General features: G+C 44.9%; 1 protein-coding gene and 1 long non-coding RNA gene across 2 annotated transcripts; both read left to right on the top strand.

Moving 5' to 3' along the window:
- The first annotated feature begins 549 nt into the window (after nucleotides 1–549).
- Nucleotides 550–46100, top strand: MAP6 (microtubule associated protein 6). The gene is made up of 3 exons (XM_054628064.2): nucleotides 550–1402; nucleotides 39954–40167; nucleotides 42012–46100. The coding sequence occupies exons 1-3, from the start codon at nucleotides 684–686 to the stop codon at nucleotides 42210–42212; spliced, it is 1134 nt and encodes a 377-aa protein (XP_054484039.2). The 5' UTR covers nucleotides 550–683; the 3' UTR covers nucleotides 42213–46100.
- A 7352-nt stretch (nucleotides 46101–53452) lies between these two features.
- On the top strand, nucleotides 53453–56126 carry LOC143693403 (uncharacterized). Its single transcript, XR_013181051.1, has 2 exons — nucleotides 53453–53557; nucleotides 54263–56126. It is a non-coding gene; the product is annotated as an uncharacterized LOC143693403 (long non-coding RNA).
- The last annotated feature ends 15745 nt before the right edge of the window (nucleotides 56127–71871 follow it).

A 71871-nucleotide genomic window follows, 5' to 3' on the forward strand; every position in this document is an offset into this window, starting at 1 on the left:
GTTTGCACACATGGGCGCCTTGCACAAAGGTGTGTGATCAGTCATGCAGGTGTGTCCACACAGTACAGGTGTGTGATGATGCATGTATGCGCACACCGAGGAGTGTTTGTTGGGTTTGCCTGTTTGGCAGGTGTGTGAGCAGGTGTGTGATTGTGCAGGTGTGTTTGAAGCACGCAGGTCTGTGCTCACATGGATGTGTCTCCGCGTGTGTGTGCAGCTCTGCAGGTCTGTGGCAGTGCAGCTGTGTGCACACACACATGGGCTTTTTAAAATGTGCATGTGCAGGTTTCTGTGACCCTGCATGCAAGCGAGTGCACACCTGAGTGCCTTGTACATGTGTGTGCAGGCCTATGACCAAGCATGTGTGTGCACACATGCACGGGTGTGTTTCACATGTGTTTGCAAGCGTGTGCAGCCGTGCAGGTGTGGGCACACACACAGAGCCATCCTCACATGCGTGCGAGCTGTGCGGCCGTGCAGTGTGGGCGCACCCATGGCCATGTACCACACCGCGTGTCGTGCGTGGATGTGCAGGTGTGTCCCGCGTGTGCGTGCCCTGCCCGTGTGCGTGCAAGCCCCTCCCGCTGTCCCCGCCTCCCCGGCGCGGGCGGAGCGCGGAGCTCGGGGCGGAGAGCGGTGCGGGGCTCGGAGCGCGGAGCGGTCGCTCCCGGCGCGGGGCCGCCATGGCGTGGCCCTGCATCACCCGTGCCTGCTGCATCGCCCGCTTCTGGAACCAGCTGGACAAGGCGGACATCGCCGTCCCGCTCGTTTTCACCAAATACTCGGAGGCCACCGAGCATCCCGCCGCGCCCCCGCCGCGCCCCGCGGCGCCCATCGAGACCCAGCCGGGCGGCGAGGCGGCTGCGGGGGCCGGGGGAGCTGAGCCGGCTCCCGGTGCCGCCCGGCCCGGCCCGGCCCCGCACGCCTCTCCCCCGGCCGACTCGGTGATGCGGCACGACTACAAGCCTTGGAAGGTGCAGCGGCCGGAGCCGAGCTGCAAGCCCAAGAGCGAGTACCAGCCCTCGGACACTCCCTTCGAGAAGGAGACGCAGTACCAGAAGGATTTCCGTGCCTGGCCTATCCCCAAGCGGGGCGACCATCCCTGGATCCCCAAACCGGGACCTTCCCCCGTCCTGGCCCTGGACCGCGCTCCCCCGGAGAAACCGGCTCAGGAGAAGCGGCGGAAGGTGCACATCGCTCCCGAGAAGAAGGAGGAACACCCCGAGGTGGAGGATGAGCATCCCAAAACAGCGCGGCCCGGGGATGGGAGAGACAAGGGTCGGAAGAAGGCGGAGGAGGCGGGCGGGCAGCCGGCGGAGCCGAGCAGAGGCCGGGCGGCTGCCGATGCTGTCAACAGGCAGATCAAAGAGGAGGTGGCGGCGGGGGTCAGCTCGTCCTACAGGTGAGAAAACATATCCCCGTTCCCCTCCGTCCCCCCCGTCCCCGCTATCCATCTTGATCCCCAACCTGCCGGCCCCTCCTCAGCTCTTATCCAGCCCCCCTGTGCGCTTCCCTGGAGGAGCATCCCACCCTGGGAGTGAGGCTGTGAAACATCCCGGGGGGGCTTGCCGATTTCCTGCGCGGGGGGTGTCCTTAAATTCCCCACCTCTCTGGGAATCGATGATGGAGCAGTAGGTATTGTGCAGGTAGTGAATACATGGACGCTTATTGTTGGCTGTTTGTTTGGTTTGGCAGCAGGTTTGAGTGTCTTTGTGTTCCCCCCATCCTGTGCATTCCAAAATTCAAAGACACCCACCGCCTTGGATTTCCATAAGGGATAATGTTTGGGGTCACCTCCATGGAATATGCAAGTCACCTCTGGTCCTTCCCAAGCACGTCCCCGGCTGTCAGGCTGCAGCCAACCCAAAGGACCGGCAGCCTGACCGTATCACCGGGGGCCGTGCACGGATGGGGGGCCCCAGCCAGGGGCAGGAGCGTCCCAGGAAGCGTCTCAGGCTGGCCCCCGCTCAAGACAAAGCATCCCGGGAATGCGCCAGGATGAGGGACATGCATCCTAGGCCGCTTGGGTGGGGCAGCCTTCAGATGCTGCCATGTTTTAATGCAGCGCAGCAGGGGATGACACATCTTCTGTCCCCCTCAGCACCTCCCCAGCCAACTAGGAATGGATGCCCTTATTTCACTTCAGCAGTAGAGACCTTGTTTGGGATTCTGAGTGTGAAACTCCTCGCAGTGAGCTGCTGTTGTTGTTTCTCTCCGTGTCAGGGCGTTCGATGTGTTGGGAATGCAAAAACAAGTGATGGGGTGGTTGCCCTGCGTGTACGTTTGCAAGGAGGGGTTGCTGCAGTTGTGTTTTCCAGCACTTTCTTTGGCAGAGCCCACCCCTGCCAGGGTGGAAGTGGCATAGAGCAAAGCTGTGGGGACAAAAAGTGAGATTGCAGCTGTTTTGCTTTTCCCTATAGCTGTGTGAACGCTGAGGTGTTTATGCCTCTGAACGATTTATTTTCCTTCTTGGGGAGATTAGAGGTGACACCTGGCCATCAAACAGGTTTCATGCAGATTTGAGATGAAGCTGGGACTTGCCTCCTCTGTCCCAGTGAGCAAAGCTGACAGTCATCTGCTTTCCCCCCTCCCTAAGTGGGAAACAGTTCAAGGCAGTGAGATCCTGATTTTTGCTGTCATTTGGCATCAGTTCTTAACTCTCACTGGGTAATGCTGGAGGCTCAGGTGCATCCATGTGTGATGGTGGTGCTTGGCTGAGACACGAGAAAGTGGCCAGGGATTTTTGGGGCCTCTGTTCTGCAGGATTGGAGACTGTTGGGAAAGGGGTCTCTGGGAGTGACACAGCCCTTAAATCTGCTGTGAACTGAGACTCAGCTTTTTGTCTGCTCACCTTGTAAGGTCTGGGCTCGTGCTGGAGATAGCAGGGCTAAAGCAGAAAGCTTTCTCCTGGAACTGGAGAGCCTATGTGTTGCTTCTCTTCCACTGCCACAAAGGATAATTGGACTTATTTGCATATTCAAATGCAGATTGCTCACCTTCCTACCCCTCCAGTCTGCTCCAGCAAATTCCCAAGGCACTGGGCTAGGGTTCCTCCCAAAGGAAAGGGGTTGGATCAGCAGGGATGTTAAACCTAAGAAGAACTAGAAGGATTCAGCTTTCTTTGTGTTGCTTGTTGGCTTTCACAATACTCTTAGGGCTTCTCTTTCCACCTGGGAAAGTGCTCTCCCACTTCCATGTTTTTCTTCCTTGCAGAAGTGTTTGCTCTGATGCTCAGCCACAGAACACAAGCGCCTCTTCATTAATGCATAAGTGATGTTTTGGCTAATTGTTCTCATTTTCTGTTCAAATTAGGCATCTTCTAAGTGTTGTTTATTGTTTGGATTCTTATAAAAAACCAAAATCTCCAAATCCTAATTGCTGCCAAGAGCCTGGCTGCTGACATGCTGGGTGGATATCGTACATCTCCAAGGATGGAGACTCACAGCCTATTGGGGCAACCTTTAGGGCCACCCAGCAGCCAAAAATTACCTCCTCGTGACCTCTTGCTAGAGAGCAGCAAGGGTGGCTCACATGGGGCTTTTCTTCCTTGTGCACAGATAAAGGCTCCCCATCAGCAGAGAGTCAGGGGGAGATTTCCTTACAGTCCTCTGCAAACACTGCTGCAAATCAGTGTTTCCAAGGCTGGGAAACAATTCCTTGGTGAAACCAAAGAGCAGACCAGCAGGAGTTTTTAAGCTTGCTCTGTCCCACTGGGCATTATTTCCATGTGAGGAATACCTGAGAGTATGGGGTAGAGTCAGCAACTAGCCCAAGGTCATGGGGAAAGTCCATGCTGACGGGAAGAATTCTCTTTTTTAACCTCTGTGTACCTGGACAGATGAGTATCACAGAGACCACGTGCCTGTGACCTCCTTCCAGCTCCACACAGAGGTACAGAGCAGAGGTGGTACCTGGTGGTGATGTCCATGGAAGATGGAGGTTCCTTCCAGCCAGAGGGATGAGGGATTTGTTTGTATCAGCATTTGAGCCAGAGGCCTTCAGTGAGGCCAGTGTGGCAGGAGTGTGGATGTCTGCCAGAGACTGCCTGTGCCCAGGGATCCTACAGAATAAATAGGATTTATTTCCAGTATTTCTAGCATTTATTTATCTTATTCATAGTATTTACATTATTTATATTTTTATATTTATATATTTATTAACTATAATTTATTAACTATTCCGTTATATATGGGATTTATTTATGGACTTATTCCCACTGCTCTCACTGGGTGTGCAATGGTCAAGCAGGGTTCCAGCACTGAGGGGCTTCTTGCCTCAGTTTCCCTCCCCAGCACATGAGCTGCCCAAGTTTATAGGTAACCAAGACAGGTTACATCTCATTCAAACCCCCCCCCCCCTCTTTGGTCCTGCTTCTCAGGGTGGCCTGTGGACCCTGAAGGACCAAGGAGCAGGAAATCCTTCAGTCAGGTCAGTGACAAGCCCCATGGAAAGCTGCTGGTGGTGGATGAAGCTGTTTCTTGTTCAGTTCTGTGTGGGCTTTATCTGTATTGGGTGAGGGGATTTCTCCTCCTGAACGTCTGGATGGGGTGGGCAGAGCATTTCTCCCTGGTGCACCAAAGGATGGAGTGGGCTGGACTTGACTCTGGGGGTTTGGGATCAGAGGGAACAAGCAACAAAATGTGCTCACAGTGGCGTTTGCTGGTGGATGTGAAACAATTAAAAGCACATTTGGCAAAAAAAGAAGGAATGAATGAATGCTTTCCATTTTTATCTGGAAATTATGGGAAAATGACAGAATCAGGTGTTTCTTGGGTGTTGTTTCCCCCTTCTTCTTTGTTTTGCATTCTGCTTCATTTGTTACCTTTATTCCCTGAAAAAAAAGATACAAAACTTAAAGGAAACATTTACTCCCTTTGTAAGGTATCAAAATGAGTACTAAGAAAATTAATTTCCCCCAAGAAGTAATATTGTGAAACCAGATTTAATTTTTTTTTTTACCAAACCAATTATTTTTTCCCTCCCACCAACTTCCTTTCCTAGCAGAGGAAACAAGACAATAAAGGCTTCAATGGAAAATTTTGGACTGCCTCTAGTACTAATGAATTGCCTGTTGCTAATGTTCTGTCATTCATCTCAAACCCTGGAGGTACTAAGGATGTGGAGCAAATGAGAATTTGTAGTAGCTATAGAGATGAATGAGTCAGCACTGGAGACTTGCTGCCTGGTTTTCAGAGACACAGCAGAGATAATTTAGGGAGGGATGTCCACACAGGAAGCCTGGACCAAGATACAAAAAGGCAGGAAATCCATACTCCTCCTTGTTCTGAAGACAGGCTGGGAGAGCTGGGGGTGTTCACACTGGACTGGAGAAGGTTCTGGGGAGACCTCAGAGCCCCTGCCAGTGCCTTAAGGGGCTCCAAGAGCCAGAGAGGGACTTTGAGCAAGGATCTGGAGAGGCAGAACAAGGGGGAATGGGATCCCACTGTCAGAGGGCAGGGTTAGATGGGGTACCAGGGAGAAATTCTTGGCTGTGAGGGTGGCGAGGCCCTGGCACAGGTACCCAGAGAAGCTGTGGCTGCCTCATCCTTGGAAGGGACCAAGGCCAGGTTGGACGAGGCTTGGAGCAACCTGGTCTGCTGGAAGGTGTCCCTGCCCATGGCAGGGGAGTGGAACAAGATAAGCTTTGAGGTCCGTTCCAACCCAAGCCATTCTGTGTTTCCGTGATTTTATCTAATTCCTGAAAATCTCCACTGGAGGACATTTCCTATCTTGGTGAAAATGCTAATAACACTGCTTATGCTGTAAGATGGGAAATTTTCCATTGCCTTCTGAAATATCTGATCAGATCCATAGCTACGTGCCAGGACATGTTCCTGGGTGTGGAAACATGATGTAAACTCCAGTTCCTAGAGCTGTCCCTAGCCCTCTTCTCACACTGAGTTTGGTAGCACACACTCCCAAGCCAAAAACTTATCCCTACAGTCAGTTTGGATGCAACCACCTTGGTTTAGGGGTTAAAGAGGTTTAATAGGATGAGTGAGGGGTATCCCAGACTCCACAGCTGGAGAACATTCCTAGGCAGATAACATTCTCCAAATCCTTGTTGTTTCAGCTATGAGAGTGTTTATTAAAGTAACCGTGTAGGCAGATGGATCCAGTTTTCTCAGGTGGAAGGGAAGGGGCAGGATGTTTTCTTCCATCCAGATAAAGCTGTTCAGAGAGGTGTTTGGCAGCCCTGGCAAAGGCTGAGCTCTGTCTCAGGGGTCACTTGATACATACCTTCAGTAGCAGGAGGAGACACAATCTCTGCTGATACCACAGGGATGGGTTGTATGAGTAACTAATGACTACTGGCCTAGTGTTTATTAAGACACAGAGCATGGAGATGGATGATACAGGCTTTGTTGGTTTTTGGAAGTGCAGGGTGGCCATGGGGGTGTCTTCTGTGAGAAGCTGCTGGAAGCTTCCACCATGTCTGGCAGAGCCATGCCCTGGTGGCTCTGAAGATGGACATGCTGCTGGCCAGGCCTGGGACAATTAGAGATGGTGGTAATGCCTCTGTGATAACACATTTAAGAAGAAAATGAAAACAAAGTGGGGTACAGTGTTTTTGTAGCCAGAGAAAAGGAAGAGGTGAGAACATGTGAGGGAAATGACATGGGAAATGACCAAGGGCAGTGGGGAAGGAGGTGCTCCAGATGTCAGAGCCAAGATTCCTCTGCAGGCCATGGTGAGGACCATGGTGAAGCAGCTGTGCCCCTGCAGCCCATGGGGATCCATGGGGGATGCAGAGATCCACCCACAGCCCTCCCACTGGAGGCTGTGATCTAGTGGGAGCCTCGGTGGAGAGAGGAAGCCCCTGCTCCCAGGCTGGAGCAGCCTGTCCTTGGAGGACTGCACCCTGTGGAAGAGTGACCCATGCTGCAGCAGTTTTGGGAGGAATGTTTGCCCATGGAAGATGCTCACATTGCAGCAGTTTTGGGAGGACTGGTGCTCGTGAGATAGGAACCGTGCTCACAAAAAACTGTCTCCTATGGGAAGGGATCCCATGACATAGCAGGGGAAGGATTTCTCTCCCTGAGCAGTGGAAGAAAATCTCAGGTGATGAACTGACCAAAACCCCCACCCCCTGTCTCCCTGAGCTGTTGGTGGGAAGGAGGAAGGAGTTGGGGTAAAAGGTGTTTTAAGGGCTCATTTTACTTATCATTATCCTCCTCTGACTTTGTTAGTCATAAATTCATTTTGTACTTCTAAGTTGAGCCTGTTTTGCCCTTGGAGTGTTTTCTCCAAGTCCTTATCTCAACTCATGAATCCTTCATTTAATTTTTTGTCTCTCCTCTGCCCAGTTGAAGCAGGGGAGGGTGAGTGAGCGAGCATCTGTAGTGGTTGCCTGCCATCTGGCCAGTGTCAGACTACAACATGCAGGCAGAGAGCTGTTCTGCCACTCTTGATCTCCCCTGGATGTAGTCCATCAGCTGGGAAAGACCAGTGGTGTCTCCAGCCTGGGGACACTTGCAAGATCCAAGTTGGAGTGTGTGGCAATGTATTCCTTGCAATCAGTTCAAGGTGGACAACATCCAGCCCCAAAAGCCAAGGGGGAGCTGCTCAGCAGCGTAGGTACAACTGAATTTTGCTGCTTTGACTGTGTGCAGACTGGAGCTGGTCTGTGCATGCCTTAGGGCATGGTAGAGCAGGAGGAAGAGATGGAGGTGGCATTCAGGTGATGGAGTCAACATGCTTGAGAAACTATTCCTCTGCTCCTGCTCAGCTGGGTCACCTCAGAGAGACCTTCAGGCACATGGAGCTGGATGGGACCCTCTGAACCTTGAAGTCCAATTGTCTAGTTTGTTATTTAGTCTTTATGAGTAACACCCAAGGCTCTGTCTTAGAAATGCAGAATTTTTTGTTGCATTATGCCAGGAGGAAGGCTGTGCCGAGAGCTCAGTCTCTGATGATTTGCAACTCGTTTACAGTCTGGGCCAATGGACAGGCTGTAGTTTGCTGTTTTATTTGATTAATTTCTCTCTTATATTTTTTCTGTTTTATTGGCATACTTATTGACTTTTCCCTGTCCAAATGTCACTGCTCAGTGTCTCCAGGTACAGTATCCACATCATTTGGCTCTGTAGCTAGGAAGTAAACATTTTTACTTCCTGGTATCAACCTTGTCTCTCTAGCTCTTCCTAGATGAAATCTCTTTTTCTTAAACAGAGATGGACACCACTCACCTTTGGAGATGAGGTCCCCATTCCTACTAAAGACTCACAAGTCATGTTTGTGGGCATCACGGATTCATTATGAATCCCTCATTTACTCTTTGATAACAAGGATGTCCATACGGGTTTCCTTATTCTCCTTCTTAGGCAGTTACACCCTGTAGCAATCAATTCTGGTGATTAGTACCAAGACTAGAATTAACTACTAATTCTCATTCCATTTTGAACATGGCAGTCAAGGTCAATCCCCTTCTTCCTCTGTGATTTCCCAATCCTCCTACACATTGGTGCTCCCAATTGCATTGTGTCATTAGGAGGTGTCATCAACGTTGCCCTACTTTTTTAGTGCCAAAGTCAACCTCAAAAAATGTTAAACACTGCTAACCTTCTTCCAGGCTGCAGCTCAGCCTTCCTACATTCATCATTGTCATTTCCCTTGCCTGGTTTCCCATTCTGCTGCTGTTCATGTTCACTGGCTTAATTAATAATTTCTCACGTGGCCCTGGATAAAATGCTTTGCTGAAACCAAATAGATTTTCACATTTCTTTTGTCTGTTAAGTCAGTTATTGTGTCAAAGGACATGTCAAACATCTCTCCTCCTCCCCTTCCACACACTTCTGTGTCTGGTGAGACCACCAGCTTCTTTGGGATGCAGGAGCTGATGCTGGAGGCCAGATCCCACTTTTACTTGGTGGCTTCAAGCCACCACTGTAACACAAAGTAAATAAAGAGGAGAGAGATAAACTAATTTAGATTACCCATCCTTTCTCTTTTCAAATAAATCACTAAGACATATAATGTTATAAATATGTCTCCTCTTGCATTTAGAGCATGACCTTTCCTTTTCCTGTCTCCTGCCAGCTAAACAAGCTTTCTAAGTACTTCTGCACTGAATCTTGCATCAATCTCACTGTTCTTTGCTCTGATCTGAATGTATTTATACATATATCTGTATATATATATGTGTGTGTGTGTGTGTGTGTGTGTGTGTGTGTGTGTTCATATGGTGTCTTTGGCTAAGCCTTGCCCCACTGGGGCAAGAGCAGGGATGCTCTTCTGCTATCGTGGTCAGCACCAGCCAGGAGGGAAAGGGCCATTTTAGGAAAGTTTTGTGGAATGGAATTTTTATTTCTCTTGTTGTATAACTCAATATTCTGGATATCCTCCCAATGTCCTTTTTATTTATATATGGAGATACAGATATATATATGGTATATGTATATATACATATATAAATGACATTGGAAGGATATATAATGATTTGTAATTATTAATTATTTATTTCTCTATATTAATATATTTTCTATACTAATGTTTTATATATTATGTTTATATCTATGTGTATCTATTTTTATATATTATTGAAATACTATACACACAAACTGGGCTGTTCACCAAGTTACTCCTTTAGACTCCAACTCATTTCTTCTCCCCAAATCCAGCATTGCAGGTGTTCTATTGCAAACATATTTTGCACATTTAGCTTTCTATTAATAACTGCTTTATTTTGATTAATAGCTCATTATGTGATGTCCTGGATTGCAAGATAAGTGTGTATTCTATTTGCCATCTACTAGAGGTGGGGCAATTATCTTCTGTTAATTGGGCAGTTTTCTTTTTCTCTTCCACAAACCAATCCTCCCTCCGGGGAGACATCTGCTGTTAATGGGTCATTGAGTGTCACTGCATGACTCATATAAAATTACATCATCCCATTGTGAGATGCTCCACCCAGGGGAGGAGCCAAGCATTCCTACTTGGATATAAGATGAGACTTTGGGACACCAGAGCTGCCTTGTCCACTAGATTCCCAGAGGAGCAGCCCTTTTCCACTGGATCTTCAGAGGAAGACCAGGCCCATCCACACCACCACTGGACCTTCAGAGGAAAACTCCACCCTTCTACAGCATCCCTGCTCCAACAGAACCACACCTGACACTGCAGGAGCACTGCAGCCACCATTGAATCAGACTGCTACCAACACCCTGACCAACAGGCTGTCAGGTCGTATTCTGACTCTGTCAGTGTTGCTTTGTATTACTGCTTTTTAAAAAAAAATATTTTATTCCCTAATAAATTTTAATATTTTCTTCCCTGTTATTCCTGCTCCCACAGTTTTGCCTGAGAGCCACCTGCATTTCAAAATTATAAGAATTCAGAGGGAGGGGGTTTACATTTTCCATTTCAGGGGAGGGTCCTGCCTTCCTTAGCAGACACCTGTCTTTTCAAACCAAGACATATAGCAAAGTGTCCTTTCGGTTAGTAATTTCTTTTTGATCAAAAAGTGTCTCCAGCTGAGGGGACCCTGCAGCACTTTGCACACACAGTGTGTATATGGATAGACTGTTGGTGCTTTGGTGAGTTGGCTGCAAGCTCTGCTGTTAACACTACAAAATAGGAGGTTTTGGTGCTGAGAAGGTGGGGAGACTGTTGTTCTTTAAGAAAAATTATGATTTTTTTTAAATGTTAAAAATAAAACTTTACATTTTTAAGATTTACTTTAAAATATATATATATATATATATTAATTTTTAAACTGTTTTTTAGTTGTTTGAAGTTTTTTGTTTGGGTTTTTTGTGGGGGGGTGGAGTTGTTTGTGGTGGAGGTGTGATGCAACCTGGAGAAGAGAATGTTGTGTGGAGACCACACAGCACCTTGCAGTGCCTGAAGGGGCCTACAAGACAGAATAGTGCCAGAGGAGCACTGTTCATCAGGAACAGTAGTTACAAGATAAGGTGCAATGAGTTCAAATTGAAGTAGAAGAAATTTAGGTGGGATATGGGGAAGAAATTCCTCCTTGTGAGGGTGGCGAGGCCCTGGCACAGGTTGCCCACAGAAGCTGTGACTGCCCCATTTCTGGAAGTGGTCAAGGTCAGGTTGGACAGGGCTTGGAGCAACCTGGTCTAGTGGAAGGTGTCTGCCCACGGCAGAGGGACATAACAAGATGATTTTTAAGGTCCCTCTCATTCCAAGACATTCTGGGGTTAATTAATTTGATTAGTTAGTATCTAGCTTCACTACAGAAGGCATTTTTTAAGAGTTTTTTAAGACCACCACCTTCTGTTTTTTCCCCTTTCTGAGCAGCAAAGCACCTGCACAGCATCACATATATTTAACCCTTTTAAAACACAAGAAAAAAAGAACAACAGCCAAGCACCATTAGTCAGGCAACAGCAACCTTGCAAAGTATTCCAGTGAGAAATCTCTTTCTGTTTTCTAATTCAGCATCTGCAAGGTTGGGTAGATGAACACCCTGTGAGAGCTAATAGCGTCTTTGTGCTGGATGAATGGGAAAAGGAGAGGCTATCCAGATGCAGGAGAAGGATTTTCTTCAGACCTGCTTGCTGAGCTTCAGGCTTCCTCCCAAATTTCACTTTGCCTTTCACCTTGAAGGAGGCTCTTGTGCAGGGAGCTTTGCCTGAAAGGAATCAGCATCAAATGCTGATGGGCTGGAATCACAGGCAGGGATGTGAACCCTGACTGGCCCATACCCAGACTGAGGCAGCAGCAGGGCTGTTGGTTGGGTTATTGGATGAGACTTTAAAGGAAAATCTGCAGATGCCTTCAGGATGCCATTTCACCACACAGGTGGCTCCTCTCCTTTCTCACATCCATTTTGACTGTGTGGTTCCATCACTGTGAGCCTCAGCAAGAAGTTGAAAGGACCCTGGGTATCTTGCAAACTCTTTTTCAGCCTGAGCCACACTTTTTCCATCAGTGCATCAGAGCAGACTAAACAGTGAAGTTCCTAAAACTAAGGAGGGAATTAGCCGACAAGGTCTGATTATTCCAGTGTGCTGGATTTGTGGACACCAGCATGCTGGGTTGCAGATCAGGACTTTGAACATGTTTCATGCTCTTGTTATTTGGATATAAATGGATATGAAGAAAATGTGAGATGAGGGAAGAAAGGTGGGATTGAAGGTTGTCCAAGCAAGGTCCTATGAAGGTATGAAAGCCCTGGATTGGGTTTGCCATGTCTGGGTGACAGCCTCTAGCCAGGTATCCTGTGCATCCAGCTGACAAAGGCACAGGTCTCAGCCAAGCAGCAGAGCTTTGTCACAGTGTCAGTCAGCAGCTATGGCAACTCACACAGAAGATTCCCAGAGAGAGATGTGTTGGCAAGCAGCCCAGTGGAGGGAGGACACAAAAAAACCCATGTGTTCCCTTTGGGGAACTGGGATGGGTTTTGGCAGCATCATCATGCAGAGAGCAGGGAAGGTGGCATTGAAAGTTGCAGTGATTGAGCCTCCCTTGGGGGGAAAACTTCTGACAGCACAGCAGCACTGGAACAAAGCTCAGAGCAGGATCACACAATCACAGAATGGTTTGGGTAGAAAGGGATCTTTAGGCTCATCCAGTTCCACCCCCTTGCCATGGGCATGGACATTTCCACTAGACCAGGTTGCTCCGAGCCCCATCCAACCTGGCCTTGAACACTTCCAGGGATGGGGCAGCCACAACTTGCTTGAAGGGAGAGGTGATTTCCTGGTGTCTCATAGAAGTTCTCCCATGGCTTTGTGTAACACACAAAGCTGAGAGTCTGCAGCATTTGGCTGATGTGAATTCTGGGATGACACAGGACAGGTTGTTTCAGCCATTGACTGTCTGCAGCATCTCCAGAAAGCCAGCCAGCTTTCATAGGAGATACAAGGGTCCATTGCTTGATCCTGACCCCAGAGCATGGCATGAATTGAATGTGTTCTTGAGATTCTCCCCAGCCCTGTTTCCCAAGATTCTCTTTCATGCTTGTTCTAGGGCTGCATATTAACATGGCATGCTGATCCCTGTACATTGAGGATTTTCATCCTCCCAAGAGAGATTTCTCTTTTATGACCAGTTGCAGTTTGTCTCCCTGGCTGCTCTGAATATTGGAAGCATATCTGTTGCCTTAGAGGATGGTTTTCTAGTTGGGTTTCTGCTGGTACCTCTAGTCACTGAAGTCTTGGCAGTATTTTGGGTAAGTGTTTGCAAAGCCCAGCTCTTTGAGTTAAATGGTTTGGGAAAGCCCTCAGCTTCCTCTAGAACAAAGATCTTTCAGGGTGGTGCAATGTCCAAAGCTGGCAGTGAATAACTGATAGATGTTTCTTTAAATTTAACACACTGTGGTTGTGAGTTGCAGCCAGGTGTGTCTGTCCAGCCCCTCTTATCTCAATCTTGGGTCTTGATGTCTAGTAGTCCATCAGTGGTGACATACATATCATCAACTTTCTCACACCCTCTTGGACAGTAGAGCTGCTCCAAGGAGTTAATGCTGGGATCTACTAACCAGGCTTTGGACTATGTCACACTGATGTTTGATATGGAAATTGGGTGGAAAGTCAAACCGGATGATTGTGCAAAATTGGTCTTTTCATGTCAGACTTAGGACATGATGCAAAATAGGAGGAAACAGAGGCTTGTCTTGTAATTATGGCCTGGGAAGAGTGAAGATGTGAAGGGGGTGCACTGCTGTACCCCACTTTCATACCCATGTTGCTCTAACGAGGGGAGCTGTAAGCACTGAAATAGAGGCTGTATTTTGTTTTAAGGTCTCCAAACACTTGAAAACAGTTCCAATTTAACCTGGTCCCCAGTCTGGATTTCAGCAAACACCACATTCCAGCCCATAGAAGTACTACTGGGTGCTAGAGTCTGGCAGTGTCCAGGTTCAGGGCTATGCACCTGACATAGAAACTGCATTCATGTGCCATGCAGAAGGGGAAATGAGGGGAATCACCATGACCTCAATTGCTGTGCACACTGCATCCTTCTTTGCTGTGTGGAAACATCCCATGGGAAGCTGCACAGGTGCTGGAAATGTGTTCAAGCTTCCACAGGAACAAATGATCAAGGATATTCTACTTATGAAATATTATAGATATTTCATATAAATTACTGTATAAAGTTCAGTGCAAGATCTTGTGGAGGGAGAAGACACTTGTTTATAAAATAGATTAAAAACTAGGTTTTTCCTTTTTCCATTGATTTCATTCATTTACACTCACCCTGCAGGTAGAGAGATGCCCATGTTCAGGTGATCTGACAAGGAACACTGGTGGACAGCCTGAGGGACACTAGCTTTTGAGTTCTTATGCCATTCCTTGGGTTTTTCTCAGCTGATGACTACAAATTCAGTTTAGTGTGGGTTTTTCATATCACTTAGGGGTGATTTATCTCAGATTCATCCTTGTATAGCTCATCAGTAGGACTCTCTGATGCTGAACACATCCAAGGATGGGGCAGCCACAGCTGCTCTGGGCAACCTGTGTCCAGGACCATACAAGGAAGAATTTCTCCCCTATATTCCATCTAACCCTGCCCTCTGGCATGGGAAGCTGCTCTTCCTTGTCCTGTTCCTCCAGACGCTTGTCCAAAGTTGCTCTCTTGGAGCCTCTTTAGGTGCAGGATGCCTTAAATATCCAACAGGCAATTTGCATTTGCAGCATTATGTTCTTCCTGTAATTGTAACTGGTACTTTGTGTGGTGGTTTTGGTTTGCCAATTTCAGATTTCCCCAGTTTTGAGATTTCCCCAATTAGTGTGCTGATGAGTGTGGTGGGTTCAGCCCTGGCCAATCACCAGTGCACTCATTTCCTGCTGTGAGACAGGATTAGAAGACAGGCAAAGCAGGCTCAAAACTTTAAAAGGGTATAAAGAAAATTTTATTAAAAGTAGCTAAAAGGAAAAAGGTAGTAAGAATCAAAACAAGCCCTTCAGAACACTTTTCCTCCCCCCATAACCTTTTCTTTCCCACTGACAATGTAAAGAAACAAAACCTAAAATTTCCAGTCCGTTTACCACCTCTAGAATAGTCTTTCTTCAGTTCACTTAGGGAGAGAAGTCTTGTTAATGTTACGGAGACTTCTCCACAAGAGGAAAGCAAACAGTCCTCTCATGGCTCTCAATTTCCTCTCGAATATCAGCTGCCCAGGGAAATCTGCAATCGTGAAGTCCTTCCCATTGCCATAAGCCTTCCCACAGCTTGTCAATGGGCCATGTCAACTTATGGGGTACTGTTTTAAAGATGAGCTGTTCAAAGGCAAAAGTTCTCATTATCTATTTCTAAAATCATGTTAATCCCTGAGAACAGAGATCTTCTCCTGGAAGCACAGTACTACCCTTCTCTCTTTCTCTGTTCAAACTTCTAATGGGATCACAGCTACTTTCACATCTGCTTGCTTTACTATGGAAGCCTTTGCTCAATATCAATTTGAACACTTTCATCTCCTGATAGTTTCATGCATTATAGGGAAAAGAGTCCTTTCTCCATAGCTTACAAGAGGATTTCAGCTTCAAAAATAAGGCATCTCCTCACCCCTCCCATCTGGGACTTGACTTCTTCCTCACTGGCGTTGGTGTCTTCATGTTGTTCCTTTACATGCTTGCATCTTGTTCCTTTCCCTCGCTCGAGGGAGGATTGAAGCACTGAAAGGGTCATCTTTGTGTGAAAAATGCCAATCACTTGTGTTAAAATTTTAGAAGTTTAATAGTAATAAAATAGCAATAAAAATTAGGACAATAAGAATTTGGACAATCAAAGTTAGGACAACAAAAGACAATAAAAAGCAAAGAATTAGGGACGTTCATGTGCTTTTTGCACTCTGCTACAAAAGCACGCTTGGCTAACAAAGGATTAACCCTTAAAAACAATAGCCTGTTGCACATTCATATATCTCATCCATTATTCAAAAATTCTTTTCAAACAAAGGTGTCTTCTGCTTAATTTCTGCTCCCCCCCATCATCTTGTAAATCAATTTCTTGGCTCCTAGAAGTCTGGAAGAAGTCTGGATTGTCCAGATAAGGAGGCAATAATTTTTCTTTTCAAATACTGGTGTCTTGTTGCTGTTTTCTTTATGTGAAGAATTTCTTGGTTATCTTATCTATTCCTTGAGCTAGTTACAAAAAGTATCTTACATCACATAGTTTCTATTTTAATATTATGCTATAGCCTAAAAACTATATTTACCATGCTACTTAAAAAGATTAATACAGCACTACTAAAAAAATTAATACAGCATAACTTTCCAACATAACACATATAGCATTAATTTTAATATTTGTGAAGAGCCAATCATAATATGCATTTTTCACACTTTGCATCACTTCCCTGAATTTCCTCCCATTCCAAACCATGAGACTTTATTACAGGTAAGAGATTTATAAGGGCAAAATGTGGCACTAGGACCCTACCACTTCAGAGCCTGTCCAGAGTTGTATTTCATCCATGTAATCTCGTGCTGAGTCCTTCACTTATGTTTGGCTAAATAATTTTGCATGAATTGGAATTCAAAGAGATCTTGACATATTGAAGAATTCACTTGAAACAAAGAAGCAGCAGTTCAGGAGAGGGGAGGGCAGGGTAGAGGTAGGGATCAGCAGTGGTGCTGGTGCAGATGGGAACAGCTGGTGGAGGAACAATTCTGCAGGGAATCAGAAATCACGTGTCAGTAATGGTTACTTCATTTTAAAAAACAATAAATTAAGAACAAAAGCACTCTAAACTAAATACTTTGGGGCAAGTAATGGACTGAGATACATGGAGAGGATGTGACATCTTTCCACATTAGTCAAGACTCAGGTGGATTTTTTTTGTTCAGGTTTTAGTTGTGTACTTCAGCAGTTATGGACCAGAGAAGGTTCTGAGGATACCCATTAGAGAGGCCAGGAGTGCATCAGACATGGTCATTGCAGGAAGCTGGAAAGTATGGAATGGTTTTGGAAGAGAGAAATGGATTATTATCTTTGCACCTATGAAATGTAACAGTGGGTTAGGATGCTCAAATCTGCTGTTGTCACAGCCAACAGGAGCAAAACTTGGATGTCAAAAGTTAAAAATGTATTATGTGCATTGCTGGATGAAGTTCAAGGGATACTGTGCATCTCTGGAGATGCCAGGAGGATATCTCCACAGTTACCCTCTCTGAATCTAGGAGGAAGAGAAATCATTCTCACTCATTCTCTGCATTGATTTTTTTGACTGCAGTGACCTTGGTCCTGCTAGCTTTTCTTTATGCTCCCCAGGGCATAGGTTAGATCAAGCAATTACAATTTTAATAAAAGCTGCCTGGGTGTATCTGTGGTGACATTTGATTTCTGTTATTTTGATGGCTTCTGCTGATCATCAATTATTGTCCCACTACCCTCTTTCCTCCCTGCCATGCTCTCAGTCTTCCATCCCATGTTGGGGTCCAACTGTTGGAGTCCTACCCCATGTTGAGCCTTTGTATTTTTGCAGCCAAGACAAATAACCTGTTAGTGGGCTCACAGCCTCCTCACATTCATGTTGACTTGAAATCAAAAGCGTCATTGCTTGACAGCAGAGCTTCATGTGGGACCACTGAACCTGCCCTGCCTGGCTGGAAAACCCTTCATGGTGTTCAGAAAGTGTGTGGATGTGGCACTTGTGGTCATGGGTTAATAGTGGGCCTGGCAGTGCTGGGTTAATGGTTGAACGTGATGATCACAGAAATATTTTCCAATAGAAATGACTCTATGACTCAAGAGCAGGCTTCATGTGGCTGTGGCAGAGATCAATGGAAATCCCTATTCAGGGCAGGATCAGGATTTGACCAAACAGAACAGAGTACAGCCAAGAATGACCCCATTGAATTGCTTTAGCAATGACAGCTTCCAAGCAATCATTTTCCCATCCCCCTTTGGGTTGATTTTTTTCTTGGCTAGCATGTTTGGGGTTTCTTTTTGCAATGCAAAATTGAATTATTACTTAATATAAACATTTAATGAACTGCTACAGGAGGTGAATTATTTATGGGAAGTGAAGGGAAGGGAAGGAGTGCTTTTCCTGAGCCTTTCTGCTCTGTCAGTTGCAATCAATCTGAGAGTGTGTTTAAAGCTTGTATGCCCTGCCTGGGAGACAAGAACTCTGCCTTTTCCCATCATCTCTTCTCTCAATTAAATACCTGCTTAATGCATTTGTCCCTAGTATGTTTTAGGTTTTGATTAAGTTTGGAACAACTCCAAAGGAAGAAGTATTTGTAGATTGCCTCATTTTCAAATGAGACAATAATTTACCCAGCAGGATACAAATGGCTTGGAGAGGCTGTAAACATCTGCTGTGTGCACAAAAGTGCATTGTACCAACAAATCCTCCTTCTAGTTCTTCACAGAAGACTTATAAAGGTGGTGCTTCTATTTTTTAGTTCTTAAATTTACTTCCTGGGAGCTTTTTTATCTTTAAGAAAGGGATTGCTGTGCACACTTTTGTGTGCTGGCAGCTGGGTTTGGCAGGTAGGTCTGGCATGGGTGTTGCATGTGGAGACTGCACAGTGGAGGAATATTTTTATTCAGTTCTACATTAATGGTACCTTTCTTGGGAAGTGGGTTTCTATCATCCAGGTATGTTTTTAAGGCTATTTACATCCACATTACCATGGCACCATCATCTAGTCCGGGTGTCTCTGGCCACATGAGCATCAGTGCAGCACTGTCTCTAAGCAAGCAGCCCATTTGCAGCCTCCTCCAGGTGTTTCAGGCTGGGCCTGGAGGTGCCAAAAGACCCCAGGACATCAGATCCCTGAGTGGTAACATCCCATCAGCTTTGCAAATCACGACAATGCAAGATGCTCCCCAAAATGGGAATAGGCTCTGAGTCTCTTGAGTGTTTCTGTGGTTTTCCCTCAGCCTGTGCAGCTCTCCAGGCTTTGACTGTTGCACAAAATATTTCTAGAGCACCCTTGCTGGCACAGGCAGCTGTGCACATAGCCCAGGACTTTTTTTCTCAGGTATCTGTGAATGGTGTGTCTGAATGGTGTGTCTCCCTGCTATGTTTGGTGTGCTCACCATGATGCTTTTGATGGAGCACAGTGAGGCCCTCTAGACATGAGCACCTTTGATATAAAGACACAACTCATTTGGTTTGAGCTTTCCTTTCAGAACTTTACACTCTATGCAAACACTGGAGGAGCCCTTGAAAATAACCAATTAATTATCAAACAGCTTTTCTTCCACAAGATGCTTTCTCACCATTTTCCATATGAAAATTTCCTACTGTCATCCTTATCCCTTTTCTATTACACTGTGATGGCTTTGGTGTGGACTGCATGGTACCTGCAGAGACCACTAGTTGCTTTGTTCACTCATATCAACTTTGTTCACTCATATCAATTTTGTTCACTCATATCACTTTGATCAACTCATATCAGTCCTTGTTTTCAAGCAGTTAGGAGGAGATTTCACAATAGAGCCATCTATTCCTTCTGCTGTCTCTTCTCCATACTCCCCCAAGGCAGCTTTGGTGGTCCCAGTATTTACAGATTTGGTACCGTGGGACTAATCAGGTTGTTACAGAGCTGGAGTCAGTGAGTCCTCCCCATTACATTATTGAATTCTAAGTGATCCTGGCAATTTCCCAAGCTTGGGGTAGAAAAATGCAGAGCATTTTTTCATTTCCTGCAATTCATCTGACTTTCGTGTTTCCCTCTGGTAGGGATAGCTTCTAAAAGCTTCTTTTAATATATCTTAACTGCAGTAGAATGAACTGAGTATTACACTGTTAAAAGTGATCAACTTTATTGGCCCTTATTCTGCTCTCCATTACACCAACACAGACCCAGTGACTTGTTGGTGTGTTGTATGGTTTCCTAAAAAAATGCATGGGCATCCTAAGCTTTGTCTCTTCCCAAAGAAGCTTTCCCAACTCCTTGTTCTCCCACACTGTCCCCTGAAACTGTCTGCTCATCCCACTTCAGTCACAGAGTCACAGAAAGGTTTGGGTTGGAAGGGACCTTAAAAGACCACCCAGTTCCACCCCTGCCATGGACAGGGACACTTTCCACTAGACCAGGTTACTCCAAGCTCCATCCAGCTTGGTCTTGGATGCTTCAGGGATGGGGCAGCAACAGGAGCTCTGGGCAGCCTGTGCCAGGGCCTCACCACCCTCACAAGGAGGAATTTCTTCCTAATATCTAATCTAAATCACCCTGCCTTCAGTTTAAACCCCTTCTGCCTTGTCCTAGATTTTCATGGTGCTTTTTAGAATAACCTTCCTCGCAGCACCCTGGGCAATTTCAATGGAATAATCCACATTTCCTCTCCTAATTCCACATATGCTATGCAAACTCTGCACCTTAATGTCTACAGCACAAACCAATTTTATAACTGGATTTTGCAGCCTTTGAAATAACACAATATGTAAGGGTAAAGATGGGAGAGGAATTCCAACTCAGCCTTTCTCTTAGCTCAGTAATCCTTTATCTTAAAATCTTCGCTCAAGTCTCGGCTCTCTTCTTTCATCTACTTAGTTCACACCCAGATCTGTTACGGTTTTTCAGCTAAAAAGAATTACAACCTCTTAATTTCAACTACAGAAAAATTCAGTGGCAGCATTGCACAGAAAGGCATCAATTGACAAGCAGAATTCAGTCAGAGCCAGTGACTTTGTCACTTTTTAATGTTAAAAAATACTTTAGATTCATTATATATATAAAATTTTGTGAAGAAATAGGACAACTTCAAATACACACATGTAAGCATGGCAGAGGCAGATGATTGGACCAAATGTAGGTTAATCTGCATTCATCCACATCTGTATTGCATTATTCAAGGCTGTGGTGTTGTCATACTACCTATGTTGTGTGCAGCCTGTCTCACTGTCCCTGACATGTGTTACACACTTGGGACATGGTTGGAAATGGGGAAATGCAGCTCATCAAGCTGCAGAAATGTTTGCTGTGGAATAGTCATCTTCTTAGACCTGTTGGACAAAGTGGACAGATTGAAGGGTTTCCTGGGGAGTAGTTAATGCAAAAAATATCTGCAACAATATTTTTATTACTATGCATTTTATATTGTATATGTAAATATTTATATAGTATGTATAAAAATGTATGTATTTTATTAGTAGTATGGGTTTTAATTATTATTTTATTTGTATAATAAATATAAACAATTACCTGATCTGGGCAAACTGATCTAGTTGAAAATATCCCTGCTCATTCCAGGGAAGGTGAGCTATATGATCTTTCCCTTCCAACACAAACTATTCCATGAATCTATGATTTTAAACCTGTGCACAGTGAGACTACCACTAGAAGATATGACTTGAGGATGGATAAAGCATCATGGATTTGAATTCACCTTCCATTTCCAAGAATAAGATATTATGGACACAAAGCATATATAAATACAAAAAGTTTGGATTATATGTCAGTATTTGACTTTATACCCTAAAATGGGATAAAATTGGGTCTTTGGACCCTAAGCATGTGTGTGTGATTCGCTTTCATAGGAGGTACTTTTGGCTTGGAGGCTCTAAGATGTTAAAACACAAGATCACTTACGTGGTACCTGGTTGTTACAACAACCCCAAGTTCTGTGATGGAACAGAAAACAAGAGCTGGCTACTTGGTCTCTGAGCTGAGCTGCAGGCTTGTCTATTCTGTAGGCATCTGTCATGGACATATTTTATGAAAAACCCTTTTGTTAGGATCTTTCCTCCTGAGAAGCCGAGAGGCCTCAGAAACAAAATGTAAACAATAATTACCTGCTGCTGTGGAATGCAACAGGTGCATCTTTGATTGGTCTCATGTGGTTGTTTTTAATTAATGGCCAATCACAGTCCACCTGTCTTGGACTCTCTGGTCAGTCACAAGATTTTATTATCATTCCTTTCTATTCCTTTCAAGCCTTCTGATGAAATCCTTTCTTCTATTCTTTTAGTATAGTTTTAATATATATATTTTTCTTTTAATATAGTATATATAATAAAATAATAAATCAGCCTTCTGAAACATGGAGCCAAGATTCTTGTCTCTTCCCTCGTCCTGGGACCCCTGCAAACACCACCACAGGCATCCATTGTGAGCTGTGACCTCAGATCAGTATCTCCCTCAGCTCTGCAGGGCCACTGAAGGTGGACACAGGGATAATGCCAGGCAGCTGCAGAGTTAGATGATAAATTTACCTTCCACGAGCACTATGGACAGAAGAAGTAGGTGCTATTCAAGACTCTCTTTGCATTGGACTTTCAGACGTGTGTCACTGCTCCAGACCAGTGCAAGGAAAACTTAATTACCGCAGGGCCAAGGCTCTGGGGAGACCTTGGAACCTCTTCTAGTACTTAAAAGGCTTCCAAGAGAGACAGAGAGGGACATTGGACAAAAAGTGACAGGATGAGGGGGAACTGCTTTATACTGACAGAAGGCAGGGTTAGGTGGGATATTGGGAAGAAATTCTTGTCTGTGAGGCTGGTAAGGCCCTGGCACAGGTCGCCCTCAGAAGCTATGGCTGCCCCATGCCTGGAAGGATCAGGGATTCAAGGCCAGGTTAAATGGTGCTTGGAGCAACCTGGTCTTTGCTGAAGGTGTCTCTGCCCATGGCAGGGGGCTGGAACAAGACAGTCTTTAATGTCCCTTCCAACCCAAACCATTCTGCAATGCTGTGATGTGGCGGTGGGGCAGGAGCTGCCAAAGCCGCCACCTTCCCGAGAGCGTCTGCTTGAGAAGGGGATAGCTCAGTGCACCGAGCACACTCAGCACACCACGTTATTGGAAGGTTGACAGAGAGAAAAGCAGAAGGGAGGGGTTCTTTGTATGGCATTCCAGGGGTGTTTATTAAGAGCGCGCTGAAGGGAACCAGGGACAAAGAACAAAGGCAGGTCCAGGGTTATATACGGGACAAGGGAGGCGGAATGTTGGATCTGAGGGACAGTGGGTTGAGGGAACAGGGGCGGTACAGAGGCAATATTAGAGGGTAACAACTAACTGGGATTCAGGGGAGGAGCTGCAAGGAATGGGGACCAACAGGGGAAACGGGAGCAGGGAACATTCTAGAACTGGGGATGGAAAAGGGATGACATAACTTGGCTCATTAACATAAAGGCACAAGGAACTGTGGGAGAACATCTCTTTGTGTCCCCTAACTTTGTGTCCCTCTTCCCAAGGCATCCCTGCCTCAGCATCCTCTTCTATGTCTTGGGATGCAACACTGATATTCTGGGTATTAACTTTGCCCTGGGACTTGGTTTGTTGCTTCTTTACTTAGTGGTCAAGGTCCTTGTTCCTCAGTGTCTCCTCCATGAATGTTCATGGGGATCCCTATTCATAACTTTCCTTTTCCCAGCATTTGCCTGTTCCCACCTTGGACATGTGAACTATTTGAAACCAGGTGAACTAGTTCTTCTATGAAAGCCCACTTGAATTGCTTTCATATATTTAATGAAACTCAGATTGTGATGCCTCAATTTTGAGACAAATTTAGGAGAGAACACTATTTAATGAGTTATCTCCTCTAAAAGGATTCCAACAATCCCTTTCCACCAATAGGAAATAATTATTAATAGATAAAAATGAAAAAAACCCAAACCAAACACTTTGTTAATAAACAGAATATCCACAAGGCAAGGGGGAAAAATGTAAATAACTCCTAAATATTAAATTGTCAGATCTTACCCCCCCACACACACACACTGGAACAAAAACCCAAAATGGCAGGGAAAATACCTGCTACAACATGCAGTACAAAATGGTGCTGGCTTCTCCCTCAGGATAAAAAACCAAACAAACAGGAGCTTCTCACAGCAGTTTGAGCAGCAGATGAAAATTTGGAGACTCTCTGGCGTCAAACTCCTCTCCATAGCAGACGAAGCAGCTGGGCTGGAGCTTCTTGGTGTGCTTTCTCTCCCTGTCTCAATTTCCTGAAGTTTGGGGGCTGGAATGGAGCAACCCATCTCCCACTGCTGCCGGTCACGCTTCTCTGGTCTCAGACCAGCAATTGTTTCAGTTCACCTCAAAGGCAGCTAAAATATTGCTGCTGCTGCTTCTCCAAGGCCAGGGGAGGAAAAAGATTCTTGCCTGGGCCAACAAAACCAAGCTAGCCAAGTAAAACCAAACCACAAAGGGTCATAGAATGCCTCGCTGGTAAGGCTTTGAAAAAAATGGCCAAAGAGCCCAAAGCTGCCCTCCCACCCCGCCATGTGAGCAATTACACGGTCATGCAGACTAGAAATGAAATCTAAGAGAAACACTAAGGAAGAAGGGAAATAATGATTCCCTGCAGGGAGCAGCAAAATACAGCAAGTTGAATTACATCGCTGTGACAGAAAGGCTACTTCTTGTCAACAGTGATGTCCTGACCTTTCTCCAGAAAGACCCATCCTTCTGTACCCATGATTTGGATAATAACTGAAGAAATTCAGACAAAATCTTACTTGTCCCATCCACCACCAATCTCCATCTTTTGCCTCAAGGGCAAACTTTGCAGTTCCTATGCAATGGACTTCAGTATCACCTACTGGAGAAGGGGCAGGATTTAGGAAACAGGAGCTGGTGATGGGCTCAAGCAGCTTCACAGCAGAGCTTCCCATAAAGTCTGGGAAGAAGGGTTTCCCCAGCAATCCCTGCCCAGCACTATGAGAGTAATTGTACTTAATGAACTCCCCCCTAGCAGTGTGAATGGACACTGGTGCAGGTTTCCTAGGGAAGCTGCTATCCCATTCCAGGCTATCCCATTCCTGAAAGTGTTCAAGGCCAGGCTGTGTGGGACTTGGGACAACCTCGTTTAGTGGAAGGTGTCCCTGCCTATGGCAGTGCAATTGGAGTGACATGAGTTTTAAGGTCCCTTCAACCATTCTGGTATTCAGTGAATTTGGACCAGAGGTGTTGTCAGCAGTGCCAGGTAGTGAGATGCCCTTGTCCTTTATCTCCTTGGGCAGCAGCTCTTCAATTCTTTAACCAACCATCTGTCCTGTCTTTGCTGAAAGCTGATGCCTTTGGCTTCTCTCCTCATCCTGCTGCTGGATCTCCCTCAAGGAGTGATGACACTGAGTTTGTGAAATGCAATGGCTTCATTTGACCTTAAAAAGATTAATTCTCCTAGGTGTCCATTAGCACATTTTGCTGCACCAGATTGTCTTCTTACAAGTCACATAATGGATTCACATGGATTCATTCATAGCTTTTGCAGTACGAAACTCTCATTCAGGAAATTTTTTTTTGTCCATATTTACCTCTATGGAGCAGCTAAGGGCCACTATGCATATGCTGAAGTTTTCTGATGCACTGAAATAATGTATTTTTAGTTCATCTGCAAATTGTGTCTTCAGACACTTTAAATGAGGTCCTGAAAACATCTCTCTGCCAAGAATCCCTCTAGAACCAAAGGCTCACAAGGCCATCAGATCAGGGTTGTTCAGCTTGGCACAGGCTGCCCAGGGCAGTGGTACAGTCCCCATCCTGGAGGGATTTAACACAGATTTAACAGGGACAGGTGGTTATAGCACTTGGAAACATGGGTTAATGGTGGGCTTGGCAGTGCTGGGGGACTGGTTGGACTTGATAATCTTAGAGGACTTTTCCATTCTTAAAGATTCAGTGATTCATTGTGTCCTTTTTGCATGGGGATGAGCAGAGGCAGGCAGCTGCCAGTTTCTCTGAATTGGACTAAAAAAATCTTTGCACTTAGAGAAGAGAAGAATTTCCAATGCTATTTTGTCTTTGCAATTTCTCCCACCTTTCCTAACATGAAGGTTTCTTCTTAAGGTTTTTATTCCTGGGACCCTAATAGATGAGCCTACTTAATTCACATGTCTGTATTTCTGTGCATTTGTGTGTGTTGTCTTGAACAGAGGGTGAGATATGGGATGCTCTTTGGCCCAGCAAACTCTCAAAAGAGCACTTTGGCTCTATTATGCATTGAGTGAGAGTGTTAGACAAGCCCTGCCTTAGGTTCAGGTGTTTGGCAGCAGCTTTACTCAGGTGACCTGCAGCTAAATCGCTCTGGCTTGCAAGTTCTTAAGAATGGCCAATCAGGTCTATTATAAAATAGTTATTTATTGGAAAGACAGAAGCCTAATGAATGAAAGGCCTTAAACAGAGTTACTTACTACACAGGATAAAACAAAAGAGTACTACTAGATTACATAAAACAGTGCATGATATAAATGTATCTATATTACAGCTAGCAAAGAAATAGTATAGATTAGGAGTCAATGTAACTTGCCACCAACTGATGATGGGGTACCCAAAGTTTGATCACTCAGCCCCCAGGGGAGTAACCATGAAAGGCATCCTGACTTCAGGGAGAAGACTCTACACATTCCGAGGAATGTGCAGAAGATTTCTGCTTTGTGAAAATATGGTGTAGCTCTTATAGTTTGTAAAGTGAACTGTCTGTCAGTCAGAAATTCTGGCTCATCTTCCCAGATCTGCTTCCACAACAAGATGTTTACTGTCAGCTGAAAGCATCGATCCTGTGGCACCAAAATAACTCAATACAAGGCAAAACTGTCTTTCACCAAGGCTTATGTGGTGCTTAACTCAGAGCAGATTCCCTGAGTTATTTCACCAGCTAACAAGCAACAGAGAAGCTTTCTGGTGGCAGGGGCAGAAGTCCTGCTACAGGCTCTTCTCATGATGTCCTGGTTCCTGCAGCCTATCCAGATCTGCCTGTAGCAACACTTTTCCCAATCCTACAGCACTCTGTCGATAAAGATGCTGTTGTGTCAAAGCATCCATGCTATGAACTGATTTGTTTGTTTACTGTGTGGCAAATTTTACAGTCATCTGTCCTTATGGAGGACAAGGGGGCTGAGTTGCTGCTCCTAGACTAACCCAGTGGAGAAAAGGCAATTAAATGGCATGTTAGCAGAACTTTGACCTGATCCTGACCCATTTTCCAGGGGTGAACTTGACATTTACAGATGGATTATTTCTGCAAGCAAGCTCAGGATGTGATCACACTGGGAGCTTTTCCAGCAGGCTGCATGGTGACAGCAACATTGAGTTCATCATCTGTACAGCCTTGAGCCTGTATGGAGACAACATGAAAACTACTATATGGAATGGCCAACATGTGTCCCTTCCTTAGCAGAACCCATAAGTTTATAATACACAGGGAAATTCAAAGTGGTATAAACTGGCAAATTTCCCCAGGGTTGTGATTCACACCAGGAGGTGTCAGTATTTGTTTGGTGTAAGCTCTCTCCAGATCCCCAGATACACCTTTTCCTGGTTTCTGTGATTTCTGCTGTGGGATCTCCAAGTGTTAGGCTCCCCAGAATCCATGCTGTTCCCTTTGGCAGGTGTTTGGCTGCCAGGACATAGGGATAGCTTTGGGCTCCCGGGCTGTTGAGATGCTGATAGATATCCTTTATCAGGCTCAGACTGTGTTCTCCCTGTGGCTGGGGAGCACAGGGCTCTGGGTGCAGGCTGGAGGCTGGAGAGCAGATCTAAGTTGAAGGCAGCAGTGGAAAGAAGGAAACGATCCTGGGGGTGCCGGTGTTTACCCTGAGGTCTGCAAAGTCAATTTTGTGTGACAAAGCTGCCTAGATGTGCTACTTAGTCTGAGTGTGAGGATTTATCTCACCCTTTTGCATCATACATGCACCTCTCCACAGTGGCTGGGATGTTACTCTTAGAATTACTCACCCACAACTACGTGTCTCACTCAGCTCTTTGGCCCTCTGCAGCGTTCACTGACACCTTCAGTCCTGGTTTTGTGACGTTTTAATCATGACAGCCTGCACAATAATTCGTCCTCCTTGAAAGCCCACATTGCATGGTCCTCAGGCAATGCAATATCCAGGATTTGGGAGCTGCTGACTCAAACAGCTTTTATAAATGGATGGCAACATGGTTCTGCTGTGCCAAATGACTTGGTTTCATCCTCTCCAGTACATATTCTTGATCATAATCTCCTTCAACCAGTGCTGAAGTCACCTCCTTGGAGGCTCAGTACTTTTCTCCTCTTTTGTAACAGTGCTGTGCTTGATGGGCCCTAACCAGGGATGTTTAGAGATACTGATCCCTCCCCATCCTGCTCACATTCACTCCCCATTGTCCATTGCCCAAGTTTCAAATTAATTCATTATTATATTTCACATTGTTTTAGTCTTTGTACACAATTGGCTTATCCAAACAGACTAGCTCTCTGTACATGTGTTTGTGTGTGTGTGTATGTGCATGTCTTAGAAGCTGATTATTAATGTTTGGGAAAAAATACTCTTGGCCACCAGGAGCCTCTTTGTACCCTTTACAATCTCACAGAAGCTTTACAGTAAATTATTGTGTTCAAGAGAATAGCACAGGGATTAGAGGATAAATCTGTCATTAAGCCTCCATGTAGGAGCTGGAGATGGGCCACTGGATGCAGCAGGCAGTGACAAATGTGTTCTTGCACTTGCAATGGCAAATTTGTATGTTGACAAGACCAATGAAAACAGAAATTGGTTGAAATTGACCTTTTAACTAAAGAAGACTGGGATAGAAAATGGAATTAAATGGCTGAATCACAGAATCACAGACTGGTTTGGGCTGGAAGTGATATTAAAGATCATCTTGTTACAGCCCCCTGCTATTGGCAGGGACACCTCCACTAGACCAGGTTGCTCTGAGCCCCATCCAAGCTGACCTTGAACGCTTCCAGGGATGGGGCAGTCACAGCTTCCCTGGGCAACCTGTGCCAGGGCCTCACCACCCTCACAGGGAAGAATTTCTGCCCAATGTCCCGCCTAACCGTGCCCTCTGTCCACGAAAAGCCATTCCCCTTGTCCTGTCACTCCAGTCCCTTGTCTGAAATCCCTCTCCAGCTCACTTGGAGCCTCTTTAGGAACTGGCAGGGTGTCTAAGGTCTCTTGGAGCCTTCTCCAGGTGAAAACCCCCAGCTCTCCAGCCTGTCTCCAGAGCAGAGGGATTCTAGCCCTTGCAGCATCTCTGTTGCCTCCTCCAAACTCATTCTAATAGCTCCAGTATTTTGGGGTGCAGGGGACATGTTGTGTTGCAGTAAAATGTCAGAGGAAGCAAGAAATCATTCTGGCACAGAATTTTAGGTTTATTTGTCTGCAAGGCAAGAGCACATTGCACTGTTTACTATTGCATGAGGGACCTCAGCATGGGGCAGAATTCCTCTGGGGCTGGAAATGGGTTAGGAGGCAGGTTTTGGCTCTTGCAGAGCAGTAACCATTGATCAGGCTTGTCTTTAAAATCAGTTGTGTTTGCAGGAGAATGCACTTGTTTATGCTGAGTGCAAATGTATTTCTTTTTGTTCACTTTAGAAAAGAGAACAGCTTTAGGATCAAAACACAAGCCTGCTCCTCATCTGAGCAATCCTTTCTGAGCAGAATTTGCCTGGAACCCATTTAGGCCAGTATCTTTGGCCAATCACAGCCAGAACCAGACATCCAGAGGGGGGTTGGAGGAGATTCCTGTATCATGGAATAACTCCTGCTTTGGCTCATGGTTTTTCAGGAGCAGTTAAATGCTGAAGACAACTCTGAATACCCTTGATATCCATCTAAACAGCCATGACTTAAATAAATCTCATTATATACTGAAGTTCAATGTCCTCCTTTGGCATTGAGTTCAACCAGCCATTATTATGGATTTTGGGTTTCCCACCACTTCATTTCACCAAATTCCTCTTTTCCAGTTTTAAGAGCAGGAGAATACTTAAGAGTAAGTGACACTGCATTCCAGAAAGGAAAAATAATTTGAAAATCCTTGACATATATTCTGCTTAGTTTGGCTCAAATGTGTCTTTTTTGTTGTTGTTGCTGTTTTGTTTAGAGAAACATTAAAGAGAAATCTGATGTTCTGAAATGAAGATCTGATGTTCCTTGTGAAGCACTTTGCTTCGTAAGAGGATTCATAGTTTTTGATGTTGTCCTGAGTAGAATAAGGGGAAAAAAATAGGATGGGAAAGAATTAAAGAAACTGAAAAAGAAAATTAAAGTTTCATTTTAGAATTAATTGTTTCAGGCCTAACAGTTTATAAAGTTTTCTCTTTTTTTCAGTGAAAAATCTGAATATTTTTCTTTTTTCACCAAGATGTACTTCTCCAGATTAAGCTAGAAATGTCCCTCTTGTGCAGGACTCCAGCATGAAGTCCCCCATCTCCTTTTTCTGCATTATTCATTATTTTGTACGTGTACATCAAGAAGAGGGAATTGGCCTGGCTCAGTGCCAGCAGAGCTGCTGTCAGCAGAATACTCTGAACACCCTGTGCTGTTGCTGAGCAAATGTAGCCTCTCTTTAAAAAGTCCTTCAAAGAAGGTGGAAGCTTGAAGTGGTTAAACCTTGCCCTGTTCTGTCCTTCCTTCCCCCTTCTGTCCTTCCTTTGACCTCAGTAGATAAAGGCAATCTGTGCCTATGCAGGACTTGACAAGCATCTCCAGAGACAACTGGGAGCTCATTTTAACCCCAGTGTGCCCTGGCTCGGCTGAAGAAGGGTGTTCAGGTCACCTTCATCTTGCCACCAACTTCAGCAATCCTCAGTCAAAGGGAAAATGCAATTAAAATAACCAGAGTGGACAAAGCCTCATGCAAGAGCAGTGTGGTGTTCACTGGTACATGTGGAGAGCAGGCTAGGCTTTAATGGATATGGATCAGGCCACCACCTCCCCAGGCTACTGTCATCTGATAAGATCTACTGCCTATGCATTGGTGAGGCATCTGCCCTGTCCTGTACAGCCTTATGTTCTCATCAGCTCTGTAGATACATAAACTCTCTTTAACCTCACTGGGAAATTCTTCTGTTGAACGTGGCTTGCAAAAGGTCACCTGACACCTGATATAATCTTTTTCACTGAGTTTTATTTCAGGTCAGCACTGGGTTCCCTGTCAATTCTAATTATTCTTTGTAAGGGTGAGACCTGAGCGAGGCAGAAAATTAGGAAAATTAATTGGCCGCTATTTCAGTTCAACTTCCCATTTCACGCAAAAAGAGCAGTTCTTAAAATCTTCCTCAGCAAAATTAAGAGCATTGAAAATCCCTTTGATAAAGAATTTGAGAGCTGGACTAAGCTGTGCCTGTTGGTTACATCCAGACTGGAGCTGGTCCATGGTTCATACTTGCTACTTGAGCAAAGGTTTAAGTGAGCTGTGAGACTGACCTCTGTCAGGATGGGTTCTAGCATGTCCCTTGAATACTTTGAGAGCTACTTTGGTGTGCAGAATTCTTCAATGGTCCAGACACCACTATGAGCTGCTGTTCTAAAAATAAGGGGAAAGTAACATTTTCAGGGCTCATTTCAGATTGCAGAAGGAATTTATAACTTTTTGGGTACCTTCCCCACAAATTTGCCTTGTAATGTTGAATAATAATGAGGGAAGTCTCAGAATGACAGGATCATTTTCCAAACCAGCATAAGTTTTAGTGCTACAGGAGCAAACAATGGTACCTTAGAATACAGATATTTTTTACTATACCCAGAATATTTTTTTAAAATTAACTCTTAAAGCTACTAATTTTCTTCCAATTTCTTCACTGAATATAAGAAGTATTTAAATGTGTAACACAACATCTCTGAGTGACATAAAGATCCTGGAGAATCAGGCCAGTTCCAGATGACAGAATCACAGAATGGTTTGGGTTTGAAAGGACCTTAAAGACCATCCAGTTCCAACCCCCTGCCATGGGCAGGGACACTTTCCATTAGACCAGGTTGCTCCAAGTTCTGTCCAACCTGACCTTGAAGACTTCCAGCACTAGGGCATTGCACAGGAAGTACAGTACAACTGCCTTAAGAGAGTGCAGCTGTGCCATGCACTGTTTGGACAACATGAGGTCATGGTGACATTGAACAGTATCAGACAGAGTTCTGAGAGTCATCAGACTTGGAAGGGGAATTTAGGTTACCTTCCAGAGACATCCTCTTCACCCCTACAAGCAATAGAGATGCAGACTCCAAGCAGGGCAACTGCCTCCTCTTTCATACTTTGCATTAGGAAATTCCCTGTGCCTGACACTCAAACATGGTGATCCGGTTTGCAAAGTTGCTAGCACACTCTTGGCTGCAATTCTGGCCTGTTGTAACTAATGTTTTTCCAAGCAATTGTCGGGTTGGATTCAGGAACTGGCATATTCCAAGGGCACTTCCCAGCAGATTGTTTTCCCTCACTCATCTGTGGTAGAGATGGAGAGACTTAGGAATTAGTTCTCATCAACCATGCTGAGTTTCTGGGCACTGATGCAATCAGCAGAGTGTGCCTATTCTAGTGTCTTGGTTTGAAAAGACAGGTCTCTGCTTAAGGAAGGTAGAAGCCTCCCCTGAAATGGAAAATGAAATGGAAACCTCCCCCCTCTGAATTATTATAATTTTGAAATTAAAAGGCTCTCAGGCAAAGATAGTGGAATAGGAATAACAGTTCTTTACTAGGAAAGCTAAAAATACAAATGTAATAATACAAACAAAAAAAACCTACTGACAGAATACAGCCTGACACTCTGTTGGTCAGGGTGTTGGTAGCAGTCTGGTCTAGTCAGAACTGTCCCTACCCATGGCAGGGCAGTTGGAATGACATGAACTTAAAAGTGCCTTTCAAATCAAACCAGTCTGATTCTGTGGATGTGGTACAATGGCTGGGCCATCCCAGATGTGGTAGAGCTCCATATGAATGTGGCCCCTGCTCTCTCACATACTTGAAGGGACCAGTTGTAGTGTAATAGCTGGTGATGTTAAAAAATTTGCCTCAAAAGGATTTAGATGTGGATTTAGATTTAGAATATAAACACAGAATGACAGCATAGTTAGGGTTGTAAAGGACCTTTAAAGGTCATCTTATTCCAAGCCCTCTGCCATGGGCAGGGACAACTTCCACTAGGCCAGGTTGCTCCAAGCCCCATCTAACCTGGTCTCAAATTCTTCCAGGGATGGGGCAGTCACAGCTTCTGTGAGCAACCTGTTATTTCTAGATGTGCACTGAATACATGGGACACACTGGTATTTAGAATTCCTTTGTCAACAAAGTGTGGTATTTCTAGATAGTAGCCTTCTATCCTTGATTTCCAGAGGTTGTGGCTGAGCTATTCCAGAGCTGGTAGACACAGTGCATCAATGTGCACACACCTAAGAATGGCTGTTTTCTAATCTGCCTGTCACAGACATCTTTTATGAAAAATCCTTTCCTTAGGATTTTTCCTCCTGAGAAGCTGAGAGGCCTCAGGAGCAAAATGCTGATTATCTGCTGCTGTGGAATGGAACGGGTGCATCTTTGATTGGCCCATGTTGATTGTTTCTAATTAATGGCCAATCACAGTGAGCTGGCTCGGACAGAGAGTCCAAGCCACAAGCTTTTGTTATCATTCCTTCTTTTTCTATTCTTAGCTAGCCTTCTGATGAAATCCTTTCTTCTATTCTTTTAGTATAGTTTTAATGTAATATATAATCATAAAATAATGAATCAAGCCTTCTGAAACATGGGGTCAGATCCTCGTCTCTTCGCTCATCCTCAGACCCCTGTGAACATGGTCACAATCTGCCTGCAAAGGCTCATCTTGGAAGACATAAAGTAGTCAAGGGTGAAGTCCAATCACCAAGAACAGTGGACCTGAGTACTCACAGAATTGTTACATCTGCTTTCAGACCAGCAAAGCAAGGATGGAGACAAGCAGTCTCATTTTTCACAGTCCAATGAAACTTATTGTTGCATTAAGAGCCCAGCTCTGTTGCAGAAATACATTCCCTGACAGCCCACAGGGAATAAAAGGCTTTTATGTGCCTTTTCTGCAGAGATCACAGGGGTTTGGGGGAAAAGCCTGTCACTTCCTGCATGTTTATGTTTGCATAATATATCTGTTAATGAAGTTGCTAGGCAATGTGGTAACAAATACAGTCATGCTGTTTCGGAGCTCACTTCTATATAAACCAAACCAGCATTCTATGAACAGAAGAATGAATAAATCCTGGTTTGTGTTTCACCTTTAAAATCCACTCCCTACAACCACAGTACAACAGCCTTTGTCCTTTGTCTCTGGTTCTGTAGACGCAACCTGTGCTTGGTCTTGCTGGTTGACCTGGTGATCCATGGGGACTGGTTGTTCAGCTGTCCTGAGAATGAGTGAGAAACATGAAATTTACCCCTACCTCTTTCCCTCAGCTGCAGAACACCATTTGGATACTCCCCATGTGCCCATTCACTGATCTTGAGGAAAGCTATTGTGATTTTGACCTTTGAGATTTCTACTTCTGCCACAAATACAACAGAAAATAGCTAATGGGTTTTGAAGTCGCTAGTGTGAGAAATGACACTCACTTTTAAAATTTCAAAGGTTTATATTAAACCTTAACAAAAATACAGCAAAACACTGAATAAGGGAAAATTACAGTGCTAGGAGCATGGAACTAAACTGCCATGTGCTCACCCACAAAATGGCTGCTCCACCTTTTATACTCCTGGTGTTGCATCAGGTAACCCCGGCCCCTCCCAAAGTCTGTCAGTCACTCTCCTTCTCTGTCCATTGGTGGAGCCTCCTTTCTTGCAATTTGATTGAAGGTCAGGTGTTGCCATTCTGTGCCCCACTGCAACAAGCCTGCCCTCCCCCCAAATGCCCTGACTACCAAGGCCATCCGGTGAGAACAATAAAATGGGAGGGGAAAGAGGAGTATGGGGAGAACACATCACAATAACATAACTATACATCAATAAAACTTCTCTTAGCATACACATAATACTAATCTCTTAATTGTGAGTGCCAGCCATTGCATTACTCATCTATAACACTAGGAAAGAAATCTGAGAGACAGCTAGATATGGGCAGAGAGAATTAGTCCACCATTTTATTTATTTCCACATATTGAAAATATATAGTCTACTTTGGAACAAAAGTGGATCCTATGAAGAAACCTCTTCTGAGGAGTTTAGGATGAACTTTGAGTTTGTCATTCTGGCTCGATTTGAGACAATTTAAAGGAGAATGCTCTGGAATGAGTTGTCTCCCTTTATAGGTTCTAACAATCCAGTATGAAACAAAGATGAAAAGATGAGTATATAACTGAAAAAATAACAGTTTACTAACAAGCAGCAACAGGCAAAAATAACAAATAGATTTGTGAAAAACGCCAATCACTTGTTTTTAAAATTTTCAAAGTTTAATAATAATAAAATGGTTATAAAAATAGTAATATAATTAGAGTAATAAACATTTGGACAAGTAAGATTTAGGACAATATGAGACAATAGAGACAAAGAGTTACGGACAGTCGGGGTACCTCTTTCTGAGCAAAATAAGCCCGAAAAAGGACACACATTAACAGAGGATTAACCCTTAAAAGCAACAGCCTGTAGCATATTCATACACCTCATACATGATGCATAAATTCCGTTCAAACAAAGGATTCTGTCTGGTCAGGGTCAACTTCTTCCTCTGAATCCTGACAGCGTCTTGGATGCTGAGCAAGGCAGGAAGAAGTCAGCTTCTTCTGATAATGGAACAATAAATTCTCTTTCTGTGAAAGATTTAGATGTCCCATGGCTGCTGTCTGGTGCGAGTCCCTCATTCCTTTCTTTAAAAAAAATCTCACATATATAGTTTCTCTTTTAACATTATGTTATAACCTAAAACTATATTTAACACACTACTTTAAAAAGTTCATACAGCATAACTTTCTAACATAACACATATAATATTCATTTTAATATTTGCAAATATTAAAAATATATATTGCAAAAAGCCAATCATAAAATATGCCTTTTTCACAGATTAAAAATTTCTAAATCTCATGGACTGACCCCAGAACGAAAAGATATCCGAAAGTGCCGGCGACACACAGACACAGGCACACTCAGACAGACAGACAGACAGACACAAACATACACACACACACACACACATCCACAAAGATGGTGCTCTGCAGTCAAGCGTGTGATTCGAAGGACAAAGGGAAAGGTGGTGTCAGTCTTCCCCCCACCCCCCTGCTCTGCTCCCTGACAAGGAGAGCTCCGACTGGTATTCTCTGGGTCAAGGCACTGGGACTCTGGAAGGACTTTGCCTTCCTTGCAGCAAGAGAAGACAGGGCACGCAAGGCAAGGTGGTCGGGCTGGGTTTTCTGTCCTCAGCCAGGACTTTTCCTCAGATGACCTTTCGCAGCCCTAGCATCCCGGCCTGAGCATCCTCTGATGACATGCTCATGTCCATTCTTAAGCTTTCCTGATCCTCTGAACTCAATACAGCCGCTTATTTTCATAGAGTAAACGCAATTATCTTCATTCCCGTTCGACAAGTTTGGTTGAAGCTGATTAAGGTGATCAAAAGTATTACGGGAAGGGATTGACTGGCAGCCCCCTTATAGAGAGTTAATTTCCAGAGCGTTGGGGGTTAGGTTTTTTTTTTTCTTCAGGGAATTTTCCTCCATTTGTTGTCATAGAGATGGTGAATGGTCCTTGATTTAAAAGACAAAAGATGCAGCCAGGGCCTTGGCATATCACTGGAATGGCTCTGGGGGAGGAGGAGAAGCAGTGTGGTGGTTGGGAGTTTCTCTAGCTGGAGGTGGTGCGTGTTTGCCGGTTGTGGGTTTGGTGCTGGACTTCTCGTTAAGAAAATCAATACACAAAACACCAGAGGTTTATGTCCAAAAAGGAGACAGAGGAGTTCTTTCTGGCTTTATTCGAATAAAGGGAGAGGCCATGGGGCATTCCCCTGGGATCTCTCGAATTTTTGGAGGACTGCAGCCTCCCTTTTTATCCTAATTTCCCTTCTCTCTTTCCCCATTGGCTGAGGTACTTGAGAGGTTCAGACTTCCCGGAACGCCTGATCTCGAAGATTTCCTTCTAATGTATAACCCTCCCTTTAAATTTTTAATTCTTACGGAATTTAGGTTTTTCTTCTCCATTGTTTCTTTCATCTCACAATGTCTAATTTCATTTATCAGCAAACCTAAAGATTATTTGTAAAAGCAAATTTTACTTTTTTTTTCCCCATTCATCAATCAGTGGAATCCTTCCCATGGTTTCTTTTATCTCCCAGTGCTAGGTTTATCCACCAGCAGACCCACAGCTTGTTTGTAAAGACAAATCCGCTATTCCTCTCATCCTGCCCAGGGGGACTCCCTGCTACCGATGAGCCTTCCTTCCTGTTTCTCCTTGCCTTTGGTGGGCCACTGCCCTCAGGAGCGAATATTGGACTGGGACTTTTCAGTACCTGCCATTGCTGGGAGAAAACCCCTCGCCATCTGAAATAAATGGGGCAGGAGATCTTTCTCTTTTTTAATGCCTTTATTAAAAATGAGCTCGGGTGGGGAGAACCAACGGGTTGCACCCACGCCGCCGCTTCTCCCAGGAGTAACTTGGAGGAGAAGGAAGAGGGCAGCTGTGTCCGCTGGTCTGCAGGCAGAGTGGGGGCTTCCATCCTCATGAGAGCACCAGGAGATTCCTGGTTCTTCAGTTTGACATTCAAGGTCCTCAGAATCCAGGCTCTTAGCAGACACTGGATTCCGTTCCTCACCTCTAGACATCACTTAGATCTCTTAATTCCATGGTGGCTCGTTGTTTTAGGGGTTTTTCCCGATGGATTTGGTGAGGTGTTTCCTCATTTGCATACCAGCCCCAGTGTCACCTCCTCCTCACAGTCCCGGCTGCCATTTTCCAGGAAGCAGCAAGAGAGATTTCGACAAAGAGGGATTTCTAACCATCAACAACAGGTAATTAAAGAAAAAGTATTAACAACAGGTGACTACAACATGAAATTATTAACAACAAATAGTTAAAAATCCAACTTAGCAGTAATTGGTTTAACCTGTTAACTCTGCAACCTTTAAAAAAAATGGACAACTTTTCTACTCATAACACCATCTGCCTGGGTGTCTCAGGGGAAAACTGGGCTCCCATCTCCTCTCTCTCAGGAGAGAGCACCTCATGGCTGTTTACTGGATCCTCTGGGACATGTGAGAGCCAGGGGAACACAGAACCACCCCTCATGTTCCACCTTCTCTCTCCTCCCTGGGCCGCCATTATCCCTGGGGCAGCTCAGCGCTGGCTTGGGCCTCCCCTTGCCTCACCCCGAGCCAACAGCGCCCCCCGCAGCCGTGGGGGACTCACTGCAGCCTCTCTGCCCCAGCAGGAGCCAGCAGCGCCCCTGGCGGCTGGGATCGTAACTGCACCAAAGGGGTGGCGCTTGATGGGCTGGAAAAGGCTGATTTTGGGAAATTTTTTCTGTTTTGTTGGTGTTGCTGTTGTTGACAACTATGTTGTCATTGATGTTTGTGTGCCTTGTTTTATATTTATATGTATATTTATATGTATATTTATATGTATATTTATATGTATATGTATATTTATATTTATATTTATATTTATAAATACATATATCTATTTTAGTAAAGAACTGTTATTCCTTTTCCCTTGTTTTTGCCTGAGAGCCCTATAATTTCACAGTTACAATAGTAAGGAGGGGATCATATTTTCCATTCCAGGAAAGTTCCTGCCTTCCTTGGTAGACACCTGTGTGAAAAATGCCAATCACTTGTTTTTTAAAATTTTAAACGTTTAATAGTAAAAAAATGGTTATAAAAATGGAAATATAATTAGAGTAATAATAATTTGGACAACTGAGATTAGGACAATATGAGACAATAAAAACAAAGAGTTATGAACAATCCGAGTACCTTTTCCTTGGCAAAATAAGCCTGAAAAAGGACACCTGTTGACAGAGGATTAACCCTTAAAAGCAACAGCCTGTTTCATATTCATACATCTCATACATGATGCATAAATTCCATTCAAACACAGGATTCTGTCTGGTCAGTGCCAGCTTCTTCCTCTGAATCCTGACAGTGTCTTCAGGGCTGAGTGGGAGGTGGGAAGAAGTTCGTTTCTTCTGATAATGGAGCAATAAATTCTCTTTCTCTGAAAGATTTAGGTGTCCTGTGGCTGCTATCTGGTGTGAGTACCTCATTCCTTTCTTTAAAAAATATCTCTCATATATCGTTTCTATTTTAACATTATGTTATAACCTAAAACTATATTTAACACACTACTTTCAAAAATGAATACAGCATAACTTTCTAAGATAACACATATAATTAATATTCATTTTAATATTCGTGAAAAGCCAATCATATAATACGCATTTTTCACACCTGTCTTTTAAACCAGCATACCTAGTAATGCAGGCTGAAAATGAGTTGTACAACCCAGAAGTGGTTAAGTGAAACAGGCAGGAGGGGCAGGATCTGTAACTTAAAGGGTTAATGCCTTGGAAGTCCTGAAATTAAGACAAGAGCTTGGAGCAGCCTGGTCTAGTGGAACGTGTCTCTGCCCATGGAAAGGGGTTGGAATGAGATGAACTTTAAGGTCCTGGCCAATTCAAACCATTCTGCAGCTCTGTGATTTTCAAGGAAAGTTTACCCCTTTGCAGAGGGCTTGGATCAGCACTGGTAGGATAGATCCTGGCTTGCACTGGAGTTTTAAGGATCTAAACACTCTCTTGGTCTATGTCTGAGCACAATCCCCCAAGTTAGCAATCGCTTTAGGGTTTCTCTTTCCCCATTCTCAGGTGAATGGTGAGTTTTAGAGAGAAATTGAAATGTTTTGCTTCAAACCTGGAAGGCTGTTGGTGTTGTATTGGGAAGAACTACAAGATGGACGAGAAGGAGGCTGTGGATGGGAAGCAGAATGTGTCCAGAACACACTGATCCACACTTTTAATTGTGTTTGGGGCTTTTTTCTACCAGAAGTTTCATCTCTGTCCAAAATAAATGAAAGACAGTGTTATTTTTTCCCTGCAATTCAGGAATCAGTTAATAAAGGAAAGCCACAGCTCAACATATAGCTGATAAATTGCATTCCCTACTCTGCTTGAGTTTACATCTTACTTGGTATTGTGTTAATTAATTATCTGTTAGTGCCAATTATTTATCTGTTAGTATGGAATTAACAAAACTTTTCTGTCTAATAGGTTCAATGTATGTGGAATCATACCAATCTCTACTTACAGGCATGGCTAAGGGGTGTCCAGGACTAACTGATTTTAATAGACTTGGTTGATCAATGCAGGACTCCATTCCCGTGTTATCATTGCTCTCCTGTTGTTTTAATTCCTGAACCCTTTTCCTTTTTGATCTGTAGAAATGAGTTCAGACCCTGGATAGATGTCAAGCCCGTGAAAGCGATAAAAGCAAAGCCCCAGTACAAGCCACCAGAGGAGAAAATGACCCATGAAACCAGTTACAGTGCTCAGTTCAAGGGGGAAACCAGTAAGCCTTCTCCAGCTGATAACAAATACCTGGAACGCAGAAGGATACGCACTCTCTACTGTGAACCCTACAAAGAACCTCCAAAGGTGAGAAACACGGCAGAAGGGACCCAGGGCCATCGCTGCTCCTGGTGGGACATGTCCAACACAGCCAGGCTGGGCTGGACACTGCTTGCTGTCACTCCCCTTATGTGGTATCCTCATTCCAGCCAGCAGGTGCACCTTGGGATCCACCTTGGAGATGGTGGTGAATAAAAAGCTGAACACGTCCCAGCCATGTGTGCTGCCAGCCCAGAAAGCCAACAGGGTCCTGGGCTGATCCCACAGCATGGACAGGGAGGTCAGGGAGAGGATTCTGCCCCACTGTTCCATTCTGCCCCTCTGCTCTGTGAGACCCCCACCCGCACTGCTGCCTGCAACTCTGGGGTACTCAGCATGGGAAGGACATGGATCTGTTGGACTGAGTCCAGAAGAGGCCATGGAGATGCTCCAAGAATGGAGCACCTCTGTTATGGAGACAGGCTGGGAGAGCTGAGGATGTTTAGCCTGCAGAAGAGAAGGCTCTGGTGGGACTTCAGAGCCCCTGTCAGTGCTTAACAGGACTCCAGGAGAGCTGGAGAGGGACTTTGGATGAGGGCCTGGAGGGACAGAGCAATGGAGAGTGGCTTCACACTGCCAGAGGGCAGGGCTAGAAGGGATATCAGAAAGAAATTCTTGGCTGTGAGGGTGGTAAGGCCCTGTGGCTGCCCCATGCCTGGAAGTGTCCAGTGCCAGGTTTGAAGGGGCTTGGAGCAATCAGGTGTAGTAGAAGATGTCCCAGCCTATGCAGGGGGTAGGGAATGAGATGCTCTTTAAGGACTCTTCCAACCGAAAATGTTCTACAATTCTATGGGCTCTGGGACAGCTTGAGGCACTTTGGAGACAACAGTGCCCTACATCAAGTGAGGGTAGGGCTGAGATGAAAAGGGTTTTTCTGTTGTCATTTCCTATGTGATTATCCAGGCAGCTTTTTCTTCCTCCCTCCAAAACTTTAGGAGCCCCACATTGCATTTTATGCTGGGAGCCAGACATCTGTTGTTAATTCAGAGCATTACACAGATTTTGACAGTATGCACTTCTGGCTTGGATCAGATCGAGAACATGTGTTAAGAAGGGCCTGAGCTGGAATGTTTTCCAGCCTTGTTTTCTAGTACCAGCAGAGGATCTGCATATTAAAGGAGTCAGTCTGTGAAGTTTAAACAGAGGACCATGAGTTGTTCCCTAAGTTGATGAGTGCTTAGATCTGTGAGGACTGAGAGGGATTGTAGGGTGAGCATGTAGGAGATGAAGGCTTCTGTTCTCCCTTAATTTTTGTAATTGTCCTTCCTATTTTGGGGGTGTAGAAACAAGATGCTGTGGAATTTTCTCATGTGCCAATTAGCGTTCTGCACCTCAGGTATCCCAAGGTAATTTTCCTCTATTTTGGAGGAACAAACAGAGGAGTCCTCTCCTGCAAGAAAGATGGAGGCTTATAGCAGCCTCTTTGCCCTGAGCATCATTTCTCTGCTTCCAGAGAGACAATCCTCTGTGGGTTTGCAAAACCCCTCCTGAAGTCAGAGAAAGATGCAGAAATTGATAAAATTACTGATAATATTCCCTCTCCTATTCACCCTGCTCTATCCTGATCGGGATACAATGGGCTCTGCTGGCTCCAGGGGCACTGACTTCAGGGCATCCTGAAAGGAGCTGGCCATTTGCCACTCAGCATAAGCTCAGCTGGTCCCCTGCCTTTGTGGCAGGGCAGAGATGAGCAGATAAGTAACAAATGTGCTGTTTCAGATCTGAATCCTATTTTCCACTTGTCCTTGTGTCTCTCCTTCTCTCTTTCTCTCTCTCTCTCTCTCTCTTTCTCCATCTCTATGTCGTTGTTTTGCCTGTCGCTCTCCATGCAGGTGGAAAAGCCTAGCACAAAGCCTTCCAAACCAAAAAAGACCACAACAAGCCATAAACCCTTGAAAAAGGCCAAAGACAAGCAGATTGCATCTGGCCGGGCTGCCAAGAAAAAGAGCGCCGAGACCTCCAACACTGCAAAGCCAGAAGACAAGGAGAAAAGTAAAGAGATGAACAATAAACTGGCTGAGGCAAAAGAGTAAATGTCACTGCACTTTCTTTCTCTTTTTTTTTCCTTTTCTTTCTTTCTTCCTTCCTTTTTTATTTTTTTCCCTTTGATTAAATAAAGGCCACAAAATTAATTAGAGGCTTCTAATCTGCTTTTTGTTCTGATTGTATTAGAAGCTTTTCTGTTTTATTTCCAAGGAGGATTAGGAAATCCTTGTTTCTGAGGTCAGGTTGTTCTGCTTTGCCTGCACGGCTCTGCACAGAGTGAGGGATGTGAGAATGTATAAGCAGGGTCCTAAGAGAAGAAGGTGATGGATCAACAGTGATTACATCCAACAGCTTTCCCCTTTCCTTGGGCTTGGTTCTTCAGTGCTTTGACAGCATGGAAGTGCCCATTGAGCCAAGGAGGGGCTGTGCTCTCATCCCATGAGGCCCTTTTGGGTTGGCCATTGTGTCATCTCCCACTGGTGTCAACAGGTAAAGGGGTTTGGAGGCAGAGAGGATCAGATTAATTCATGGTGCCATGGATATGCTGTAAATACACCAAAATCAATGGTGTGGCCAAGAATGATTTCCCCTTTTGACACTCATGGGAATTCTGCTCCAAGAAGCAACAGCAAAGGAGATCCCATGGAAGTAAAGGGCCAAATCCTCCCCAAGGATAGTTGGGAGTACATCTAGCTGCGTCAAGGCAACTTCACTCATCAATACCACTTGAAGTCCTTGATTAAAAAAAATAAAAATTGGTGAGGGAAGGTGCAGTGAGCAGTGAAGACTTTCCAGTGACATGGCAGGTTAGACTAGGTTATCAGCAGGTTGTTCTTCCCTATTGTTTCCCCTAAGTTATGGATCTTATTAATTATTCCTGTTTTGCTTTGAATCTTGATCTGCTTTCTTCACTTCTGGGATGCCAATAGGCAGAGCTAGGTTTCAAAAAGTGGTTTAGTTTGCAGGCATGACCTTCCAAGGAGTAGAAAGAAATGTGTCACCAAGATTGGCTAGAGCTGTCAGCCCCCATTGTGTCTATTCTTCCAGCTGTTTATGTTCATGTTGGCTAATGGGCAACTCAAGAGGGCCATAAAAAAGTTTCTGGGATCCCTAGACTCCCTCCAGACAAGATCTCAGGGTTTCAGTCATATTTACCGTGCTCTTACGCTAAGAAATCCCCAGGACCAGTTTGGAAGCCCTAAACACAGCAGGACCATTTGTCAGCAAGTATGAACTGGCCCAACAGATGGCATTGCATGCCAGAGAATCTGGGTCACTGGATCAGTGGGAGAGTTGTGGTCCCAATCCAAATTTATGTGCCTAACTTCTGGATTGGGTCGTAAATGCATAGGGATTAATTTTTGTCCCACCAAACTGAGCTGTTGGACTCTCCCAGAGCAGAGTGGCTGCAAGTTAAGATGTAGGGTTCTTGTTCCTTATTTTTGCAGCTCCAAATTTTCTCTCCTAATGTGAAGTCCAGGTTGAAATTTCCAGTGGACAATTGGGAAGCATGAAGACAGAGATGGGAGGTAGAGTGGGGAGGTGGTGTGTTGCTGTAGAGGTGGTGGAATAAGGAAAGTCTTATTGCTAGGGGTATTTTAGAGATGTGAAGCTATCTAGCAGAAAAATGGATGGGTTGGGAGGGTGAGGAGTCCCTTTTTTGGGATTTCATCCCATTAGAATTAGTCTTTTGGAAACATAAATGAGTGGTGGGCTACAAGGTTGAGTGAAATTTTCCAATGAGGAGGAAAGCTCTGTGATATACAGATAGTGACATTTGCTGGCCTTAGTAATGAATAAATGCCAAGTTCAGTGTATCATGTGATGTGTCCTGTTTGCCTTGCGCTAACAGCCTAAACCTTTGAGTATCAGTAAATGTAGTGTTCTGAATTCAGTGGTGTAATCCCCAGCTTAGCTGTGTTAGAACTGTGTGCTATGAGCTAGTCAGGTTGTGTATGTGGAAAATATATATTCATATATAGAAATATATATATATATTTAAAACCTCTGCTGTTTAGGAGGAAACCAGGGAAAATCCTCCAGGAAGTAAAACTGTGGAAATCTTTGTGAATGTAGTGCTTTTTTTTTTTTTTGCCTTTTTTTTTTTTGTTTTGATTTGGTTTTTTTTATGTGCATGCCTCATAGAGATGCTGACCTGTCCATATTGATCATTGCTTTTCTGAGTGCTCAGAAGCCCCTGCAGCACTGCTCAGCTCCGTGTCCAGAGCAGCTTGGCACAAGGCTTGTGTTGAGCTCACGGGGAGGCATGCTGCCATGCTGCTCACAGCTCTTCCAACCTGTCACATAAGGGACAACTGGCCAGAGAAGAGCAGCTCCCAAGACTTGGTGTGATTCCTTGGCTTTTAAGATGCTTCATGTATCTTCACACTCCTCAGTAATGTCCTTTCCTACAGGATGTAGCATAAGCTGTGAAGATGATATGTCACAGCAGGCAGAACACATCAGGAAGGCACTAGACAGTTCAAATGGCTCAACACACCAATCTTACACAAGGACAGACCATGCAAAACAGTTCTTCCTATTATTTTTCAGCCCTAAGTTTCACATTTAAAGGTCCACCACACTTGCCACCGTTTTCACCTGGAATTCAATGAGAATTTAGTCCTTGACTTCAAGGTGAACTAAACTTTACCAAGGAACACCACTAAGATGCTCAGACTACCTAATCCAAGCATCTCCATGGCTCTGGATGAACTGCTGATTATCCAACTCGGGATGGTTTCTTCTTAATGAAGAGCATCTATCACAGTGTTTGAAACATACACAGTGAGTGGTCAAAATGTAGCTTTCTGTTTCCATAACACATGAGGTCTTTTGGTGGCAGAGGGCTTGGAACTAGAAGGTCCCTTCCAACCCAAGCTATTCCATGAGCTCACTACAAAGTTAGATATGAAGTGCTAGCCAGTGGTTTTAATTCCCTCTATAGTGAAAGAACTTTCCAAGGACCATTGAGCTGCCTGCTTTTGACACCTGTCTTTGGGTGGGATGAATGGTCCTTGAAAGGTTTTCTTTGCAGAAAGAGCCTGGGAGACTGGTAAGGCCTGGATACCTTCCTCTCACATCAACAAAACAGGAATAGAAATCCTGGCTTTTTTTCCATATGCACCACATCTGCAGCATGCATCCAAGCACACACACATCCAAGCACATGGGCTGGCACTGCACTGAATACCAGGAATTACAGCAGAGGCAAGCCTCAGGGTGAAATCCTGCATTGCTGTACCTTCCACAGACTCTATGCCCATCCAACCCACTCAGGTTTATCAGAAAGGAGACCAAATCTCTGCCATTTCAAATTCACTTTGGGCTCTGAACTTGTCAATCCCACCGGGAAACAGTGCTCTGCTCTTCTGTGTTTCCAGCTACCACAATGCTGATTCTGTTCCACTGCTGATTTGTAATATGTTTTACTTTTCTTGTAAAAAGGAAAAAAAGAAATGTTTTGCTTTTTACCCTGTGAGAGTTCCTGTGCTATTGCTTGCTTTCACATTTTCACTGTATTGTATTGTTACTCCTTTCTGCAAAATGGTGCTAATTGCTGACTGAGCTCCTGTTTTCTGACTGCTTTGCACACTGATCACTTGCTTCTTCATTTGCAGCACAGCCGGTGCCAAAACCTGGTGCCCATGCATTCCACAAACTCTTGCCTCTTGGGGGGCAGATAGGAAGTGTCTAATTAATATTTTGTGGCCTGGGTTTGGTTGCGTATCACAAATTGTCTCTTGTAAACATGTTAAGCACACCTCCTTGTGGTGCTTTTTCATTGTTGATATTCTGATGAGAGTCTCACACACACACACACACACACACACACACACACATTAATGTACCGCCAATTGATTGTGATGTGCTTGTGATCTTTGCTTGCTCAAAGGGTTCTTTTTCCAATGATAAATAAATGCTGAAGACAAATACCTCCTCCTTGATCTTGTTTTCTCAATCAGAAGCACAGTTAAGTGAAAGAAATGTCTGTCCAACCAAAATGAGGTTGTGTTGCTTAGAGTTGCCACTTCCATGCCTGCTGTGGGGACAGCTGGGCTGGCACAGTCTGACTCCCTTTAGGTGCCTGCTAATCTCAGACCAGTCTGGCATGAGCTGGAAGTGTTTGCAAATGCAAAGATGGACAGTGAAGTCATGTGGATGGCCCAAGTTTTCTTTTCTTTTCTATAAAAAATATCTTCAGTGGAGAGTCCGTCCAGTGCCTTGCTCATGTCCACCTTGTCCTGGCTCAGGGAGCAGAGACCAAATCCCATTGAGAGGTGGAGGGAGGGTGGATGATGTGTATTTACCAATGTTAATCACACTTTTTTCAACTGCCTACAGCTTTTATTTTCTCCCTAAACCAAACTTGGAAAACTTGGTCTACTGGAAGGTGTCTCTTCCCATGCGAGAGGGTTTGGAACTAGATGGTCTTTAAGGTCCCTTCCAATCCAAACTATTCCATGATTCTATGATTTTGAAACCTCTCCTCCACCTCCTCCTCCTCTCTGTTGACATCCATGGGCCACCAAACCTTTTCTACCTTCCTGTTGCTAAGGATGCTATTTTGCTTCCCTGCCTTGTTTACAAATCACTTTCTGAATTTATTCCATTTGTGACCACATGCTAGTAACAGTGCTGCTTTCTGACATCCTCTGTATCACCCTGCCTTCCCTTCTCCCTTCCCCACCAGTTCCATCCATTCATGAATCACACCTATCTATAGGATTTTTGGAGTGTTTCAGCTGGAATGTAGGTTGCAGGATTTACCATTTCACTCTGTACAGCTGGTAGTGGAGAAAATGCTCATTTCTAAAGGATTGGTTATTACTGGGGCTTATCTGTGACAATCCACAATGGGCAACAAAGTGCTTCTCCCATGACACAAAGGCACAGAGTCTTTTCCATGCTGCAGTCTTCATAGGTAATCCATCTCCTCCCTGCAGCTGCCCAAAGTGAATGCTGGAAAACACCTTCGCTGCCCTGTTGATCTCTGAGCTCAGCCTTGCAAAGCCCAAATGCCGAAAGGGGTGCAGGATGCATTTCAGGGGAACAGTAGGAGCCATCCCTGGTCTTTAACCATCACTGTCTGAACCCACTGGTACTGACTGACTCCTTAATCTTCACCAAGTCACTAGTGACTGGCACTGCCCTCCTCCTTCAAAGGGCTGTACTGGAGGGCTTCACTGAAAATGAAGTGCTTTGCCTTACAAGAGCATTCAGTGTGGAGATGTTGAGGCACTGGCTGGACATTTATTTGTCACTGTTAGTGCCTGGGTGAAGTGAAAAATAAACTGAATTTTGAAAGTCGAGTCTCCCTCTCAAATACTTAATAACAGAGTGTTTTAGAGGTCTTTTCCCACCTAAATAATTCTGTGATCTGAGAGTGATCAGAAGCTTTGCAGAGGTGTTGCTTTGACTGCCATGAGCAGTCTCATGAGGAGTTGCCTCCCTTCCAATTTTACTGAGCTGCTTTTAACTACATGGTGTCCACTCATCTGGGATCCTTGTGCATGGGTGGATAAAGAAGTTTTTCCTTGACACTCTCCATCCTTCCACTCCAACTTGGGCACAGAACTGAGCTCCCTTTGAAAAGCTCCATAATCGTTTTTACATCCCTGACTGGTAAAAGGATGTTTCACCAGCTGACATATCAGCTGTTATACAAATGCAGCCTCGTGTGTCATCATATTCTTTTGATTTAGGGTTTATTTAGAGATGTGCCAGTGCAGGAGAGAAAGAGACTTTTGAAGAAGATGCTTCTGACATAGCTTGTACCTCCCAACATCCAAGGAATAACAACCAACAGTGACATCGGATCAAGAAAAGGAGCCACAGAGGAAGGAGAAATTCCCTAGTATAAACGTGATGATATGGATGTGCTCAGCTCCAAGAACAGTACCTTTTCCAAATTTGGAAAATATTGTGGTGTTCAGACATGGGCTTCTGCTCTGCCTTGTTCCAACAGTGTCATGGTAAGTTTGATTCAGTCGGGGAATTGGCACCTCACTTCCATTTTCCCTTATTCACCTGAGCTTTCTGGGTCGGGAGCAATTCCACTAATGCCACTGGGTCTACTTCTAAGCTCAGGGGTGGGTGATAAGGGGTAATACAGCTCTGAGTACTTCAGGACTGGTGGTCTGTCATGAACTCTGAATTGCTTGTAAAGACTCTTAATTTCTGTTGCAGGGTGCCTTGGGAACAACTCCCTAATCCTGACTGTCATGGTGGAGGACATGTGAGGCAAGAATAAAACAAAATCCTTCTAGTGGATCAAAGGCATCTTTATGCTTTCTAAAATGCCAGCTTGCCATTCAGGGGAAGGAAGTCTGCTCCATGGAAGCCAAAGACAAGGACCAGCCACCAGAAAAATGATGGATGGTAGTGGCAGATCTTAGTGATTTGTGAGAGCCCTGACTGCTTTCAATGTGTTTCAATGTGAGAGATGGGAAGGGGAAAGCATTTCTGAACCTTCCTTGTTGTCCTCTGCCTGCCCCAGCCTAGCCTGTGGCATGCAACAACCCCAAGTCCCCAAACAGGGATGGAGAAACCGGTGTGTCCTCTCTAGCTCTGAAAGAGGTCTGGAGAACTGGGTCACAGCAAAGAGTGAGGAGCACCCTGCATGGCACATGGTGGGGGGAATCTCACCACATGATGGGTGGCAGATGGGCCTGTTCTCGTCAGTTAACAACACGTATAAGCACTTGATGGTTCCAGTACCAGATGGTCAAGGCAGGGAAATCCAGTCCCTGGCCATTGGGCTGACCTGCTCCTTGGCCTGGCTCAGGATTTAGTACCCAACTGAGGACAAGTTCAGCTGTGGCCACCTTGTTTGGACCCAAGAGATTTGCCCAGAGAAGCTGTGGCTGCCCCATCCCTGGAGTGTTCAAGGCAAGTGTTGTACTGGAGCTGGAGAAACCTGGTCTAGTGGAAGGTGTCCCTGTCCATGGCAGGGGGGTTGGAACAACAAGGAGGATCTTCAAGATCTTTCCCACCCAAATAATTCTGTGATCCTGTGATTTATCAGCACAAGTCCTCAGTGTACCCTGAATTTAATGAAACAGATAGTGCTTTGGAGCTGCAGGACAGTGAATGTCTTTGCCCCCCTTGCCCCTGCTCTCCTGCCTCTCCCCAAGGTTCATTGCTGATCAGAGATCTCTCCCCGTTGGCTCCTTCCCTTGCAGTCTGCAATGCCCTCACCTCCCCATCTTGACCCCATTTGCCCACCACACCACCATTCCTTCTTGCCTTCAGAAGAATTTTCCCTCCATCCTCTCTGCCAGCTTTTCTGTGTCTGTCCCACAGCTGCTTCTCCAATCCTTTGCTTTCTCCCACCTCTCCCCCTCCAACAGCTTTCCTCTCCACATCACCCCAGCTCCACCAAGGACCTTCTCCTTCCCATCCTCCCTCAGATACTGTCTCATGTCCTGTCTCTCTTGGACTGTAAGCCTTTTTCTTTGTCTGTACTGTGTGATATCACTCACTGCTTGAATAAATGATAACTCACCTACCAACGGCCCCTTCTCTCTCTCTCCTTTCTTGGTGTGACTTCACTAGATGTGTGTGCAAGTGCCTTGTGTGTCTGTCCTGGTGGCCAGTCAAGCAGTCAGTCTTGCTTCTGCAGATCTGTCTGCTTTTAAGATGACCCTGCTCATGCTTTTGTCCTCTGGTACTTTTGTTTCTTTTCTTTTACAGCCACAGGGACAAGCTTTGTTGTCAGTGTAGGAGCCTGGCACGTTCAGAGCTGCAGGATCTTCTGGCCCTTGCCATTCTGGTGCATCTGATAAAGAGGTTGGCCTTTCTCCAGCTTTCTGCAGAGATGTCCTGTGCTGCCAGGTGGCTCAACAAAAGCAGCAGCCAAGGAGAATGAAGGAGAAATCTTGTAGCCCCGAGCAGAAGCAGCTGATGGTAAAGGAACAACATTCCCCTGTGACAGGAAGCAGTGGGCAGAGATGTGTCAGTGGAAATCCAAGCAGATATCTCATATCTCTCAGGGGAACCAGCAAAAGCTGGCTTAGCATGTTTCAGAGATGGATGCCCAGGAGGCTTCTTGTGGCTGAGAAGGTGCCCTGGGCATCTGCTTCCTTCATCTCAAGCGAGGACTCAACCTGTCCTTCTACCTCTGAGTACATCAAGGACCCAGTTGTCACTCAGTCTCAGATGGCTCCTTGCTGCCTCCTTGTCCTAATTTATTGCCTCAAAGTGCTAGTTTGGTTGGTGCTGGCTGGAGCTGTTAGTGTACATGGAGATGGTGCTTCTTCCCAGGTGCTCCTTATAAACATGGAAAGTTGCAGGAGCAGCCTGGTTCCTCTACCCTTACAGTGACCCTCACTGCCTGTGGTGTGACAGCAGCCTGCCAGAAAGCAAAGGAGCCTCCTGGTCATGCTGAGTGAGCTCAGAGCATGGTCACCAGTCTGGTTTCATGGGCCATCTGCAGGAGTTAGGTCTGAGGACCTAAAGAGAGGCAAAACTGAAGCAGTTTGGTGGACATGGACGGGAGAGGGATCAAGCAGTGCTCAGGCCCCTGGGCTTCTTTCAGTGCCTGTTCCTGTCCTGTCCTGCCTGCAAGAACAGACAGAAGAGATGAAATGTGTGGGGACCTCAAATCCTCAGTGAGAAGCCTGGAAATGCCATCTAGGACAAGCAAGACTTGCAGCTGGGTTATGCCTGACATCTCCAGCCTGAAGGAATTTTGGTGTAGGTGCTGGAAAGAAGCATTGGGAAAAAGGATCAATCCCTTGATGTAGGTGATATCCTGTGTCCTTTCCTATGTGCCAGCATGACTTACTTCCACTTTCCTTGCTTCCACAGTGCTGCTGCCTCCTCCTCCAAGCTGTAGATTCCACCAGTAAAAAAGCACTGAAAAAAAATCTCAGCTGCAGTTTTAGGGTCTGACTAGTATTTAGGACATGATTCATCCATGCTGCTCAGGTGCTCAGCTCACTTGAAGGTATGCAGAAGTCTCCTAACATCTACATTTCTGCTAGCAGAGCTCTGTGAGAGCTTGCCTGTCTGCTGCTGTGGTTTGAACCCTGAAGGGCTGAGTTCCTTGTTGCTCATCCCACACCTACATCAGGCCAGATTTCACAAGGCCAGGCACTTTCTTCTTCAGACCTTGCTGGCCTCAAACAGGTGCACGTTTACAGGTCTCACACCTTTGCAAGGACAGCAACCCCTCTGCCTGCTGAGGTATAGAACAAGGCTAAAATTCTGCACTTCCCTGATACAATTCACAGTGTTATATCTATTGCTTGATGTGCCTTTTCCAAACTATGCAATTGAGACCAATTATAAAGTACCATGTTAAGACCATTTCTCAGTACAAAAAAGTTTGCATTTTTGTTGCTGTTTTGTAAAGACAACAAGCTTCAGTGCACAAAGGGCAACACAGCCTTCAGAAGACAGAAGTGACTTGTCATAACCTGATCATAATCTAACTGGGAATTGCATTTTCCCAGAAATCAATGAGTTTCTATCTTTTGAGGAACATGAACCTGCCAATGCCCTGATGGATAAGGGCACCAACCAAAAGGTGGTTCCTCCACAGACAAGAGCTCTCTCCTCACCTGAATTCTCTGGGAAAGAAAGGACAGACTTCTCATGGTTTTTTTCTTTAAAACATTCCTTCAGCACCCAAGTTCTGTGCCTGAGGCTGTTTGCTGTTCCTGAGCCACTGATTCAGGTAGAGGATTCCTGCTGCTTCTAGGTCTCTTAAAGGCAACTCTTAATTTTCTGTGTGCTTATACTGACTCATAACAGCTCCCAAATAGCTAAACTGCTTTAAATTAAAGTAATTTTGCAGAAGACAATACAAGTTATCAGCTCATTTTGATATGAGGCCACCAAAACATCAAGATGTGAATTCATAGAGGAAGAGGGATGAGATGTGAGCAGGTCCTCCACATCTCTGAGGAACAGGATAATATTGCTGGAGCTGTCAGAGGCAAGTTTAGAGCCCAAGTCAAAAAATCCCAGCTCCATGTGGTTATACCAGGAGCAATAAAGAGGAGATGGTGCTATGCGTGCTCATGGTGGCCCATGAACTCCCCTAGTTATTTCCAGACACCTTGTGCTGACTCTGGGAAACAAACCCCTGCTGAATTTCATACTCTTTCTGCACCTCTCTCAGACATAACAAGAGGAGAAATCTGTCATCTCCAATTCATCTCTTCTACATTTCTCACCTTCTCACACAACAATTTGCCATCAGCAGCCCTCATGACGGCAAAGATCTTCAAACTCTTTCCTTGCTTGGCTTAAACAAAGATCATGTATAAATGTTATTGAGTGAGTGTTGGGGATTGTTATGTTTCAGGATGAGGCTTTCCTTTCAACCCTCCTATTTGCACACTGCCAGCTCATTGTTCCCAAGGCTGGTACCTAGAGCTAGACCTTGCTGTGCAGCCCTGCAGGGAACAGCCATGGTTGGTCTCTGCTGTTCCTGCTCTGTTGTCTCTGAATACCAACTCTGGGGGAAAATAACATAATTACCTACCACTCACACTCCCTCCAGTTTAAAACAGGCTTGGATGGGCAATCACACAATTGTCTATATTCATGCAAACAAAGGGGAAGCCAGATGGGACACAGTCTCTTTTTCCTCCTCAGGCCTGAAATCCATGGCTGAAGGATGCACACAGTCATGGAAAAAGAGCCAGTAGATTAAAAGGAAGAACACACACTGCAGGCAGCAGCTTTCTGACTGTCTCAACAGGAAGGGACTGCCCTAGTGATGCTGAGATGGAAGAATTTCCCTGGTGGCCCTGAGCAAGGGCTCAGGAAAATGTTGGTAGATTGAAAACAGTTCATGTTGCTTCAGGGAGAGATGATTTTTTTACTTTCAAAGATCTCCTCTGAAATGCAGGGTAGCAGTGAGAGTAGGGTTGGATACCAAGGAAGCGGTGGGATGGCTCTGGTGTTGATCTACGTGGACTGGGTTGAACCTGGATCATCATGTACACACTGGGACAGGACAACCTGAGATCATGCCCCATGGTTCCTGCATCCTCCCTCACTAAATGAGGTGTGAAGATGTGCTTGGTACCTGCAGTAGTTACTGATGGCCTTCAAACTACAAGTGCAGGTGCTGTTGGGCACCATTTCCCCTGGCAAGGATGTGCAGGCTTCTCCAGCCTTCTCCAGAGACCAGGCAATGGGTCCTGTCCTAGCAGATGCCTGTGCACCAGCAGTATGGACCTGGCCTACCCTGACAGTGGGGCATCTTTCCAAAGAGAAGCTGCTCTGCATTTTCCTTTGATTTATGGTGCTGGGCTCCCCTCATTCCCATAGGACCTACTGCGCTGAAAGAACTCAGCAGATTTCCTACCAGCCTCTGCCAACAGCTTCTGGCAGCAAATGTCTCTTCATAGTAAGCAAAAAGGGCAAGGTGAGGGTGAGTATTTGAGAGAGAGGTGTCCTGCCAGGGCTCCTCACATGGTTCTGCTGCATGAGCCTCTCACACAGAAATGGGTTTTCTCATGTCTGGGTTGGGTTGATTTCATAGACCAAGAAAATGGTAACCAGCCACTCATGGTGTCAGCCCCTCCTTCCCTCCTCTAACCTGGAACCACTCCCTGCACAAAATTTATTCAGAACTGGGGAACAAATGGGGATCTCCACAGTCCCTTCTTGCAACCACCATGTAAAAATGCCCTTTTTAAATCTTAGCTGGTTTCTCATGCATCATCAACTGCTTTCTGCCTTTCTGCATCCTCACAGACCTGTTCCCATCCATCCATCTCTCCTCATCCCTAGAGATCCTCCCTCCTCTTTCCTAGTGAAGACTGATTCCCTTGTTCCCTACAGGTCTTTCCTTCCCCATCCCTCCCTCTGTGCTTTCTCAAGACCCAGCCTTCCTTCCAACACGTGTCCAGAGCTTCTACTGGCAGCATCTACCCTAACTCCAGAGTGCCTTTGTTCTTTTGTGCTGCCACCCAAGACTATCCAGGTACAAAGCTGACCCTACCAGTCATCCAGTACCTTGGTGCCACCAGCACCTCCTGGTGTCTCCTGGGGGTATCGTAGAGAAAAGGGGTGCTCTCAAATTGGGGCTAGTATATGTTAGCTGGGCTTACTTTCCTTTGGTTGTTTTTAACAGGTTCCAGGTCCTTCCTGAGTGGCACAAGAGCTCGGCTCCACTGTGAGGGCTTTTACCACCCATCTAGAGGGAAACAAACTGCTTCTTTGAGAGACAATTTTACAGCAAGGTGTTTGTTCGATGCATGTTATGATCAATTGGCAAGTATTTTTTGTAGTGATGGTGGACATGATCCTGGTCACAGTTAAACCAAGAGCTGGTCAAAAAGTCCAGCCCAAGGCCTCACATGTTTTGTGGACATCCATGAGTTTTGGACCAGTTCCTTGCAGGGAGCAGGACCCCTTACCAGCCAGCCTGAGGACATACCAAATGTGTGGTTGCTTGGGGAACACTGCAGAGCCATCGGTCACAGGGCAAATCCCACCTCAGGGGTGGCATTTTGTTTTCATGGGTCAGCTGATTGCTCTGATAGCTTTGCAATGATGCTCTTTCTTCTGCTTTCAGGAGCCCTGAAAAAAACACTGGTGCTACAGAGCAAGAACCAAGTACCTTAGTGAAGGAAGAATTGACATGAAGTCAGAAACCTTCGACTAAACATCAGCTGGAGCAAATGTATAGTTCGCATGAAATGTGTGTTGTCTGGCTGGCATAAAATAAAGCTGATTATGAGAGCTGAACGACAACTTCTGTTGTCTCTCAAGCACTTTGAAGTTATTGTGTGATGCAGTTAGCATGTCTGTGCCTTGATTTATGTATAGTAAAGTTAGAGAAAAAAATGGGTCCAGTTCTCCCTTTATTCACAGATGGGAAGCAACAGTGGTTTTAAAGGTCTCTCTATTTTATGTGGGCAATAGAGAGAAAGATTGATATCCATAGCTTGTGGAAGGATCACACTGGATTTCAGAGATTATGCCAGAATCCTAGTTGATAGAAACAACAACTCTCTTCAAAAATCCTTGGAAGATTTAATACATTATAAATTCCTAACCACTGTCAGGAACTTGTGTTTGGATATTGCCAGGTGAGACACACCTTGTGCAATATCTGGCAGATCCCCTTGTCACTGTGCTGTAGTCACGAATATTTCAGACCTTCTTCTGAGGCTGTTAATATTCAACTGATTGCCAATTTGGGTATCACTTAAAGCAAATAATAGAATTATTTGGGTTGGAAGGGACCTTAATAGAACCTTCAGTTCCATTGCCCTGCCATGGGGAAGGACATATTTCACTAGACCAGGTTGCTCCAGGCCCCATCCAACTTGCCCTTTAAGACTTCCAGGAATGAAGCATGTTGGGAAGAATGAAAGTTTGAAAAGAAAGTCAAGAAAGTCTCACAGATGTGTATGCTCAGCAAAAAAGACTTTTGAATGTAGAACCTGAGAATGAAATAGAGATGGAAGCAAGTTTTGATATAGAAGAAAAGAATTGCTGAGCCAGTTTTGCTGGATAACCAAGGAGGCAAAGGGTATATTCATTAGAAGGGGTTTTTATGGCTTAAAGCAAAGGATAAACCCACCTCAAACAAGAAGATGTTTTTCCCAAGCAGAAAGATTCCACAGGCAAACAAGCATGCCAATGTTGCAAGTAGAAAAAAGGTCTCAGAATTTTCCACTGCAAGAAAACTGAAACACAACTTCTAGCTTAAACTGTAATGTACTAACTTTTAGTGACTGGAGAATAGTAACATGAATATGGTAATTATAGTAGTTATGATAGGCTATAGGTAAAAGTTAAGGTATAGATTGGTTCTTCTGTATTAAGATGCTCAGCAAAGAAAAGTATCTAATGCATTGTAAGCAAAACCAAAGGGTGTCCAGGCCTGCCTGCAGCTGGAGCTGACAGCTGTAGGCACAGGCTCTGTCACCCACGACCCTGGACTGCTGTAACATCTTGGATACAATAAACTGCATTTTGGAGAGCCACTTGGAGTCCCGCATCCCTCATTACAACTCTTACAGAGGCAGCCACAGCTTCTCTGGGCAACCTGTGCCAGGGTCTTGCCAGTCTCACGGGGGGAACTTCTTCCAGATATCTAACCTAAATTTCCCTTCTTTCAGTCTCAACCCTTGTCCTGTCACTAAATTTCCTGATGCAGAGTTCCTCTCTGTCTTCCTTGTAGGCTCCTTCAGATACTGGAAGATGTTCTGAGGTGTCCAGGTGATGCCTTAAGTTTTAGCTTTTATATTTTTCAGATTCTGTGCTGCCAAGGTGTGCATCATATTAAGTGTTGGTAAGGTCTCTTCACAGAGTTGGGAGACAAAATAATTCCTTTTCTACTTGGGACCAAGGACAACCATTACAAGTTTCATGCCAAAGAGCATAAACAATGGTAGTCTGAAGAGAGAAAACAAGAAGGATGGGACAGCATAATCTGAAGCTGTAATATGCAAATGGACCTGAACTTATAAAAGTGAGAGACCTCATGACTGGTCATCCATTTCTGTGACCATTTTGGGTTCATCTTGGGTGTAGCCCTGGCTGGGCTCTTGCACTGCCCAAGGTGTATCCATTAAGGCCTTTTAATAAATACCTACTTTATTCTTTAATTCTGTCTAGCCTCTGCTCTAGGTCAGCCTTCTCAAGGTATAAAGGCAACTTTCTGCTTTCCAGGCTGAACAGCACCGACTTTCTCAGCCTGTCTTCTTCAGGGAGGTATTCTAGAGTCCTTATCAAATGCTGGACAAGACATCAAGCTGGCAAATTAGTGTTTCTTCCCAGCTTATTTTCTAAAAAATGTTTTACTGAAAAATTGTGAGGTTGTTCACAATTGGAAATGTAGGAAAAATTTGGTCAGCTCATGGTTGTTCTGTATGTTCATATTTTCTGGGTGGGGTTCCGTATGTTCATAAGATTGGACTTGGGTGATCTTGGAGGTCTTTTCCAACCTTTATGATCCCTACAGGATGCATGTCACACCACAATGGGAGATGCAATCCAGTTCTACAGCCTGTCCTGTACAGATGGCATGGAGTCCCCAGACTGCAATTCCAGCAAGGCAGTGGCTCAGCACACTGCAATAAATATTTCTAGGTTTAGGCTGAAGGGTTCTAACACTTAGAGCTAACTTTGGGCAAAAGGCTGCTCTTCCTTCACAAATTAGTTATGCAAAGCAGGTACTTCACTGGAGGTGGGGAGAACTCCATGGAGCATGGCAGCTCCATAGCCGTCCAAATCCAGAGGGTTTGGCTTGCTGGGTCTAGTTCATACAAAAATTGCATTGGGGTTGGAGAAGTCATTCACATATTTCAAAGTGAAAAATGCAAGTCCATTATATACCTCCTCCTCCTTCTCATCCTCCTTGTCCTCATCCTTGTTCTCCTCCTCCTCGTCCTTCTCCTCCTTCTCCTCCTAATGTACACATTGAGGGGAGTTCTCTTTGGTAGCCGGAAGGTTGGAAAGAACCTCCTTGTCAAAGGGATAAAATACAGAGGAATATTTGTCACGACTGTGTTTTCTACAACCTGTTGTAGATCAAGTGAGAGCCTTTAGACCAGCTCTGCCTTAGGTTCAGATTTTTGGCAGAAGCTTTACTCAGACAGCCTGCACCTAAAAAGCTCTGGCTTGCAAGCTCTCAGGAATGGCCAATCAGGTCTACTATAAAATGAGTTACTGAATGAACAGACAGAAGATTAACAGACAAAAGGCCTTAAACAGAGTTACTTACTACACGGGTTAAAACAAAGAACTACTAATAGATTTCCATAAAACAGTGCACAACATAAATGTGCCTATATTATAGCTAGCAAAGAAATATTACAGATTAGGAGTCAATGTAATTTACACCAATTGATGATGAGTCAATCCCACATAGAATCCTTTCACTCAACCCATGTAAGAGTAACCACCACAAAGTGTGGTCCTGACTTCAGGGAAAAGCCCTACACATTTCCAGAGAATGTGCAGAAGACTTCTGCTTTTTGAAAGTTTTGTGTAACTTTTACAGCTTGTAAAGTGAAGTGTCAGTCAGTCAGAAATTCAAGTTTCTCTTCCTTCAATCTCACTCTCAGGGCAAGATGTTTATTGTCAGCTGGGAATGCCACCTCAATGGCACAAGAAATAACTCACTACCAGACAGATGTCCAGCTTGAGTTATCTCACCACATAGCAAATTCATGGGAGGGGGAAGATGCCCTGAGATACCCCACCAGCTGATAGGCAGAAGAGATAAGCCATCCTGTGAGGAGTTACTCTGACAAGAGTAACTAATAGTAACTAATTAAATATTCACTACAAAGGGATGGAGATTACATGCCTATGAATAATTGCACTGAGTGTGTGCTTCACTCAGCAGCTCAAGGATGCTTGTTACATATGATTAAGTAATTAAATGTTCTTGTAGAAAATTACCATGATTCCACAATTATTAGAGAGGAGACCTGTCCAAAGGTCGAGTGCCAGATGGTGGTCGCCTGCAGGAGGTTTTGCTCTAGTTCCCTGGAGCTATTGGTGTCCAGTTAGCAAAAGATCTTATCTATACACAAGGGTAGTGACCCAGATATCCACTGAGGAAAACCTGAGAAAAAGAGGCTTGTTCTTCCATCACTGTCTGATTTTTGGGAGTGGCTTGGAGAGGCAGAAAATCCAACCCAAACATGCACCAGAAGACTGACATTTGGTCTGCCTCTTCAGTTCCCTGAAGATGAGAGCAGGAACAAGTGGCCACCAGCTTTCATTGCACCAGTGGGAAATGTAGGGAAATGTGTTTGAAGTAAGAATGTAAAATTTCCAAGAGGTAGGTTTTGAAGCAGTAGAGTTGATTTAAATGCTGACCTAAATCAAGGCAGAAGAAAACATTTGTGTAACATTTGTGTAAATAGTGACATATTTTTTCCACCAGACTGGGTACAATATTTCAGACAAACAAAACAAAATTAAAATTCTAATTTAATTTCATATAGTACTGCAGTGTTCTGACTTACCATAGGATCATAGAATGGTTTGGGTTGGAAGGGATCTTACAGACCACCTCATTCCACCCCCCTGCCATGAACAGGGACATATTCCACTAGACCAGGTTGCTCTAAGCCCTGTCCAACCAGGCATGGGGTATCCACAGCTTCTCTGGGCAATCTGTCTCAGGGCTTCACCACCCTCACAGCCAAGAATTTCTTCCCAATGTCCCTTGGAACCCTGCCCTCCGGCAGTGGGAAGCCACTCCCCTTTGTCCTGTCACTCCAGTCCTTTGTCCAAAGTCCCTCTGCAGCTCTCTCAGTCCCTTTGGGTACTGGCAGGGGCTCTAAGGTCTCCCCAGAGCCTTCTCTTGTCCAGTCTGAACACCGAATTCCCTCAGCCTGTCTCCCAGTGCTCTATTCCTTTGAGCATTTCCATGGCCCCCTCTGGACTTGCTCCAGTAGCTCCATGTCATTCTAGTGCTGGACAGCAGGGCTGCAGGTAGCACTGCAGGTGGGGAGCTCTTGAATAGGGCAGAGTCTCCCCCTCTCCTCAGCTGCCTACACTGGGGGGATGCAGGCCAGCATCACTTCCTTATCACCTTAAAATTTTAACTTTGCCACAAGCTGCAGTATTTACAGTTTATTAAGAAAAATTAATCATTTCTCCATTTCTAGTACTTCTCTCCCCTCCCTCCTGGTGTCAGCTGCTATCCTCAGACACCTGCTTCCTTCCACTTTTTGTTCCATTACCTTTTCTTTCCCTACATATTGTGTTCTCCTCAGGTTCCTCCTACTCTCAAAAATAATCAAGTTACTAACTGCACTGTTTATCCCATGTATTATAGATTATTTCCTGCCTTGGTTTTCCTTTTAGATTGCAAAGTCTTTGCAGTTGGGAGTTTCCCTAATTTTGTGACCTGCTCATCTTGATCTTATCCTGAGGGATTACTGTAATGCATGTGATAGTAGGAATTATCCTCCCATCAGCATGCTAAATTCAATGCTGCTGAATTTTGCATGCCTGCAAAATTCATCTGTGATGTACGTTGCACGTTCTTCCAGCTCTGGCTGTGGTTTGTGTCAGCAGTGGTGTAAATGTGTAAGGCTGAGAGAAAGGAGGAAATCCCCCAGGCAAAAAAAGCCAAGGCTGAAATAAGAGCAACACAGGAGACCAGAAATTAGAGCAATGAAAGAAAAGTAGTATTTCAAACTCAGACATTATTGCAATGGAGGCAGATAGAAGCAAGGGGGCAAAGTTTTCTATTCCTCCATCCAGGAGCTGGGTAAGAGTACTGGTCCAGGGAGTACATATTCCCTAGAGAAGAGGAGCAACAGTACTGAAAAACAAAGGAGAAGAAAGTGCTTGGGAGAGTGTTTCAGACTGGAACCCTTTGTAGGTTCCAGGCCTCACAGCTTTGAGTTTGAAAATGTGCTGATTTTTCAGGGAATAGCATTGCCCAGGGATAAGGAGATGTGTAAAGTTCACACTGAAGATGCTTTAGTCACCAGCAGCACTGGCAGCATGGGCAGGGATTAATGCTGCAAAGCTCCTTATTTAGGGGCTAGCTCTTTTTAATGAGGCAGTGACTGAAGTTGTTCAGTGGCTAAGGAGAGCTCCAGACAGATCCATCAAAGACCAGGGCAGAAGCGAGGGAGGATTCAATTAGGCTTTGAGGCCAAGAGCATTTGTGGTGTAAAGTGACCAAAACTGTTGGGATTGTTCAGTCTGTCTTTCTGATTTATGGATTATGTCCTCATGTTCTGCTGTAAGGGAAACCATGGGGGTGTTCATTTTACCAGACTTCTCAGATGAAATCAAGCACAAACGGGCCAAATATTACACGTGAGAACTGTTTCTTGATAAAGACGTGTATGTGGTATGTATCCTGACCAGAGAAGGACAGAAAATCAAGCAGAGACGGGAAAAGAACGACACAGAGAGAGAATGGAGGACAGGGACGGTACCACCAGGATTCTGGGATGCACCATCGGCATTCGATCGGCAGCCGGCGTCTGTGCACTCCCTGCGGGGAGAGTCCGTGCGGCGCTCCCGAGAGCCGCGGCTCCGGCGGCCGGCAGACAGCGGGTCTGCCGCACGGACGGACGGCGGGACACCCTCGGGGTCGCCGCTCGGGCTGAGTGGCGGGCGGGACAAGCCGCAGCACCGCGGCAGCGGGCAGAACCCTCGGCAGCGTCGCGACAGGCAGCGGCGGGGTCGTGGCGGCCATCAGAACCATGAACAGCGTCACAAGGGGATGGTGGGCAGTGGCGGGAGCGGCTGCGGCGGGAGAGGCTCGGGAAGAGGCGGGAGAGGCTCGGGAAGCGGCGGGATGTTCCCAGGGGTGGCGGGAGAGGCTCGGGGAGCGGCGGGATGTTCCCAGCAGTGGCGGGCAGGTTCCGGGCGCGCTGCTGGTGCGGCTGCTGCGGGGAAGCAGCGAAGCGAGGGTAGACGGAACAGGGGAGACAGGCGGGGAAGAAGCAGGACAGCAAGGAGAAGGCGAGCACAGGCCAAACGAGCCAAACCTCCCCACCAAGAGACGGAGATGGCGGGAATTAATTATGGCGCGGTTAACAGCTTGTATGTGCTAAGGGTCCTCCTATAGAATGGTCTTTTGAGGAGGACCATTGGCTAGTCGGGAAATTTTTGCTGGACAGCAGGGTTTTGCCTGCGGGGAAAATGGCTTGCAGGCCAGTGGTGGGAGTTTTCTCTCCCCTGCTGGCTGTCAGGCGAAGCCACCCCAGAGACAGAGCTTCCCTCCACATGGTACAGGGGCTGCCTGCACAGGGACAGTAATGCTGGCACTCTCCATCCCGGATCACACGTGTTAGACACCTTCTACACATGCCACGTGTTGGGGCTCGGCCCATGCACTAATCTTCCACCTGATGTCAGAAAATGGGGTTTATAACATAAAATCCAGAAAATATCAAGGCATAAATAAAAATTAAATGTGATGGTGTTCACAGGGGTCTTAGGATGAGGGAAGAGATGAGGATCTGACTCCATGTTTCAGAAGGCTTGATTTATTATTTTATGATATATATTATATTAAAACTATACTAAAATAATAGAAGAAAAGATTTCACTAGAAAGCTAGCTAAGAATAGAAAAAGAAAGAATGATAACAAAGGCTTGTGTCTCGGACAGAGAGTCCGAGCCAGCTGACTGTGACTGGCCATTAATTAAAAACAACTGCATGAGACCAATCACTTGTTTCATTCCACAGCAGCAGATAACCATTGTTTACATTTTGTTCCTGAGGCCTCTCAGCTTCTCAGGAGAAAAAATCCTAAAAAAAGGATTTTTCAGAAAATATCATAGCTACAATTAAATTGTTTCCTCACAGTCCTGATAAGGTGCAAATACCCAACACTACACTGACTCTTTGCTGATTTACCCGAGTCAAAGCCTGTCCAAATGGCAATTCAGAGGGATTGACAGACAAATGGATTGTCTGCAAAAGCACTTTTATTTTAGTTGTTGGAAGAGCAGGGGCCCACACCACACCAAAGTGCTTCTCCCACACTTAAAAATTTCAGTGGGTTTATACAAAAATTTTATCAAAAATACCATACACATCTAAGGTTAGCATTTGATAAGCAAGCTATTAAAAATACATTGCATCAGATTGCTATACTTTAAATTAGTGTCCGCATGCTGTCCATGCAAAATCTACATAGCCTAAAGCAGCCAGTCTTCCTTATTGCTTCCTTGCACATGGGTGATTTCCTACTTGCCTGTTAGCTACTCTGGTATACTAAGTCTAAAACTTGTCAAATCACAGTCATGTCAAGCTACGTCTGCCAGGTGTTCTCATGCTAACTTATGCTAAGCACTTATGCATACTTGTGCTAAGTACTTACTGTGAAAAACACCAATCACTTGTTTTTAAAATTTTAAAAGTTTAATAGTAATAAAATGGTTATAAAAAATGGCAATATAATTAGAGTAATAATAATTTGGACAACTGAGATTAGGACAATATGAGACAATAAAAACAAAGAGTTACGGACAGTCCGAGTACCTTTTTCTGGGCAACATAAGCCCAAAAAAGGACACACGTTAACAGAGGATTAACCCTTAAAAACAATAGCCTGTTGCATATTAATACACCTCATAGTGATGCATAAATTCCATTCAAATACAGGATTCTGCCTGGTCAGTGTCAACTTCTTCCTCTGAATCCTGACGGCGTTTTCAGGGCTGAGCGAGGTAGGAAGAAGTCAGCTTCTTCTGATAATGGAACAATAAATTCTCTTTCTCTGAAAGATTTAGGTGTCCTGTGGCTGCTATCTTGGTGCGAATCCTTTCTTTAGAAAAAGTATCTAACATAGCATTGTTTTTATTTTAACATTATGTTATAACCTAAAATTAATTTTAATGCACTACTTAAGAAAATTAATACAGAATAACTTTCTAACATAACTCACATAATATTCATTTTAATATTTGTGAAAATCCAGTCATAAAATACACATTTTTCACACTTACTTATGCTAATTTCTTCTGCTTGTTTACATAAAACAAAGTCCTTATTTTTAAAGGGTTAAAGCATTGTGCCTAGGCATTCTTGGGCAAGAATAAGATACACTATAACCAATATAGAAGCTAGATGAAACTTGGCAAGAAACAGGGAACAAAACTTGAAAAAAAATGGAGGGCAAAGCTTGCTAAAAACCAGTGAGGAAATCACTGAAACAGCTAACAAGAGATGGCTCATGCCTACAGGAGAAGGGTGAAAGGGCACGGCAAGGAAGACGTCCAGCCTTCATCAAAGGAACACCAAGGAAGAGGTGGAGCCCTCCTCAGTGCGACCACCAGGGTGTCCTACACCTGCTAACAAAATGATGAGTTCTAAGGAATAGCTTGCCTAACCACACCTTTTCTAAGGAAAACAATGAATATGCATGAGTTATAACCATATATTGTAATCTGCTGTGTACCAATGTGCGCATATTCAGGAGAGACATCCCTGCACACCTGGCACACTGAATAAAGCAAATATCCACTTCTTGGACTTTGTCTCGGAAAAGTCTCTTGGCCCTGTTTGGGGCAATTCAATTTCAAGGCACAAAATATCCAATAGCTCTTTTTAATGCCATGAATATCATATTGAGTTTGGTTGGTTCCCTCCCCTCCTCCAGGGATTCCTAGATGACTTATGGTCCCTTGTTTCGTCAAGACTCTTATAAATCCTAATTTGAATTATTTAACCCCCATTCACTCCCCCTTTCCTCCACTGACTTTTATCTTTTGTTTCCTTTACCCTGATGTATTTATTTTCTGCTTTGCCATTCCAGTCACTTCATTTTTCCTTCTACCTTTATGCATCTTTCATAATTTACCCCACTTTTCTCTGGCAAGGGGCAGGTTTTCCTACTGGTGGAGTCAATTTTTGTGGCATATCTAGGTTACTGTCAGGACTTCTTTCCTGTGTAAAATGTCTTTCATTTTGTATGAATGTGCTTTAATATTTTATCCCACATCAAAGAAGTATAATGAAATCATTGTCCTGAAATGGCTTTTCTGTGTTGCGGTAAAGGAGCAGAGATGGGCTGGAAGGTATTATCCCCAGATAGTATTTTGGTGCAAAATAAGCCACAAGATTCGGGGGAAGGAGAAGGCTGGAACAGCAGAGAAGATGCTCATGTTTGGAGTCTGGATTAGAAGAGAAAGGAATGGATCCATCTGTACTTTGCCTTATAGTGGAGAACACCAAAAGCCTAAGAACAAAATTATCCCTATCCCAGCCAAAAGCAGGACAGATGTGAAACACTGAAATACTTTCACTCATGACCTTTGTCTCAGAGCTAAGCAGCACACAGATGAACTACTTTAAAGAGAAAGATCCAAACATCTTTGCCATAAAATTTTATTCACACATCTCAGGATTACAAAACCACTCAGGATTCCATTACTTACCTTTCCTGAACAGCACATTTCCCCAAGCTGGTCCAAAATGGATCACGAGATGTAAATGATGCTTATGACCCTCATTCATAATGACAGGAGAGCTGCTCCAGTCCTGGTGATCTAGGGATACCTGTGAGGCAAGGTTGGTAGTTGTTTTATCTTTTTTTGGAAGAGTGTATTTGATTTGGCTGAGATGGAGTTCATTTTTCCATAGCAGCCTTCACAGTGCTGTGTTTTGCATTGGTAGATAGAAAAGTGTTGATAACACACAAGTGTTTTGGCTACTTCTGAGCAGTGCTATCTCTCTAATATTGCCATTCCCCATCAAGGGGCTGGGAGTGGGCAAGATCCTGGAAGGGGGCAGAACCAGGCCAGCAGATCCAATTAACCAAAGGGAAATTCCACACTGTATGCTGTTAGTTCAGATATAAAAGCTAAGGGAGGGAGGAAGAACAGTGGGCATTCCTTATCCTATAGCATTTGCTTTCCAGAGCAACTGCTATGCATGCTAAAGTCCTGCTTCTGGGGAAGTGACTGAGCATTGGAAGTAGACATTAAACTTTCTTCCCCTGTTCTTATGCATGCAAAAAAAATTGCTTTCTTTTTGCTTTAGTAAACTGCCTTATCTCAACCTAATAATTGTCTTTTTGTCTTATTTTCCCTCTCCTGCCCGCTGGGAAGGGGAGTGATAGAGTGGCTTGCTGAGCACCTGGCATCCAGCCAAAGTCAACCCACTACAAAGAGGAACAAGGGTTTGAAAAGACACTTTCTCAGGATCACAACTGCTGCACCAAACTGAATTGGGCCAGACCCTTCCAGTGTCCTTGGAAGGGTTGATTAAGAAGTCAAATGCACACATGCAATATTTTAATAGGCACAAGCAATTATAAGGCACAAGCAAAGTACTCTTAATTTTCAGGATAGTGAGGCCTGGGCACAGGCTGCCCAGAGAAGTTGTGGTTGCCCCATCCCTGGAAGTGTCCAAGAACAGTCTGGATGGGGCTTGGAGCACCTTGGTCTAGTGGAAGGCATCCCTGCTCATGGCAGGGGTTGGAAGAGGATGATCTTTAAGGTCTCTGCCAACCCAAACAATTATGTGATTCTATGGTTCTATAGTTGTTTCTATGGTTCTATATTGTATGCATGAATAAAGGCAACCAGGACCTGAAAGCATCACCTGAGCCATATTTTATTCAGATTCTTCTAGGTTTACCACAATGCCTCTATTGAACTTCACTTGTAATTAGAGTGACTGGGGACATCCTGAAAAGATGACTGGTCCAGCCTCAGCCTAGAAGGAGGTGGAAAGAGAGGCAGATTTCCCTGCAGGCCCAGGTAGTGACCAAGCAGTGACCTGGGAGATTGTCAGCAGAAGAGAAGGGCAGAGGGTTGGAAATTGCAAGGAGGGATTTATCCAAGTACACAAGTCCACAGCACCCATGATGTTCACTCCAGCTTTCTTCAGAGCCAAAAGAGAGAAACAAGCACTTCCAGGAAACAACACAACTCATCCTAAGGGAAATGGTAAAAATAGCTTGCATGAATCATGTCCCAGAGAACTGAGCCGGAGATGATAATCTCAAATATTTAAATTTATATTTAGATGTTTGATGTCCAGGGAATTGAACTCCCTAGTGTTGGCATCCTGTGGCCCAGAGAAGCATACAGAAAAGTCTGGAAGCATCTCACATGAAGTACGCATTGCATGAAGGATTGCACAAAAAATGGGAGGACAAAGCCTTGCTACAATAGCAAAATGTGAATTCTTTGCATCTAAATTTAATACATATACACACCAACCCCAAACAATGCCAGGGCTCCATCTGTTTACACAACATTATATGATCTACTCTGATGCTGTAAAAAAGCAAGACACTTTTTTTTTTTTTTTGCTTGTTTACAAATAGAAAACCAAATCACAAAGCATTTAATTACTTTCATGCATTTGGATACTATAGCTATGGCACATTCCCAACCTTAGAAATGAGTGAGTAATGGGCTTCCTGCTTAAGTCTAGATGCACACAAATTATTCATAATTACTTCAGCAACATTTGCATTTGTCTCAATTTGTGTAACATTATGTACATGATATGCTGGATTTCCCAGTAAAAAATGCAAGGAAATGGTTAAACCAAAGGTGTACTACAAAGAGATATGGGAAGAACTTGATGATCCTTATGTATCCACCCTCCTCACAGTGCTCACCACTTCTTCCAAACAGACTGGAGTCAGAACCTTAGAAAACTTCATATGTCACAAAATCAAGGAATCACAGAATAATCTAGGTTGGTAGGGGCCTTAAAGATTGTCCAATTCCACCCCCTGCCATGGGCAGGGACATCTTTCACTAAACCACGTTGCTCCAAGCCCTGTCCAACCTGGCCTTGAACACTACCAGGGATGTGGGAAGCCACAGCTTCTCTGGGAAGCCTGAGCCAGGGCCTCACCATGCTCACAGGGAAGAATTTCCTCTTAATATCCAATGTAACCCCGCCCTCTAGCCATGGGAAGCCATTCTCCCTTGTCCTGTCACTCCAAGCCCTTGTAAACAGTCTCCCTCTATCTTTCCTGTGGACTCCCTTCAGATAGTGGACAGCCACAATTAGGTAATCTCTAAGCCTTCTTCAGACTGAACAATCCCAACTCTCTCCACCTTTCCTCACAGAGGTGCTCCATCTCTCTGATCAACTTGGTGGCGTCCTCTGGATTCGCTCCAACAAGTCAATGTCTTTCCTGTGTATACCTTTATGGACCTGTAAATAGGTGCTCTTGCTTCAATAAGGGTAGTAATGGAAGATAATATTAATAACATTATTTTTAAAAGTAAAAACTTGAACAAGTGCACATAGTAGCAGCCCAGAATAAGCAGTTCTTTCAGTGGAAGTTTGTTGTCTCCAGAGTCAGGGTCCATCTGTGCATCAATTGCATATTTGATGCTTGCAAAAGAAATTTGAAAGTGCCTCACTTTCAAGGCTGTTGTTCTTTAATCACCATACCTTAAAACCCTATCTATCATGCACAGCATATCACAGGATTCTAAACATTTTTCCACTTAATTGTTTCAAACACTTAAACACTTCCCCTGTTAATATTTTCTCTCAGTTAAGTCCTCAAATCACTTCACAATGCTCCCAACAGCAACGGCAGGTCACGGGCTCTTCACCACACAGACCTGCCATGGATGTGCTCCCTGCATACTTTACAAGAGGCTCCAAACCAGCAAGGCTCCCTTGCAAGCCTTATGGGGGACCCCAGCCCCCTGAATGATTTGCAAGAGACCCCAAAGCCCTGCCTGCCTTATTGGGGGATCCAAGGCCCTGCAGGCCTAGGGAGGGCTCCTGTCTGCTTTACACTGATCAGGCTGCACACTCATACTCAGCCCACTCCAGCTATTTCACCCACTGCCCCAACAGAGACACCAAAATCACCAGACAAACATAGTAGCAGACATTTGGAATTCAGATGGAATCTGCTCAGGGAATTTTAACATGGATCCTTTGGCTCCTTCATGCTCCAGAGTTCCAAGGTGAACTCATGTGATGCTAAGAGTCAGGTGCTAGTAGAAGAGACTCCAAAGGTAGTGGCCTAGGGTCCTATGTGAGTCAGCAGATTGTTGAGGAAACTTCCATATTGGACCATCCAGGACCCACTGTGGCACTCACACCACCTGAGCTGGGACCAAGGCCCTTTGGCAGCTCCACCTTCTACACTCACACAGTCAGACTGGGTTTCCTTACTGGCTCAACCCCTGGTTTCCCATAGCATAGTCTCAGACATCTGGATCCTTCAAATAATTTAATTGTGCAAGAACAAAATAAAAGCTTGGGGTGAGAGCCTCCAAAAGCAAGGAGGAATCCCCAGGAGAAGAAACCCTGGATCAATGGGGACTGTGAGGCCCATGAGGGCTCTGACAGATATGGGGGATGTTCTCACCAAGCACAGGAAAACCCTAACAGGACAATTGGATGCAGGGGGATACATTGTCCCTAAGGATGATGAAAAGGCTGAAAATACAAAGGTTGTGTCCCCAAGACGTGGTTGTTCACAGCATCCTCCTTATGGACCAGAGGAGTGACTAGGGCTAAGGCATCTTGTCTTTGGGTGGTGATATACCTGTGGTAGTGTGTTTTTATAAGTTTTGCAGTTGTTTTATTGTAAAAGTTAGTTATTCAGTGTTAGTTAAGTACAATGGTTCAGTCCATGTACCCCCATTTTATCCCCTTGTGATGGTTTCTCCCAAGTTGTTTACTCCTAAGTTTTCCCGCTGCTTGTCACTCAGTGTATCCATCTCCCTCTCCTCTCCTTGTATGGCCCTGTCAATCCAAGTAGTGCTGCCTCCCCTCTCCTGTCTGTCAACCCAGAGCCACCCATTTTATTCCAGAATGTTCTATGGCAATCACCCTGGTTCTAACAGCTGATTTGTCCTTAAGACTTCTCCCCTCCCCTGTGTTAACTCCATTGGTTTTGTCACGTTCCATACTCCTCCCTAAATGTTTCCCCATTGGTTGTGTGATGTCCCCACCCCTTAGAGTGGCTCCCTTTAAGAACCCTAGCCAGGCCCATTTTCTTTGTCCCTGGTCCCTGACCCATCATGGGAATAAATTTTCCTTGGACTGCAAACAAGTGTCCTCTCCTTCAATCCTTTGCCTCGGTATCCTCATGGTGACCTGCTGCAGTGTCACCCAGGCTGCTGCAGTCACTGCCACCTGAGAAGCCTCGGCAGAGGCTTAGGAGCAGCCTCTCTCATGTGTTCCCCCGGTCACTCAGGGAGCTTTGCTAGCTAGTATTCCACTGCTCTGTGACCACAGGAGAACCACACATACCCTCACTCTTGCTGTTTGCCTGAGTTTCTGTGAAGCAACAGGAAGTGACAGTCAAGAAAGTAGCATCCAAGGAAAGCCCCAACATTTCCTATATCAGAACAAGAACTGGAGAACAAGTATTGGTATTGCTGCCATTGCATTTATTTCTCTTTCCTTTCTTCAACCTTTTGCATGTCTGCTCCCTGGGTCTTCCCATTATTTATCCTGGACACTTGACCATTTTAGCAAGTAATGAAGGAGATACCTTGAGCATTTTGGGTGAGAACCTTGGAAAACACCATGATTTCCCCATGCTTTATGGCTGGAAAACATCTGCAGCATCTGGACAGCATATTTGGGGAAGGAGAGAGACTTAAAACATGAGCCTTTTCTTGCCAAGCTGCAAAACAAGGGAGGCCAAAAGGTTCTTTGTCCAACCCACCCCATTCTATACAAGTCTGTGGCAGCCAGACTTGTATGGAATGGGGTGGGTTGGACAAAGATGTTTTCAGAGAGCCCATCCTCCCTTCCCAATTTACCTACTTGTCCCTGCCTTTGGAATGACCAGAATTCTCAGAGCTCTCCTGTTATCATTGCTGCATGGCTGAAGGCAGGAGAGCAAAGCAGAGCTGTGCAGTCAGGACAGATGCCATAACAAGCTCCTTCCAAAGAGGCTGAGCCCTGCTGAGCTGGGGCTGTGGGGTGTTGGCACAAGTTCCAGGGTTAGCAAAATATTGCCCAGAATGTTCAAAGGCATCCTCAGTTGCATCCAGGAGCTCTTCAACTGGGCATGACAGCTACAAGGCTTGACTGACAGCTGTCAAATGAGTAATTGGCTTACAGGGGTAACAAACACGTCAGAATCAGGCAGCTGAAACACACCACTGTTCTGACCAACATGGAGAGGTGATGCTCTGGATTCTGCCAGGAGGAAAGGAAAGAAAATCAGGAAGGGAGAGAAACTTCCTCCTTCCATTGCACATTGTCCAGAAGGACACATCAAGCTGTGCCCAGTATCTCTTCTGCTTCTCCTGTGGGTTCCCTGCCCTTGTCCAAGGTCATGCCATTGAAAATGTTCCCTTGCTGAAGACACTGGTCCACGAGAGCAGAGGCTCCCTGGTTTTCTTGCCTTTGGCTGAGCAGCTTTACAAGCAGCCTAGTCTTCAAGATCATCTTTGCACAGGCTAGGTGGAGTTCAGGCAGGCTGCTGTACTTCATCAGAACTCTTGCCACGTGGGCAGTGAACATCCAAAATGTCTGGCACCAGCAAGGGTAGGTCATGATCAACCACATTTTCAATGACCTCTTTGATGATCTCTTCTGGAGCCAGCATGCCATCCGGGCTGTTGGAGCTACCTGCTTTACTAGGAAGCTAGGAGAACTCTTCCTTTTGTCGCTTCCAGTACGCACTTGGGAGAGGAATGCTCTTTTTCCGCAGTGTGCTCTCCCATGTTCTTTGCAGTGTTGCAGCTGTTAAGTAACAGGTTAGAGAGAAAATCCAAGTTTTGTTTAGACCATGCTTAGCTTTGGTTTCTTTTGGTGTGGGCTCTTCTCTGCTTTGACATTGCCTAACACCTCAAGTCTTCTGCCAGGTTCTCCCGGCTGTCCCAGAAGCAGTTACCAGCAAGAGCAAGCCAAGGAGAGGAATTTGAAGGGACTCTGTGGGTCAGTGGGTATCGATGATTGGAGAGACAGGGAAGATGAGTCAAGGGGTCAGCTGGAAATATATTTAGGATAATTGAAAACTGTAGATGAGTCGAGGGGCCAGCTGGGAATACAATTGGGATAGTAGAAGATAGCATATTTTAGTTAAGATTTTAAAATTAGTTAAGAAGCTAAGTTAGTAATATAGGTGGCAAGAATCAAGTACCTCAGTTAAAGAGTAACAAATGCATTAGGAAAGAGAAGCTAGGAGTGACAGGGATAGATGTAACAATTGTGAAGGAGCAGAGACCATAGAAATACCTTGCATTAAGAATAATCAAACATGAAGGCTTGGACTGTGACCAGCAGATCAAAAAGTCCTGCCAAGTGGCCATGGGTGAAGAGTTCACCGT

The sequence above is a fragment of the Agelaius phoeniceus genome, chromosome 2 (genome assembly GCF_051311805.1).
Source record: "Agelaius phoeniceus isolate bAgePho1 chromosome 2, bAgePho1.hap1, whole genome shotgun sequence".
Taxonomy (NCBI): domain Eukaryota; kingdom Metazoa; phylum Chordata; class Aves; order Passeriformes; family Icteridae; genus Agelaius; species Agelaius phoeniceus.

Coding starts and splice junctions, on each gene's coding strand:
- MAP6 (XM_054628064.2), top strand. CDS start 684: ATGGCGTGGCCCTGCATCACCCGTGCCTGCTGCATCGCCCGCTTCTGG. Junction 1,403..39,953: donor GGGGTCAGCTCGTCCTACAG/GTGAGAAAACAT, acceptor TTTGATCTGTAG/AAATGAGTTCAGACCCTGGA. Junction 40,168..42,011: donor CCTACAAAGAACCTCCAAAG/GTGAGAAACACG, acceptor CTCTCCATGCAG/GTGGAAAAGCCTAGCACAAA.